The following is a 54,423-nucleotide window of genomic DNA, read 5'->3' as shown; positions in this document are numbered from 1 at the left end:
CATTTAGTCACTGGCTTTTTCGTTCACATTTACCCCTTCAACTTGTTAAACTGTACACATTTAGTCCTTATGACTGGTTACTCCAGGTTAGCTGAGAAAAATGATTTAATAGGGTAATATATTTCTCATTTTGTACACATTTAGTCCTTAATATTTTTGTACACATTTAGTCCTTAATATTTTTTTTTGCTGCAAAATAAGTCATTTTTGTTTTTGTAATGATTCAGTACTTATGAATGATTTCTTCATATTTTTCTCATGGCATCTTACGTGGGATAACAAGATGGTGGTGGGATAGGTTGAGGTGGTCCTGCTATATGATATAAGCCAAGATAGTTGGTGCGAGCCGGTTGTAAGCCGTAGGCACGAAGGGTTGATAAAAGCGGTTGGATTAAGGCGGCATGCCGGCTTGGGTATTCTAGTTTGATGACTGATTAGACCTGTTGCATGTTGGCATTTCAATCCGATGACTGATTGGGTCAAGGTATTCAATTCTGATGAGTGTGGGCTTGTTATTCATGATAATATGTTTGTTGTATCGAGTGTTTTGGGGGAAACTCACTAAACTTTGTGCTTACCCAGTTGTTTATATTTTCAGGTTATATCGTTGATCGTGGGAAGGCGAAGACATGATTGTACACTCATCACAATATTGAGGATTCTGTATTTCTTATATTACTCTGATTTTCGGTAAATGTATTTTGGAATAAATTTTTTTTCTTAATAATGAATTTATAATTAGGGTGCCTTATTTAAAAAAATAAAATTTTTAGTTGTGAAAATGAGACGTTGTATATAAACATTAACAACCTCACACACTTCATCAATGATTGTCCCACGTAAGATGTCGTAAGAAAAACCTGAAAAAATCATTCATAAGTACTGAATGCTTACAAAAACAAAAATGATTTATTTTGAAACAAAAAAAAACTATTAAAGACTAAATGTGTATAAAAATATTAAGGACTAAATGTATACAAAATGAGAAATATATTACCGTATTAAGTCATTTTTTCGGCTAACCTGGAGTAACCGGTCATAAAGACTAAATGTGTACAGTTTAACATGTTAAATGGATAAATATGAACAAAAAAAAACCTTAATCACCAAATATGTACAAATCAAAAAATATATTAACCTTTTAAGTCATTATCTCAGTCAAAAAATATAAAAACGATTGAAATCGCCAAAATAACAAATGTGATGGGATTCATTGTAATCATTGATTATACACGAATTTATTCGTGCTAATAGGAGCAACATGATATTTAGCCAATTTTGATTATTTTTTGAAAAATAATAGATAAAATTAGCCTATTTATCAAAATTATTATACTATTACTTACCTACGCTACTTAAGTTTCTTTAACTTATCTGTTCTTTATAGGGCGGCACCTATGAGACAACTGACGGAAGTGCCACTAGAAGCCGGGCTTCAAACTCCAACCACTAAAAATAATATAAAAAATACATCTAAAAATATAAAACCAAACATTACAAAAATGAAGTGGTAGTCAGTAAGTAATCACACCGAGATGTGCATAGACATAATCACCATATTCCATTTGTGAGTGGTGGTACCATATTTTGTTCTCCCACTTATCATATTGCTTTATATACTCTATATTTTTTTTACTTTTTACGTTTTCATTCAGTTCAAATATATATAGATAACCATTTGACTATCGAACGTGGGTTTTCTTTTTCGTTTTGTCAAATCAGAATCTTACGTGTAGAAATATTTATTCAAATTGAATTGGTATCCATCGTAAATTCATAATTACATATAATGGTGTTGTTATGTGCATGTATATTAATTAGTATATCTATATCTTTTGAATTTACACATTTATTTGCAGTTATTATGTACTGAATGTCGTCTCAGCTACGTACACGTGAAGTAAATATCTCATATGCACAAATAATATATGTACTCTTTTGACAAAATTTTAATCCGAAACTGCTATGCTCATTGATAACATTTGCGGAATATTGATGACAAATATTCTTGTTTGTTATACAGTTAATACTTTCTGTTTGTTTTTGTCTTCACTAAAAAAAAAAAATTTAATTATCTTTTATAATATTATGTTTATATATCTAATCAAATTCAAATGTTAAACCCACCAACTCTCCATTATACCACTTGGTCAATGATAGACCGACAATGGATCTGTTGTTACTGGAACACTACTTAAAGTTCCAGTTACGTAACATAATAAAAGTTATAAAAATTTTAAAGGTGAAATAAGTTAACACTATAACTTTTTCATGTTTGTCTTCCACATAGATGTAAAAATAGTAATTTGATTAAATACATAAATAATAGGTTGAACATATAAAAGTTACGTCTTGATTCAATGGTACTGAATGCGATTGAAGGATTAGACACTAAATATGTATATTGGTGACACAGTTAGTTGCTGTTTGATGATATTAATCCTTCAACTAACAATTTTTTTTTCTAAAACAAAAATTTTTCTATTGATTCATTAAATATTTTAGAGGCACTTTATTGAAAATATATATCTTATTTGACAAACTAAACAACGGAATGTATAAAGAAATTAATTAAATGAGTTGTATGGTAACAATCTACCCATCTATAAATTGAAAAAAAAAAAAATACATTGTATTTGGATAGTATTGCTATAATTGTTTATATCTCTTTAAATACAATAATGCATTGAAATGAAAATAAGATACTACTATACGAAGAAAAAAAAAATTATATGTGCTGCTATTTCTAGATTATAACCTTTATCATACCCTTCAAATACAGTAAAAAGCAAATGAATAGTAGCAAAAGAATGAATTATACAAGTGTAACAGTTATAAAAGACATTGTGTTAATGCAAAAAGATCATGGTTTTTTTTTCAATTCTTGAGAAAAAAAAAACAAGAAACATCACTATTCACTCGAATGTGTATAATATCCTTTAATTCCATGTTTGATGGTTTTCGCATTTCCTAGCAGAGGGTATAAGGTTTTCAAATTCATTCTTTCTTTTCTCTTTAAAAGACCAAAATACCCTCAGTATAAATATATAAAGTCCAATCAATGAAAGTATGTTGCTATTCGTGCATTTTAACCCTATCAAATGAAACCACAAGCTGTGTGTTACATGAGGAATAATAGAATTACTAACCTCAATCAAATATTCTCTCTCCAGTTGAAAATAAAAGGAAAATGACAGAACTTGCAATGCAGAGTAATCCAGGTATAAGAAAAACTGCCCTCCAGCTATCGGGACTAGAAAGATCCGAATTCTTGGTTTTTGCAGCTTCTAGAAGCTGCCCAGTAAGCTCAACTCCAACAATACCAGCTAAAGTGCCAGCTGTATTAGAGACACCCATCACAATTCCAGCATATCTAGGAGCAATATCCATATGATTCACTGCAAATCCAGCTCTTCCTAATGCAAGAAAACCAAGAGCTACTGAAGAACACAGTATCACCCCTTCAGATGTTCTAAAAACAGGAAGCAACATTAATGAGACTGCAGACACTAAAAACCCTACAGTATTCAAAACCTTTCTTGTATTTGTCACAGACAAGATTCTGTTTGTTACCATGTGGTCAGCAATAATCCCACCAATATTTGAAAAAACAAACATGTTCAGATATGGCATCATTTTAGAAGAACCCATTTCTTGAAGACTGAACTTCAACCCAAGTTCAAAGTATGTTGGCAACCAGTTCATAAGAACGTATAAAGCGTAATGGAATGTGAAGTTATTGACTAAAATAGCCCAAACAGGTAAGCTCAGAAAGATTTTCCTCCATGGGATTTGAGTAGTTATTATTTCTGCCTTCAACTTTTGATAATCTCTAATTGGCAACAAATATTCTCCAAAACCAGCTGCAGTTGCTTTCGGGTGATCAGAACGAGGTGGATCACTAGCAAATCTTAGCCAAAGAAGTGACCATAAACCACCTAAAGCTGACTCAGCAAGAAAAACAGATTGTGGGCCCTTGAATTTCACTAAAGTAGGGAGAAAAAGCATGCCAAGAGCAGCACCTAGGTACATTCCAGAAGTTGTGAGAGAAAGAGATCTTGACCTTTCGTGTGGTGGGACCCACTGTGCTAAAACCGTATGAATAGAGGGAAAGATAAACCCTTGAGCTACCCCAACAAGCAAACGAGCTATAACTAGAGCCATTACTCTATTAGGGTCTAATGGACATAATGCACATGTTAAAGACCATATCACAAATGAGAAAAGGAGAATACGCCTTCCTCCAATCTTTTGAGCTGCCCACCCACCAGGGACCTGAGAAAAAGCATACCCGTAATAGAATGTTGACAGAATTGTGCCTTTGCTTGATTGACTAACTCCTGCATCATCTGCAGCAATTGTGTATGCAATTGAAAAGCCTACACGTTCAATGTAACATACACAGGTGCAAAGGAAGGTCAAAATGACGATTAGATAGCGTATAGGGAACTTTGTATTCCTCATTCCTTTAGCTTGATGTGAAACAGCTTAACCTTTCTAGCCCACTTTGATATTGTCTTCTGATCCACTACATGATCTTCACCATTGTTGTTTTGGAAGATGGAAATGACATTACTTTGAAAATACCATGGCTGCAGCAACAGAAAATGGATGAAAGATGCATTAATCAATAGGTATGCAGTCAGTGCGTGAAAAGAAGTAAAGAGTCTTAACAGAATATGACCAAGTTATGCATTGTTTTCTTGTAGTTGCTTTTTGATCAATATATGGTTAAATTGCTACTCAATCACAGGGAATCCCATTGAGTTACCACAATTTTATGATAAATACTGGACAGGGTAGACTGAGCAGAGGAACTTTGGTATCATAAGGTTAAATTAAATTGCTAGTTTGCTACACAAATTTAAGTTTCAAGGCTACTATCTGACACCAGTTTATCACAGACTTTATCACTCCCATAACAACACTTAAAATGTGGCCTAACTTATCACATTTTGGAGTAATTCTGCTCTTCATTAATCCCTAATCATGAGAGCAATGCTAAGACTTTGTATGGTCATCAAGAAGTCCTTGTCAGCTGCTCACACTAAACGATCCCTTTCAAGGAACACAAAGTTGCATTAATATGAATATAGAATCTTCCTCTTAGCTAACTGAACTCTGTTATTCCTCAAATTCATTAAATTTCAAAGTAGAAAGTTCCTCTAAGCATTTCGCATTCACATTTCACAAAAGCACAAATGACATCGTGAAAACAATAAAAATGATCGAAACGATTGTATCCCGCAAAGAGCAACAAAAAGTAGCATTGTGCAGGCTCTGATTTAGGGTTTTGATGAATCGAAGTGAACATTTGGGCAAATGTAAAAAACATGAAGATCATACCTGCTTTGAATGTGAGAACGTCTCCAGGGTGAAAAGCGAGAGGAGGAGACGTACGTAAATAGGGTTTTTGAAGAAAACAGGTTTATGTCATGAATAGGAAGGAAAGAGGTCGTTGGCCTTTACGTACCCCATTATAAATTTTTATCTTAAAAAGGTAAAACAAATCATAATAATAATGTTTTAAATAAAATTGCTGTTATAAAAATGATCTTCATATAAAAATGTTCGTAAATTCGTAAGATTGTGTTTTTCTGAAATAAAAAATCTTTTTATAGCAAAAGGCTTGAGGATGTTAACAGTGAATTCCCAAGTATACTCGATCTGGCAATTTTTTTGAAATTTTTTTAATACATATTTTGCTGGTTGCAAGAATCTAAAAAAATAGCTAAGATAAATATTTCTAAAAATATATGAAATGATTTGGAAAAAAACATCTAAATTTTCAACAATTTATCTATAAACTCATTACTTTATTTTTTTTTTTTAAACCACTAATATACTGTAAAAGCTTTCAAAAAAAACCAAACGTAATTCAACAAAGTTTGTTAATTGCTAAGGTTTATGTACTAAACCAAAACCGAACTAAAGTGCATCAATTCAAGATGTTGTAATATCTATTAGACCCTAGTTTTAAGTTTTCAAAACCCAATTTAATAAACATCAAATACTATCTAATTCTAACAAAATTATTCTTTTTTTCTAGGGTTTAGGTCATTTTTTGTAACAGCCCAAATTTTATAGAAAATTTTTAACTTTCAATTTCATGAATATCAACCACAAGATGTCCAAAAATCCCATTACAAAGCCATATTATTTAAAGTTCAGAGTACAAAAGCAAAATATGAAATCACTAAGAACGCACGTCGCGCCATCAAGTCGGGCCCTTGTCCTTTATCAATAGAGGTACCTGAAACATTCAATAAAATTGTAAGCACAACCTTAATGAGTTTCTCATAACACATGAATCATATAATCACATAATACAATGCACACACACACACACACACACACACATATATATATATATATATATATATATATATATATATATATATATATATATATATATATATATATACACACACACACACATAAGTTTGTCACGGACTCCCTCCATGGTCTTCACTTGGAATGTCATGGGCTACCCCATGGTCTTGTATCACAGGGCCATGGGCTCCTCCCATGGTTTTATCATATGTCATGAGTTCCTCTCATGGTCTTCACATAAATCCACATATAGACCAAATAGCAACGTTTACATACTCCATTACTATCATCACATATCAATTAATGGGCCGGCATTGGTGCCTTCGACCCATGAGTGTGGTGAGAAGACTCACCTCAATCTGTTGAACATGAAAGTTGCTCGCCTAACAGTCCGAAACCACACACTAAACAATGATACAATTAACCCTAACTTAAGATTATAATTTACCCTAATTAAAAGCCCAGAAATCTAAGTCCAAGATCCTCTATAATGGCCCAAAGGTCATTCCTTCACTAATGGGCCTATCATCCAAAATTTGTAACCATCATGGGCCACAAGGCCCAAAAGTCCCAACTAAGCTACTAATGATCCAATAATGAATTCTAGGGCCCAACTTATCCAAAACCATCGGCCCACGATTACAACCCAAAATTCCACATAAGGCCCAACGATTTGAGCCCAACACTAAACGAGACTGCATGAACCGTACGCCCAACGTACATAATGGTACGTGCAGCATACCTCGGTCGAAGACAGTACGCACGGCGTATATGGGTGTACGTGCGACGTACGCGCCAGCTATACTACAATCCATGCAAAGACTTAATGCATTAAGATATTACGTCCAAAACTCATATCTGCACTCATTAAGACCTCTAGGGGCTATAAAGTTGCAAAATTTAAGCCCTTTTATGGCTATAAGAAGTCCAAAAACAAGGATCAAGTCTCATAATCCCTTTCCTACGTCTTAACTCAAGAATGGGGACTAAACTGCCTCAAATCTTGCACCTTTAAGTATTGAGACACTAGATCCTAACTGGAAATGCAACTAAAAGGCTTCGGAGTAGCTCATACTCACCAAGATCTAATCTTTTTAGGTCCAAAGGAGAAATCTTGTTCCAACCAAGAACTTAAGGAAGCACAAGCAAGGATGTGAGCTTTGTACCTCAATGTGGTGACAAATAAGTAGAAAATGTTGGATCTAAAGTCTTGGAGACAAAGCTTTCTTCTTGCACCACCTTCTTCACCACCAAAGGAGCTCAAAATCTCACTACAAAGCTCAAGATGTTCAAAAATGGCTAGGGTTAGCTAAGAGGGTCGAAATGACAGTGGAGGCTAAGGTGAGGGAAGGTCTTGGGGTCATAATGGGGTTTAAATAGTGCACAAACCCACTAGGGTTTTGGTCAAAGCCACGTACGCCTAGCGTACGACATGTACGCGCATCGTACGCACCCGGAGCCCTCTACGCCCAGCGTAAGCAAAGTTACGCCCCACGTACTCAAAAAGGCTAAGATTCCAATCTTGGGGACCAATAATGTCATCAACTCAAATTCCAAAGTTAAGAAACTAACCTGATCAATCTTAGATGTTACATTTTTGGTCACTTAACGTTTGACTTTGTGTTCATTTGGTCACTTAACTTATTTTAAGTTTTAAAAGGTCATCGAACATTTGGTTTTGTGTTCGTTTAGTCACTTAACTTTTGGATTTATGCTCATTTGGTCACTAAACTTTTAAAAAAATTCAAAAGTTTAGTGACTAAATAAGCACAATTTTAAAAGTTAGGTGACCAAATGAGCACAAATCCAAAAGTTAAGTGACCAAACCAAAAGTTAAGTGACTAAATGAGCAAAAAACCAAAAGTTCGATGAACTTTTAAAACTTAAAAAGAGTTAAGTGACCAAATAAGCACAAAATCAAAAATTAAGCGATCAAAAATGACCTAAAAAAACAACTAGATGTGTTACCAGAAGCTTAGATGAACATCATGATCAAACTATTCTAGAAAAAAATGTAAACGGCGTTTCAGTTCATACTAGTTGTTCAGGCACTAAATGTTAATAACAAGGAGAGAATATATGTATTTTTCCATCTTAGTAAGTAGTTTTTGACAAAAGACGAAAACATGAGTATGGTGTAAGCATTCTTTAACAATCATTGTGATTGCATTACAAATGGGGTTATAATTACCACCAATTTTGTATTACATTAAACTCATGCTTACATAAGATCGTCTAACCACCGATCTATATCCTAATCCAATTAATTCCATTAAAATAACACATAAACGCTAATTGTTAATCCCTTTCGGCAGGGGTTTCCGCATTTCTTGGTTCATATTGATGGAAGAGTCTTTAGTTTAGTTTTAGGTCGTCGTGATGAAAAAGATGGAGGGACGCAGTGGTTATGGTGGGGGATATTGATTGGAAAGGGAGAAAAGACGAAGATGTGAGGGGACGACGACAAGAATGAAAGGAAGAAGGAGGTAGGGGTGAGGGTGGGGGTTGGGTTGGAATGTAAAGCCCATATTAATATCTATTATTAAAAGTAAAACAATTGTAACAAAAAAAATAGTAAAAAAGGTATAATATTGTTTTTTTATATAGATTAGGGACCAACATTATTATTGTTTGAAACCATAGGGATGCAATTTATTCTATAATTTACTCTAATTTTAATAAATGCCTTTTAACTACGAAATAGTTAAATAAAAATGGCAAATAAAATATAGAATTGCAATTAATCAATTAAATAAAAGACCCTATATGTATATTAGGATTTTTGTTGGATTAAACCTCCAATTTATTTGTTTTTTCTATAAATATATTTTTTCTATTTTTCTATTTTTATATTTTTAATTTGGCTCTAGGGTGAGCAACAAATGGATTGGACCGAACCGACACAGGTACCACCGGACCGGTATCGGTTTTATGTCATCGGGTCGGTTATCGATTCTTTGGTTAAACTATATCGGTTCTAGTTTTTTCACCGGATCAATTCGTTGGTTCGATTTTGGATCAAAATTTTAAGAAATATAATATTTTTCTAAACTTTTATCCTGATTTATGTGATGTTGTTTTCATTGGTTTTCTCCTCCATTTTCTCTCTAAAACAGGATGTCTAATGTAACACCCGATTTCTAAGTAAATTTTTTAATTTTAAATGTTTATTTATTTTGCAATGGTGGAAATTACGATGGGTGTAATTGAGGTACGTTGGGCGTACCTTGGTGAATATTGGACTCGAGGTTTTCCCCCTGGCACGTCGGGCATATTCGAGCTAGGGCAAACCCTAAAATTTAGGGTTTGGTCCCTATTTAAGCACTTATAACCTCAAGGCCTCTTTTGTCATCAGCCTCCTTCGTCCCAAAGAAGTTCCCACGAAACCCTAATCCCTTTTTATAGAGTTTTGAGCATTTTGTATGTTTTGGTGCATCTTAAAGAAAAAAAAAACCTTTAGAGAAGCATTTGTTGGCTTGAAGCTTATGGATCCATAATCTATTCACCTTCATCATCTTCCAGAAGGTATGAAGTCTCAATCTTGGTGATTCTTTGTTTAGATCTAGGCTAGTTAGGGTTTTTGGCATGTTTTGGTCCCTTGAGTTGATTCATGTGAGTATAAGTTACTCCAAAAGCTTAGAATAGTATTAATTTGATGTTTTTGAGGTCCCTTGTTCATAAAAATGACATCTTGATAGATTTATCTCAACCATGCATGAGTTGATGGTCATTATGTGAAGTTAGAGTGTTAGAAATTAGTGTTGGGCCTTGACTTGTCGAATGGTCAAGACTGAGCACCAGAGACTGCATGGCAAGCTGCAGACATTGGAGGTTCTCATGTGGAAATGGGAACATATTACTATGGATTTCATCACCAAGTTACCTCGAACGGCAAAGGGATTCGATGCGATATGGGTTATAGTGGACCGTCTAACCAAGAGCTCCCACTTTCTAGCCATTTAAGAGAGCTCGTCGAACGAGAAATTGGCCAATTTATATGTGCGAGAGATTGTTGTTCGGCATGGTATTCTAGTCTCCATTGTATCGGATCGAGATGTTTGGCTCACATCTCGTTTTTGGCAGAAGTTCCACGAGGAACTGGGTATGAAGTTGCATCTTAGCACCACTTATCATCAGCAGACGGATCGTCAGAGCGAGTGGACCATTCAGACACTCCAATATATGTTGCAAGCATGTGTGCATGTGTGTTAAGGACTTAATCTCCAACATGGGGAACACTTAGGCTTTAGGTGCATGGGTTCTTAAAGTGTTAAGGACTTATGGTCCAAGACAGAGCTTTATTAAGTGAGGCTTTCAATTTTCTCTTAGGTTAGACTTGCAAAACCATAAGTGTAATTTAAGATCCTTTCTCTTGGGTTAGACCAACATTGTCGCATCACTAAAGAAGAGTATGATTTAAGATCCTGTCAAAAAAGCCAAAATAGGATAATTTGTAACATTAACAAAATTGTCAATGGTAAGGTTTTTCATAATTTGATAAGACAGAAAAATATCATTTAAAAACAAATTTATTTTGAGAAAACGGTAAAAAAGAATGACCAATGTGAGTGATCTAAAGCATAACACCAATATCAACCATAATAGATTAGATTGATTAATTCTTTTAACTTCCATAAAACTAACTCAAAGTACTTAGAATCGAACATGAGGACATCACATTAAGAACATAATGTCACAATTTAACCAATTGAAATTTCATAAAACCCTTAATTTCACATCAAGGTAACCCCCATTCTTTTTACAGTTTAAGCAATTGAAATTTCATAAAACTAACATACATACATACATACATACAAGCTGATTAAGTCAAGTGCCCATTGAGTCCATAAATTCACATAAATAGCTTAACTATTAAACCATTTTTGAAACACAAGATCAACATGTACAAAGTAACATAAATCAAAAGACACAACACAAACTCAAAAACACAAAACCTGCATTTCCCATAACTTGTGCTCAAGGACAAGCCAAAAAACAAACTGTTACATGATCGGTTAATAAGTGACAAGTACAGTTTGAAAGAGTTTCTTGGAAGTATGCTTGGGCTCAGAGCTCAGTTTAAGACTAGACAAAATCTATCAAATTCAATTAATACAATATACTACAGAAAGTGGAACCTCAACAATCCTCTCCCTTGTGGGTTGCATCCGCCTATTCCTTAGATTTAGTTTCAATTCCCTTTCTGAAACAAGTTTCCCTGTTAGTTAAACTCATACATCCAAATCTAATCATCTAATGTTATATTTGCTTCCAGATATTAAGAATCTCATTGTGTGGTAGTTTTTTAAAATTTTGGTTGATATCCATGATATATGTTTGTAAAGCAAATGAAAATTATTAGTGTAATATGTAAAAAGACCAAGTTATTTTATTATTAAAACATTGAAGATGTGTTTTCTGATGTGATAAATTTTAGTGTGTGGTTGGAGTGCATAAACTTGATGCTAAAATTACACTGTTTTTGTATATTTTTTAATGCTAGGATTGAAAATGGTTGAAGAAATGGTTTTCACTTACTTGGTATCAAAATTTTCCAAGTCCTTCACAGCTGCCTCCACTGCATAAAGTGCCATTTTCTTCACCTGTGAATCAACCAATTGCACCATTTTAAATTTAGAACAGATCAGTCGAAATTATTAAATAAATAAATAAATAAACAATACTATGAAAATAATAAATTATCACATTGTTTAGAAACTAGAGTTATATACAAAAAATAGGCACATACTTTCATTCATTTGTTTATTATAAGTTTATAGCATCCTGCTTTTGTTTCTACCTATTATAGTAATGTCATCCAAAGTCAAAACAATTTTCACTGCTATAATTGGGTAGATCTTTCTATTACAGAAATGTACTTTGAAACTTTTTCAAAATAAGGCATTATAAATTGAGCAATCTACCCCAGTTATAACATTGTACTCTCAAATATAGCAGCAAAAATGTCTTGTATTTGAATGGCAGGGTTACAACTGGATAGATAGTAGGATGCTATAATCTACAGACTTCTGTGAATCAGACGATTTTTAAGCCATATAACCTGTTACCTTTTTTGCCAAGTATTTTCCTAAATTACCAATTTGACCTGTTATCAGTAACATATGAACCCAAATTTATGGTGAATACATAGAGTATGCCACCAGAAGAGATTGTTTACCTCTAACTTATCTTCTTTGGCCCTATGATTTTGGGGAAGAACACGGAAATCCTCTGTCAGTTGAATGCATTCACCAACGTTTTCAGGAGAAACAAAGTCTAGTGCAACTTTTATACATGACTGCACAAAAAGAAAAAATATTTATTCACTTATGATAACACATAAATTTAGAAGCAACTTGAAAGGTATTCGAAATCATATTTTAGATATTTGATTAGATTCGAGTCATGCTTGCAAGTTTAGTCAAAGTTAAATTTTTACCATTTGTTTTAAAGCTAGTGGGGTAGTTCGTAAAGCTCGTGAATATAATCGAGTTGAGTCAAAGTTATATTTTTACTATTTGTCCTATTCACATTTTATATATTGGATTAGATTCGAGTCATGCTTGCAAGCTTAATCGTATTCCCATTGAAATATAATGCAATGGCATTTTTAAATATGGAATTGAGCCAGGCTCAAAGTGTTGATTGTTGATCACTTCAACGAGCTCGAGCTTGAAAATTCAAGCTCGGTTGAGCTCAAGTCAGGTTTAAAGCTTTGAGTTTTTTTATTCAAAACAAGCTCAAAGCTAGCACTCAGGGTTCATTCAGGAGTTGAATGATGGACACTAAGAGGCTATTTCTTTTTTCTTGTTTTAAGTCCAATATGGTCAAAGTAGCTTAATGGATAATATATTATGTCGACTTAGGAAAGGAAAAAGGTTGTACTGCATTTGGCATGCATTGGACTCTATTAATCATGATCATTCATTAATGAATACTAATTTATGTTTGACTTAGGACCGCACCGGACCGGTAGCTATTTTATTTATGTAATAGGTGTGGTTTTCGGTTCTTTGATTTGCTATATTTTCCAACATGTAGTTTATAGTTTATAGTTTAATATGAGATCTTTTCCAACATGTAGTTTATAGTTTGTACTTCAATTTAGGCTACAACAATATAACTTCATCATTTTTGTTTCCATATTGAACGAGTTATAGTTCGAAGTCGGAGTATCAAAGCTGAAAGTTTTTTAGTTTTCCAGCTTTTATGTTTAATTTGTAAAACTATTAAAAATTACATAACTCATTTGTTTTAAGTCTGATTCACATGAGATCTTTTCCAAAATGTAGTTTATAATTTCTAATTCAATTTAGGCTAAGAATTTCATCATTTTTGGTTTCATATTGAATGAATTACAGTCCCCTGATATCATGGTATCAAAGCAGGCAGTTTTTCAAATTTTCAGCTTTTACGTGCAATCTGTGAAACTTTTAAAAATTACATAACTCATTCATTTGATGTCGGACTGACATATGATTTTTTCCAACATGTAGTTTATAGTTTATATTTCAATTTATGCTATAACTTCATCATTTTTGGCTCCATAATGATCGACTTACAGCCCCCCAAAGTTAGGATATTAGAGTTGAAAGAACTTCGCTACTGCTTCAACAACTTGCACCATACGCAACGAATGTTGTACCGGTCAAACATGTCCAAGAACCATAAAACCAGTTTATGTCGCTAGGTTTGGTCCACGGTCCAAGGAATTCTCTAAAACCAGTCATGTGTTGGAACTGAATCTGGTCTGATCCTAATGCCCACCCCTAATGGAAACTAACAATGTCTCTTTTTCTTCTTTTTAGTGTGGTGTGAGGAAAGTAGTTGAATGGGTAATCATGTTTGTTGGTTTAGGACATGAAATAGGTTGTACTACCTTTCAAATGCATCGGACGAAGACTTATGTCGATTGATATCATTTATGAGCTTAATGATGAACATTAAAGGGTTGTTTCTTTTTGTTCTTTCAAGTCTATTATAGACAAAGCACCTGAATGGATAACCATGTTCGTTGACATAGAACAGAAAGAAACCAGATTGTAGTGCCTTTGGCATGCATCAGACTAATTTATTTTAATTGAGATCATTTTGGAGTTTAAGAATGAACATTAAGGGGTTGCTTTTTTTTTCTTCTTTTAAATCCAATATGGACAAGTTTAATAAATAATAATGTTTGTTAACTTAAGACAAAAACAGGTTGTACTGCATTTGGCATGCATTTGACCGAGACATGTATCTTGTGATCATTCATGAACTTAATAATAGACACTAAGACGATGTTTCCTTTTTTCCTTTTGAGTTCGGTGTGGACAACATAGAATAGATAATCATGTCTGGTGGCGTAGGACAAGAAATAGGACATGAAACAGGTTGTACTGCATTTCAGATGCACCGCATTGTTATGTCAATTGATATCATTCATGAGCTTAATGATGAACACTAATAGGTTTTCTTTGTTCTTTCAAGTCTAGTATTTAGACCGGATAACCATGTCTGTTGACATAGGACTAGAAATAGGTTTTAGTGCCTTCGGTATGAAATAGGTTATGGTGCCTTTGGCATGCAGTAGGCTGATGTATGTAAATTAAGTAGGCTGATGTATGTAAATTAAGATCATTAAGGAGTTTAATGATGGACACTAAGGGGCTACTGCTTTTTTCTTCCTTTAAGCCCAATATGGACAAAATAGTTGAATGGATAACAATGTATGTTGACTTAAGACAGTCTATCAAGTAAAGGCATTTTTTGTGTTCAATAATGGTCACTAAACTTTTTTGTACACCTAGGATCGCCGAACAAAAGAAACATTGTGCTCTTTTATACCGTGTGCCCCATATAATGGACATCGATCTCAATATGTTTTGTTCAAGATTTGTAGCAAGTTGTCATCGAGCCCTCAAGTTATCACACCAAGGATGATATCTTTGCAATGATCATATCCCTTGCTGAAAAAACTTCTGAAGATAATGATTTCAACCTAATGATTTTTGAATTGAGCAAGAGTAACATCTCTATGATCAGCTTTTGTAGCAAATCTTGCCACATGATTATGTTACCACGAAGATAAACATGATATGACAATAGGCCATTGTAGACTAATCCATGCTTAGTCTCTTTAAAGGGAGCTTAGTGGTTGAGGTGCAGAATTTCACCCAAAATATTGCTAGTGCTTTGTGATTTACCCCTTTGAGGTTCAACCCACGCCCAAATATTGCTAGTGCTTTGTGATTTACCCCCTTGAGGTTCGGCGTAGGCCGTCCTGAAGGTGTGGTTTACCATGAAGGTGTGGTTTACCATTTTTTTCATGTGTATTCCACATAGGCATTCGACAACAAGAGTAAGACTTATGGCCAATGACTCATGTGGATGATTGAAGAAATTGACGCCTTAGTTTATTCACCAAGAAAGTAATATTAGGCATAATCGGTGTGAGGTAATCCAACCCTACTTTTGCAAAGAGTCATGTTATCAAAGGGGTTTTCATGACGTGAAGCTTATTGCTTGGATTCATTTGGAGTAGGACATGCATTTGCATTTAGCATGTCAATGGTTTACTTTTTTTTTTAAACAACAAATCTAATCTGCTTTCGAGTTCACCTATGTCCTATGTTGTGGAACGGACTTGAACCCTTTGACCTCAAGAAGGGAGGGAAACACCTGATGCATTTGAGCTACATTTAAGCTAGAAGCCCTTTGTTAAATGAATTCCATCTTGCCTCTAGTTGTCTCAAAACCAAGAAAGCTAGCAACTAGCCTTTTGAGTAGAAATTGGACACTCGGTTTAGAAATGTTGTCTCATATTTGTTTAGATTTATTGCCTGCAACCAAAATGTCATCCACATAAACTAAGACAAAAAATATAAAGCATAACCATGAAACATGAAACAAGTTGTTCAAAATCCAAAGTGACAAATGAGGGTCACAATTTGTCAAACCAGGCACAAGGGACTTGCTTAGTCCAAAAATTGCATGATTGTGTTTACCAATTGCAATCAATGTTGTAAAAATCTCAATTAGTCCCCGATTAATCTCTGATTAGTCCCTAAGCGGTACTCAGCCATCCTTGCCTAGACAATTAGTGAAGTTGTAGAAGTCGATGAACTTTGAACACCTTGAAGAAGTTTTATCTTGATCAAAACTATTTGAGGAATAAGTAGTACTTTATTAGTCATATTAGCATTATGATATTAATCACATTTAAACTTATTTTGTTGTGATATTAGTCATATTTATTTATTCTAAAATTTAACCGGTTTACAATTTAGGGTCCCAGACTAATCACCAACTAATCCATAAATAAAAGTCGACCAATCTCTAGTCACTAGTAGGCCAACTTAGTACCGCCAAGCGACTTTTACAACAATGATCACAAATAGGTGCTCAACAACGATATGGCTGTCATTACGATCAACAATGAACAATCTGAGTTGTATTTGATGTGAAAACAAATTGTTAGCCATTGTGTTGATGTGACTCACGATGAAAAGAACCCGAGTGTGATTTATGTTTTCATTAAGCGCTTGGTACACTATTTTGACAGCAATAGTCAAATAAACATAAGCGGTTAGGGACTTGAGAAAGGAGGAAATGTAAGTTTTAGTTTGAGTAAAATACACCGATAGTCCTTGCGGTTTTGGGTAATTTGCGCGTTTGGTCCCCAACTCCTTTTTTTAACACAGATGGTCCTTAAGATATAATTTTGTTGGGTGTTTGGTCTTTGCCATACATAAAAAGACTATTTTACCCCAACTATTTCTTTGTTAATTAATTTGTTATTTATTTCTTAAACAATAAAATTACTAATAGTTAACTAAAGTTCAACCACTCCTGATTCATATATAAACCCTTTAGTTCATTTTTGGAAGTCGGGAATACATGATCTCTGAAACCATATACAACACTAGAGCTTAATTCTTGACCGGAGATACAACATAGACAAGGTTGATTTGTAACTAAAAGGAACTTATCTCGGGTCATCCCCAAAATCTGAAACCAAATCAGCGAACAAGCATTGACAGTCGGTTTGTAAATACCCATATCAACAAACAACCTATAATCATCCGATTCTTGCAAATTAAACATCGATTTTTGTTAACTGGTGAAATAGAGAGAGGCGGATAACACCGACAATATAGAGAAAGGTCGGCAGACGATTGCTTGACGATGGAGGCTGTCGGACAATCGCTTGACAATGGAGGCTGGCGGACAATGCTTGACGTTGACGATGGGGCAGGCGGCGGCGACCACATGAGTCACAAACTTGCAGGGGTATTTAGGTCACAAATTGGTTATTTTGGGATTCTATCGATGATGAAGTGAGAGATGGAGATATGGTAAGGAGGAGATTGATGTCGACGGTGAGGAGGGTGAGGGAGGCAGAGTAGGCGGTGAGAAGATGTAGATGGAGGAGGGTTACAGATTAGAACGTGAAAGCTAAAGAGAGGAAAGTAAGGAAAATAAGTTTAGGAGTAAATTACACGAATGGTCCCTATGGTTTGGGGTAATTTGCACGCTTGGTCTCTAACTTATTTTTTTAACTCGAAAGGTCCTTATTGTTTCTTTTTGTTACGTGTTTGGTCCATGTCTTACATAAAAAGACTATTTTTCCTTTGATTTTTTAATTTATTTAAATAAACACACCCTCAACTCCACCCCCCTCACCTTACCCTACCCCACCATTTTTCTCTATTTAAATAATAGTCTTTTTAGATAAGACAGGGACCAAGCGTGTAACAAAAACAAACAGTAGGACCAAGCGTGTAATAAAAAGAAACAGTAGGGACCTTCTAAGTTAAAAAAATAAGTTAGGGACCAAGCACGCAAATTACCCCAAACCATAGGGACCATTCGTGTAATTTACTCTAGGTTTTGGGTGGTGGGACCACATGGATTATTTTAATAAATATCTTTTTTAAATAATAAAAAAAATCTGAATATTAAATTATAGGGGTAAAACTGTCTTTCTATGTTATTAGGGACCAAATACGCAACAAAATAAAGTTTAAGGGACCGTCTGAGTTAAAAATAAGAGTTAAGGACCAAACTCGTAAATTATCCCAAACCACAATGACCATCCATGTAATTTACTCTTTTAGTTTTAAGATGCCTAACTTGGATCTAGTAAGCATTGGGATGAGTGGAGGTAGTAGACTTGCATGGGCATGGTTGTGATATTGGAGGCATTTGCAGTAGTGATTATATGTTCGCAAGGTTGTGAGGCAAACATGGTGAATGTGGTTATAAGTATTACATGATAAAAAAAAACAGCATAGGCCCCAATTAGGCAGTGCCTAGGCGCTAAGAGGACTGTCACTGGGTAGGACTAAAGCTAATCAGCCAAATAAATCAAGATCCATCATTAATCAGTCCAAATCGGTCAGAAACAAGTCTAGGCGGAAAAACTCGATCCAAGACGGTCTGACTCAGTCAAACAGTAAAAAGTCAAAAAGGTCAAATTTAAGATGTGAACCAGGGTATGAAGATCAGCAAAGGCATGAGGATTGAGATGCTCCAATATCATCATTGCAAGACATGAAGTTAACCCCTACGTAGTCATTCATAATCATGCCCTAACAAGGCCAATAGTATTGCCATGTCATCATTCTCTGAATCACTATATAACGACATGCCAATTCCTTTCATTCCAACACTCCCTATTAATTTCAGATGAAGCAACTTAATAAAAAGAATCTAAAAAGTAGTAGTTAAGTGACTAACCTTCAAATTTCTAACTTGATGGGCACAACCAGCAGGTATAAATACAGCATCTCCAAGCTTCTGGACAAAAGTCCATGCTTCAATTCCTGATGACAACCAAAAAGATAATCACATTTCAGAAATTTTATAACAGTGAAATCCGATACAGGGCCTTGCAGATGTACACTAACCAAACTCTTCTTTAAGCTTCCTTTTATGCTCCATGGTCAAGTAAAATGTTTGGTCATGAATTGGGTGGATAACCTGGACCAAAAAGATACAATACAACAGTTTGAGAAATTACTATTTAGGAATGTAATGCTACACATGAATGGATTTCAACTAAAAGTAAGGACTACCTGCTCCAATGGTCGACAAAAGATATGTCTAAACTCTTTAAAGTGTTTTTTGAGATATTTCTCCAGTTTAGGCGAATCTTCCCTCCGAAATATGTCCCACAAAGCACCTCCATCTCCCAAATCAAATCCATCCACACAACTACCTGAAATATCATCCTGGTTATCAACTTCTTCACCATCAGAAGATATCATTTTTTTCTCTCCCTTCCTTTTAGGTCCTTTAATTCCATTTTGTCCCACAACTCTTTTCTTGGAATCCTTTCTCTTACTCTTAACTTCTTCACTAGCTTCTGTTTCCTCGTTATTGGTAACCGATGCTTTCACTTGTTTCCTGCAATTCCTTGTACTTCTTCTATTTCCATTTTGTCCCTCAACTTTTTTCGTGGAATCCTTTCTCTTCCTCTTATCTTTTTCATCAGTTTTAGACTTAGGTCCTTCACATCTATCCTCCTTCAGTGCACTTTCATCTGCTTGATCACTAGTACTTGTCACAAGACAAGAATCTGTTTCATCCCCACTTTTTCGCTTGCGTCTACTGTAAACACAGGCGTAAACACGGGCGCTTGTTTCTCCCATATTGACATCACTCGTGTTTTTTTCAACTTTAGATTCAATGATTTTTTTAAATGGGCGCCCTCGTTTTTTCAGGCCAACAACTACCTCAGCAGTGGCATCTTTCATGTCATCAACATCTTGATGTTTCTTCCCTACCAGTCTAAAAAGTTCCCTCTCATCCTGAGCTTTGTGATGCTGTTTCAATTGATTTATCTTTTCATGATTTTCAGGTTCGGGGGTCACAGTTGCAGTATGAGTCAACACATTCACCTGCATGTCACCACAAAATATATTTAGTGAGGATAGATGCAGCAGAGTTTTCTTAGAGATGTCTAAAAACCCAAATTTAATTACAAACCTCAAACCCTAACAAGATAGAAAAAGCATACCGCATCAGACATGTCACAATGAAGTTTAGTTACAGAATCTCCACGTCCCAATTCTTGATGAACGCCATAAGCTATGTAGGTTTTAGGACCCATGTCTGGCTTACAAGATTTTTCAGGCAACTTGACTGCAAGATTAAGGTATCCATCACGTGGATGTGTGTACTCTTTAAAGGGTAAACAAGTGATGAATTCAACACCATGACGTGGCAACCGTTCTTCAAATAAACTTGATGGAGGCCAATCTTTCAACTTTAGGATCTCAGGCCACCCTTCTTTGTCATATCTACCACCCAAATACCCAGTAAAAAATTTATGAACATTGATATCAAACTGCATGCCATAAGAAAGGATGATTAGGCATGTAAATACCCCAAAATAGCATTAACTAAACGAAAAAAATCTAACATAGATTCTAGAAAAATATGTTGAAAAAAAATATTCTCCCAAGCTTGTATGAACTGTATCCATCCAACAGTTACCACAGAACATATATTATATATAAGGCAATGTCAGTAAAATAAAGGATTAACTGACAAATAATAGCATTGTACTTCCATTCGTTACTATTATACATTGTTCTTGGATAAATCTACCCAATCATAGCAATTTTATCCAAATACAGTGCAAGTTTTCACTGCTACGGGTAGACTTTTCAAAGTATCATATACTAATACAAAAAAGTACTTGAAAGTACAATGCCATAAATGGGTAGATTTTTCACACTACATGACTACAATGCCTTAATGAGATAAAAGTTGAAAGTACAACGATGTAATAGAAAGCAATGAAAATAGGATGATATAATACACAAATAGATGAAAGTATGTAGCTACTTCTTGCATTTAGCCCAAAAGGAAATACTTAACATACCTCACACCAATCTAAACAATTGAGAGCAGACACATCCAAGAGCTTATCATGTTTGGTATTTGTCATCTGGCGAAAAGCACGCCACATAACCATGGGTTCCCAGCTCAACCCAAGTGTAGTTTCTAGAACATTGCTGACTATTACTGGCTCCCCTTTTGACCAATGCCACTGAAAATGCTTCAAATCTCCATGTTGAATGTCTATTGCACGTGGACAATACAAGTAATTGTCTCTAGAATTTTCACGGGAAGCAGCTTTTCGTAACTGCTGATCACCAGCATCTGAAGAACATGTGCACCATTTCTCAGGCATATCCCTCATGTCTTCCTCAAGTTTGTGTGTCTTTAAGAGCTTTTGTGCTTTCTCCAACAACTTTGAAACACTGTCACGTGGCTTTATGTGAACCAACTCTAAAATACCACGATCACAACCACCCATACGTTTTGGAGGACAAGGAATTCTGCCATCATCCAGAGACTTCCAGTTATGAGTTTGCTTTTTCTTTTGTGGAGGATCTTTAACAGCCTTTTTAGCTTTAAGAGGGTTCCCCCCATGTAAGTAATCAGGACCTGGATCATTAAAATCAGTCATAACTTCTTCCTTGTTTCCCATAGGTTTTCCATCTCGCAATTCCCAGCAACATTCAAGACAAAGGTCATATTGACAAGAAGGGCAGCTTCTATGCAGATCAAATATTGATGTTTTACAAAAGTCACTGCATACATTAACTCACAATCAAAATAGGAAATCATTAAAAAACAAACGCTAAATGCAAGGAATATCTGTGTGCTTTCACTTGTTTGTTTATCGTAAAATCTTCCTCTCAGTTCTTTCTATTACAGCATTCTCGTTCCAATATTTTTCTCATTGAAACAATGTACTTTGAAAAGGCTGCTAAATCAAAGCAGTGAAAAGTGCTTTGTACTTGGATGCCATTGCCATAATTGAGTAGTTTTTCAGAGTAAAATGTTGTAAGATAAACAAATGAAAGTAGGATGCTATAATCAAGAAAAAAAATGAAAGAACATAAATATTGTGAAACAAGATCCTCATATACTTGTACAATCGCTGATATGACATACCAGTACATGCGCTCATTCGGGCTGCACTTTGCCTTCTTCAACTTTACCTTTGATAAAATAGATCCTGCCCAAGAAATAAAAACTTAGGGAAACCTACATAAAGTATGACTGATTGCTGATTATCTATTTAAACCACCCTTTTAGTGAACAAACTCACATTATCATCATTACAACTCATCATCAAGCCAAAGGTAAGTTTAAATGATGAACAATGAGAATTCAGGTTAAAGACACACTCATCATCAATAGTCAAGAATCATATATACATGGCAATACTCACATTTAGATTAGCTACAGTGTAAACTTGGAGTTATATTTGAAAAAACAGCAAGAACACAGAGATGAACAACTGAAATACCTTGAATTTTAGATTCTAATTCTTTCTCCTTTATGTGCTCCTTGTTGAGACGCTTCAAGAATGGAAGAAGCACATGTAGGATATAAACAGAATACCGGATTTTCTGATCATCATCAGGTTTAAAATCAATCTTTTGTTTGACCTAAAAAACCACCAACACATTCAGTATTAAGTTTCTTGTTTACATAAGAGTAAAAACAAAAAAAAATAAGTTCCATAACAAAAGATAAAGATGCAGGAACCAACTTTAGGATGCACATCACGCAAACAACCTTTACAGTTGCAATTGTCTAAGCAAACAGGGCAACACTCAGCAAACATCTCCTCTGTCATGTTAGGATACCTAAAAGAGTAAAAGACAGAGTAAAGTAGTAAACAATCAGGCATCAAGTCAGTGGGTTATAGAAGCATGCTACAAATTTAACCAACACAATCACAAAGGTCAATGATGGCTACTCTCTGATGTCAATGCACCATTTCCCAAGAAAGTTAAAAAGCAATGACAGAAGTGTGAAGGGCTAAAATGATGTAACAAGTCTATTCAACTGCACCTTGAAAAGCAATCACTCAATTTGATTACTCGGTTAGAAAGAGGGAAGAAAAAGTTTTGATCTTTCATAATCATACCATCTTGTCATGCAAGGGACACAGTAACGCTTTGTAGTGCATTTCTGGCACCTAACAACTCGTCCACTGTCGTTTCTTTGACACTGATGACACATGTTTGAAGGTACATAAACTAGATTTCCCTGCCAACAAATGGAAGAAGATAAAGAGATGACGTTTATTGTTTAATCAAGGAGATGTATTTAAATTTAAATAGAGAAAGAGGGAAACCAGGAACACAGAATGTGTTACATTTTCATCTGGAACCTTGTGCCTTGCAGCACACCTTGGCCTTGATTCCTCCTTCTTGATTGGGCTGGAAGCTTTCTTGCTTCTCTTTTCTTTCTTTGGAACTGACTGCAGATGTTTCTTCTTCCTTCCATCCTCAGCATAACTAATATCGGCATTCCTGGTACTTCTTGTGGGCCTCTCACTCTCTTTTTTGACATATTTACTGTTTATTACTTCATTGGTGATGTTTCCCTCTCGATCAGGAGTAGCAATAGAAGTTTTAGCATCAACCATATCTTCTTCTGTTTCTTCTGGGGACTTGTTATCATCGTCACTTGACTTCACAACACCAATTGTCATCTTCCTTACTTCTTTTGTAGAAACACAAAGCTTTTTCTGGCGTGATTTATTCTTCTTCTCTGGAGATTTAGTAGCAGTAACAATGTTCCCATTCTTCGCTTTCCGACCTCTTTTCCTGAATTTCTTCTTCTGAACACCCTTCTTCCCGTCTGCTTCAGATTTAGAACCCCCATTGTGTTCTATACCTCCATCACCATCTTCTTTATCTTGTTCCTCTTCACCCATCTTTTGTTTCTTTGGAACTGATCGCTGGTGTGTCTTCTTCCGTACATCCTCTTCAAAATCATAATAATAGTCAAAAATTGCATAATTAATAACCTCATTCCTAGTACTTCTTTTTGGCCTTCCACTCTCTTTTTGGTCATCTTTGTTGTTCACTACTTGGTTGATAACATTTCCCTCTCGATCAGGAATAGCAAGATCAGTTTCAGCATCAACCATACCTTCTTCTGAGGACTTGTTATCATCATCACTTAACTTCACAACACCAACCGCCATCTTCTCTTCTTTTTTAGTAACAACCTGCTTCAGGCGACCACGTGATTTGTTCTTTTTCTCTTGAGATTTAGTAGCAGTATCACTGATCCCGTTCCCTTTCCGAATTCTTTTCCTACCTCTATTCTTCTGAACATTCACCTTCCCCTCTGCTTCAGATTCAGAAATCCCACTTTGTTCTTCACCTCCATCACCATTGATAGTTTTAAATCGTTCTTTCAGAATATGAGGAGAAGGCAAAGACGAAGGTACACCGTCAGCATCAACACCAACTCGACATCGTTCCTGGTCATTAACAGCCACCTCGACATTCATCACCATGTGATTGATTTCATTATTCCTGTTCTCTGTAATTGTTGTCGCCATCAATAAAAACTAATTCTTGAGACTCAAGAAAATAAAAAGCACTTTATACAGGAAGAAGAAAAACTGTGGGTGGAAGTGGAATTAGGGTTTGAATACAATGGCCGTTTCCAAAAAAAAAAAAAAAATACAATGGGGATTGCTGTAGATTCAAACGAGGGATTCCCGCGCCCAGAACTCCAATTCGCGGGTCTCGCAAACACGGGAAGTGCTCACTAGAATCGAGGGAACCCTTACCGTTAACGTTATCAAATCAAAACTAAAAAAATGGAAATTTTCTTCCATTTGGTTGTAAATAGTACAAAAGAGGATAAATTCAAATTTGAGATTGTATTTTTTTTTTTTAATTTTGACATTGTGTTATTGATTTTTTACTAAATGTAATCATATAACGCGTTACTTTCAGGTCAACCGGTTTGAATTTTGTTGAGTCAACAATTTATTTATGCGGTATCCACCTAATATCTTATATGGCAGTTGAGCATTTATAAATGATACCCAACGGCCTCAACCCTTTACAACCCTAGATCAATCTTCACTTTTTCATCTTAGTTCTTCTTCACGAGGATTGTACAATGGTGTCTTCGTCTCAATCAGATGAATCAACAAGTGGGCTAGTGGGGTAAACAAGTCAAACAATGGTCCCTCTGGGACGTGCTATTGTGGAGTAATTGCCCCCTTGAAGATATCAATGAGTGAGAAGAATCCTGGATGAAAATACTTTGGGTGCAGATACTGGCCCGATGAAGTTGAAGACTATGGCTACTTTGAATGGTATGATGGTGAAGTAAGTCCATGGAACAAGGAACTTCTGTTTGAAGTTATGGCAAATAAGAAAAAAAAAACCATTGGACGGGGAAAAGGGAACCCTCATCATGGTGAAATAAGTTTGATGAATCTTGTTAAGGTTATGATTGGTTTGCTTGTTATTTTAATAGTCTTGGTAGGGATTTTGATGTGGATGGTGTACAAGGGGTAAGTAGGAAGAAGTTGTGGTAGGTCTTTAAGTATTAATTAATGTGGATTAAGGTCCAATGTTGACCAATTTTGTGTGTATGTATTGATGTACTACCTTGAAGTTTGTATGTTCCAATGTTGATCGATTTTGATGTATGTAGTGAAGTGTATATGTTTATGATATTGAATTGGAAGTGTGATGTTATATGATGCTAGTGGACCAAACTACCATTTACTTATGTAACAAACCAATGACCTAAATACCCTTACCTTATGAAACAATTGGGATTATAAAAGATAAAAATGATGACCATAAACGCTATACCAACAATACACATATTTTGACCAAAATGCTATGAAAAATAACAAAAAAATTACCAAGTGAATTGGAAGTATGATGTTATATGACGCTAGTTGACCAAACTACTATTTACTTATGTAACAAACCAGTGAACAAAAAAGAAAGGACCAAAATACCCTTACATTATGAAACAAATTTGATTATAAAAGATAAAAAACAGTGACCATAAACACTACACCAACATTACATAAATTCTTATAATCAAAATCCACACATTTTGTGTGACATCCCGCTTATTAAATAAATAAATGGATAAAATTAATAATGAATAGTAGCCCTAAATATGTAATAAGATAACATTGTTAGTCATAAGGAGCTAAATGACATAATTTCTGGAAATTTTGGATCTTTATTGTAATATTTGGACTTGAATTGTAATAAATTATGGGAAGCAAGGGCTAAAGAGTAAAATGGGGATTTAGATGGTAATGATCAGAGAAGGAGGGGTTGAATACGTCATAATTGAGATTTTTGGGGTTAAAATGTAATTTTCAGATTAGTTTGTAAAGAATTTTGAATTTTGAGGGTTGTTTAGTAAATCATGGATTTAATTTTAAAATGATTTCAGAAGTTAGGGTGTGTTTGGTAAATTATGGACTTATTATGAAAGGATTTTTCAAGGTAAGGGGTTAAATGGTAAATATTGGAGTTATGTTGAAAAGTTTTAGTGGAGGAGGGGCCAAACTTGTAAAAAATGGGTTGATGTTTGAAAGGATCACGGGTTTAGACTCGGACCCCCTTCCCTTCCCGCTTCAAGATACATCACCGAATACCTTCAACCCTAAACCTAATTCATCATCTCTTTAGCCGCCATGTGTGACTTTCAGCCGCCACCACCCTCTTCACTCATTTTCCGGTCAGCCATGGCCGCCAAACGACTTTCATTCCTAGCTGACGACGTAGCCACCGATGTGATCCGTTAAACGTTCACCGCCGCGTCACTCTAGTTGCCGACGAGGATCACGAGCATGCGTCTCTCTCACTGTTGTTGTTGTTATACTCAGTGGGTTTCACACCACCTTCTCCCTTCTCCGTTTCTCTTCTGATGTCGCATTGCCGCTGCCGTCCAGGAGACTATTCCATCGCCTTTCCTTCCGACTGTCATGCGTCACCGCGAGGGTGGATGTGATTGGGTATGTTTCTTGTGCACAACTCGTGTCCGTGAAGTGTGTGTGTGGGTGTGTTGTTGACCAGAAAGCTATGCGGACCACCATGGCAACCAACTATGGTAGTTGCCACTAAGGTGCTTATTTTGTCGCCGCCAACTACCGTGAGAGGTGGTTGTGTGTGTGATATGTTTGTATGTGTGATTTACTGTGTGTTTAAGTGTGGGTTTGATGGAGTTATGTGGAATGTTCATGTTTGGCCGGATTATTCAAGGAAACAACCCGTCACCACCACCGTGAGGTGGTGGCTGCCACTTCACGCCGCCATTTTGCCACCACTAACTGCCGCCTTGGGTGGCTGTGTGAGATTGTTATCTAGAATGCTCAGACATATTTAGTCTAAAATTATAACCACCACCACGAGGTGGTGGCCGCCGTCGTGAGCCACCGTTGACCACCACTACCCGAGGTAGTAGTGGGTGGTGTCAGGCCTAATAAAACCCCAATTGACCTAATGAAGCTCTAATTGATCTAAAAGTCTAATCGTTTGACTAATTGGCATGTGCTTGGGTTATAAATCCTAATTAGGATTTAAAAAACCCTAGTTTTGGAGATGTTAGTTTTGGATTGTCGGGACTCGCGTTTGGATCAGTGGATTGAAGTTATGACTTATGTCGATCCCATTGTATGTTTAGCCTAGTGGATTGATAGACTTAATGGATTAAGTCCTTAATGAGTTAAGTAAAAACACTTAACCCTAATCGTCATTTTATGTGAAAACCCTAATTTTGTTTGGGCCTCGAGTTGGGCATTTCTGTTGGGCTTTAGTGATTGGGCTATTGATGGGTCATCCAAGAACAAGTATATGGACTGGAATATTAGGCACACACACGCCATTGATATTCTGCTATGACGTTTTACTCTGATTTATGATAACTTGATACATTGGTTTTATTCATGTGTTTGGATATTATGGAAAATACTATTTTATTTATTATTAAATGGAAATTTTTTGGATCATATTTTTGGATGTTTCAAGTTGGTATCAGAGCCTTGTTTTGAGGAATTCGAGCACACTCTCGGGTGTGTCTGAACTCAAACTAAAGACTTAGTAGAAAATTTTAAAAGAAAACATTTTTATAAAAAGAATTTATAAATGAGAAAAAGGCGTGGTGCATGCAATTAGCCGAGCTCAAGTAAGTTATCCTAAAATACTCATACATGCTTATATATGATATGAATTGTGAATTGTGAATCGCATGCTAGATTATGGCTAAGGATCTAGGAGAGATGCCTTTGTATGCCTATTGTATGAGCTTATGGATTTGCATGCTAGTACTAATCAGTCAGTGATAGGATGGCCTTATTAGGTTATGCTCGACTCTGTTTACTTTATGCTCGAATGCTACTTGTTTTGTACTTTTAGGAGTTCTTGCTAATCTCGGCTAGTTAGTAAACGAATATGCTAAGTTACATATTATGAAAACTAAATAATTTCAGAAGGTTAGGTTTAGCTCTATTGCGCAACTCCTGTTTGAGTCCAATCGTTGTAAGGAGAGACCTATCATTCGAAGAATTATCTAATATTTGTGATATGTAATTGTATTGTGAGCTAGTTACAGAAGGTTAGCATAAGTTCATTCTACATGTGATGGCGGATAGTGGTGTGGAGTCTTCCCTAGGGAAACCTAGGATAAGATTTAGTGCTGAGAGCCCTATCTGCGAGGGATCTGTTGGTTATAGAGTAACTTGGCTGAGTGGAGGCACTTCTTAAGGAAAGTACGGATATACGTGGAAGGTAGTATGGTCCCGCACTACTGGAAGCATAGGATTCGTACTCGATTCACGGATGGTTGTAATGAAGCCTGGGAGTTTGTGTAGTTATGATTTCCCCGATATGCGCATTAATGCTTATTCTTATAGTTTTATGGTTTATTCTCAGTATGGTGGTATTGCGAGGCAGTCCAGTGGGCAGTTTCGATGTCGGGGAGGGTTCAGGCTCAGGTTTTGGAGCCAGGCAGCTTGATGACCAGACGAAGGAGTTCATCTCGTTTGATATTACGCGCAACATCCTTGATCAGACTCCTGTGATATTTAGCTCGATCAAGAAGGGTATATTGGAGATTCTTGACGAGAGATTGAGCACCTTTTGCGTTGAGATTGTAACCTTGATTGGGACATGCTCTCTGACTTTTAAGGAGTTTTGGGCATGTGGAGCGTCAGACTATCATGGGGCTAGGGACACCGTTGCGAGCAACAAGTGGTTGGTAGATGTTGCCAACGCCTTTCGTATTAGTCGTTGTCCCGATAGGGATAAGATCAGACTAGCTTCATGCCTCCTGAAAGACAATGCCCGTGATTGGTGAGAGGAAGTAGGGCATGTTGTAGGAGGTGATGTTATTGATTTGATGTATTGGAGTGATTTCTCGACTAGGTTCCGAGTCAAGTTTGTGTCGGTGATCGAGGTGCAGTAGCTGGCACGAGAGTTTCAAGATCTATGTCAGACTACTGATACGGTGACTAAGATCATTGTTATGTTCAGGGAGAGGGCGCTTATGGTTCAACAATATTTAGCGGACAAGGAAATGAAGAAGGCCCAGTACCACGAGATGTTGAGGAGCGATATTTGGGAGTTTGTTATCTGATCCAGCTGTAAGACGCTGAAAGACATGATAGTGAGGGCTAGGGAGAGGGAGATTGACTTGGAGATGGATAGAAAGAGGAGGCCAAATTCTGCTACAAGTGTTGAGGGTTTGGGCATGAGGCCCAAGGTATCTGATTGTAGACCGAGAGACCATCATGAACGTAACCGCTATGGTAAGAGCGGCAAGTCGCACGAGGGGATGTGCAGAGGGGTGGGTTCTGGCTGCTTCAAGTGCGTCCAGACTGGTCACATCAGTAGACATTATACTGCTACCACCCCCATCACTCTAGTATCTGACCCGATTTGCTTTCAGTGCAATCAGAGGGGCCACAATAAGGCCCATTGTCAGAGTTTGGTTGTGGCAGGACCGGTGTCAGCACCCACTCCTGCGAAATTGAGGATTACTGATGGACATAAGGGTCAGGCAGTTGCACCAGCGACGAAGAACAGGGTGTTCCAGCTGACGACAGAGGAGGCACGAGCAGCACCTAACATGGTGACGAGTATGTATCTTCTCCTTATCTTTTTATTTATATTGAATTGATGCTTATCTTTATGTGTTTTATTTTAGGATCGTTCCTCGTGAACAATATATTTGCCTTGGTATTATTTGATTCAAGGGCTACCCGATCTTTTGTATCTCTTGCGCTTAGTAAGAGATTTGATGGAGCTCCAGGGGAGCTAGATCGACCTCTTGATGTGGATATTGTTGATGATAGATATATTCGGGTTATGAGGGTTCATCAAGGGTGTACCCTTCAGTTATTCAGCGAGCAGTATCCAGTGTATATGGTTCCCACTCCTTTGCGTGGGAACAATGTTATTGTGGGCATGGATTGGTTGAGCCCTAATGGGGTAGTGATCGATTGCGAGCAACAATTGGTTCGGGTTTGGATCCCGAGGAGGGGAGAGTTGGTGATTCTGAAGGGTTTGGAGCATCCTGACAACCTTAAGGTGCACATACAACCCTAAATGCTTTGGATCTATGTTTTCTCTAATTATACATGCAAAATGATTTTCCAAATCATTACCCTATCTAGCATAGAATCATGAGTACTTGTATAACCAAAATCTAGTTAGAAGACATACATTTTCTTGTAGCTTGATTCCTTGGACCTTTAAGAACCTAGCACCCCAAATGTGATGGCTCGAATGCTTCACACGACACAACCAAAAATGGAGGACTTGAGAGGGAATACTTGCACCTAAAAATCGGCTATAGCTCTTCCAAGAACACTAGGATGCCAATTTTAGGAGCTCATGGGTTTCTTATATAGTGTGTCAAAACTAGGGTTACACCATGTAAACCTTAATGTGCATGACCTTCCATATTCCTTAGGCTCTATAGGTTTAAACCTCCATGGATCATCCATGGTTGTCACACGGGTTTAGCCCAACCTAAGGAATCATGGATCATTGGCCCACACCATAAGAATGAATGATTTACCAAATCAACCCCTTATATTTAATTAGTCTCTTTTGATCACGAAATTAATTCCAAATTAATAATTAATCAATACTAATTCAATAATATGATTTCATATTAATATATTAGAACTTATAATATATTAATAAATCATAAATATCCTCTTCTCAAAAGTCCATCCTTACAAATTGTTTCAGTGCCATGCAACCCAAATGGAATATAGTTATGGACTTAGACACATTGTCCAACAGATTCAACATGAGAGACTGCAACTTAGGCCAGTTATGTGTTCTGTGGCGAGGGCCAAACGTTACCTTCATCAGGGTTGTGCGAGTTTTGTCGCCTATGTCATGGATAACCGGGATAAGGGTAAGGTGGCCGTGTAAGATGTGCCGATTGTACGTGAGTATCCGGATGTATTCTCGGATGATTTGCATGGGGTACCTACGAAGAGGCAGATGGAGTTCATGATCAATTTGACTCCAAGTGCGACTCCGATAGCCAAAGCACCGTATCAGTTGGATCCTCCCGAGATGCAGGAGTTGTCTACACAGTTGTAGGAGCTGTTAGACAAGGGATTCATTAGATTGAGCTATTCGCCTTGGGGAGCCCCGATCCTATTTGTGAAGAAGAAGGATGGATCCCAACGGATGTGTATCGACTACCAGGAGTTGAATAAGGTAACAGTGAAGAACTGTTATCCCTCCCAAGGATTGATGATCTTTTCGACCATCTTCATGATGCATATTGGTTCTCCAAGATTAATTTGCGATCGAGTTATCATCATATGCGATTCCGGGATGGGGATGTACAGAATACAACTTTACAGACTCGCTATGGCCATTTATGAGTTTGGGGTGATGCCATTTGGGCTCACTAATGCTCCTGACGCATTCATGGATCTCATGAACCGCGTGTGCAGACCGATGTTGGATCGGTCTATGATAGTCTTCATTGATGATATCTTAGTCTATTCCAAGACGCATGAGCAGCATGTGGAGCACTTGAGGGAGGTGCTTGAGACATTAAGGAGGGAGAGTTTTTTGCAAAGTTCTCCAAGTGCGAGTTTTGGTTGCGCGAGGTGTAGTTCCTGGCACACCTTGTCAATCAGAAGGGTATTATGGTCGATCCGGCTAAGGTCGAGGATGTGATGCAGTGGGAGGTTTCGAGGTCTCCATCTGAGATTCGAAGTTTTCTTGGTTTGGTTGGTTATTATCGGAGATTCATCCAGGATTTCTCCAAGATTGTTGTTCTGTTGACCCGGCTAACCAATAAGTCGGTGACATTTCGTTGGGGGATTTAGTAGCAGGCAGCTTTCGAGACTCTTAGACAGCGGTTGTGTGAGGCGCCGATTCAGACCTTGCCAGAGCGTGTCAATGATTTTCTGGTCAATTGTGACGCATCGATCTCGGGTTTTGGTGCAGTTTTGATGCAACGAGGTCGTGTGATTGCTTACGCTTCGAGGCAGCTGAAGCCTCATGAGGCGAATTATCCGAAGCATAAATTAGAGTTGGGGGCTGTGGTTTTTGCCCTCAAGATTTTGTGGCATTACCTCTATGGAGTTCGTTGTACTATTTACACGGACCACAAGAGCCTGAGGTATTTGATGGATCAGTCGAACCTAAATATGAGGAAATGTTGTTGGTTGGATGTGGTGAACGATTATGATTGTGAGATCATGTACAAACTGGGGAAGTCCAATGTGGTGGTCGATGCTCTCAGCCGCAAGGCGGTCGCGGCTCCAATTCGTGATATATGTTTGAGGATGATAGTGATTACTCCGTTGTTGGAACAGATTCAGGAGGCGCAAATTGAGGCTATGAAGGAAGAGTGCTAAAAGTGTGAGTGGATAGTAGGGCAGGTGGATTCCTTCGATTATAATAGTCGGGGATTGTTGACTTTGCATCGGAGGATATGGGTTCCTTATTAGGGAGGGGTGCGCCAGGTTCTGATGTAGAGGCTTACAAGTCAAGATTCTCCATTAATCTCAGGGCGACGAATATGTATAGGGATCTTCGCCATGATTACTGGTAGCCCTGCATGAGGTGGGATATAGCATGGTTTGTTGAGCAGTGCTTGACTTGCAGGAATGTCAGGGCCGAGCATCAGTGACCTCACAGAAAGATGCAATAGTTGGAGATTCCCGTATGGAAATGGGAAGACATCATGATGGATTTTATCATGATGCTTCCCAGGACAGTGCGCAGAGTGGATTCTATTCGGGTCATCATAGATCGATTGACAAAGAGCGCGCACTTCATTCCAATCCAGGAGAGTATTCCTGTAGAGAAACTAGCTGAGATTTATGTTCGTGAGGAAGTGACACGTCATGGAGTGTTGGTGTTGGTGGTCTCCGACCGGGATGTTCTATTTATTTCCAGGTTTTGGCAGCGGTTTCATGATGAGATGGGCAATCGTCTCCATTTCAGTACAACTTTTCATCCACAAACTGATTGGCAGAGTGAGCGAACGATTCAGACTCTTGAGGATATGTTGTGTGCGTGTTAGATTTTCATCCACACAGAAATGTATAATGGTTGCATCTTGCCATGAGGCCTCTGGTGCTCTACCTTGACCTTCCTGCAGGTCAGGCATATCTCCACGTACCAAGCTACGTCTCGTTTCATGCAGGGCCACCAGTAATCGGGTCGGAGATCTCTGTACATCTTCGTCGCCCCTGGATAGATGGAGAATCGAGACTTGTGGGCCTCATCCATCAACACCTGACGTACTCCGCCCCGGTACGGTACCCAGACCCTCCTATGCAGGGTCAACAATCCTCGACTATCGTAATCAAACGAAGCTACTCGGCCCAAAATCCTTTCGCACTTCTGGCGCTCCTCATTTGGGCACTCAACCTACGCCTCCCTAATTTGCTCCAACAGTGGAGTCATCATTGTCATCCTTAAACAGATATCTCAGATCGGGGTTGCTACCGCCTTGCAGCTCAGGGCGTCGGCCACTATGTTGGCCTTATGCGGGTGGTAAAGGATCTCGCGGTCGTAATCCTTAACCACGTCCAACCACCGACGCTGCCTCATGTTCAAATTTAGCTGATCCATGAGGTACCTCAAACTATTGTGATCCGTGTACATAGTACACCAGACCCCATAGAGGTAATGCCGTCAAATCTTGAGGGCAAACACCACCGCCCCCATCTCTAAATCATGCGTCGGGTAGTTAACATCGTGAGGCTTCAATTGTCGTGAGGCATAAGCTATCACATTCCCGCATTGCATCAACACTGCTCATATATTTGTGATCAAAGTGTCACAATAGACTACGGAGTCATGTACTCCCTCTGGCAGGGTGAGAATCGTTGCTTCGCACAGTCGCTGTCTGAGCGTCTTGAAGTTTGTCTGTTGCTCAGGACCCCAGCGAAACACCACCAACTTATTGGTAATACCCTGCCAAGCCTGGATAAATTTTCGGTAATACCATGCCAAGCCTAGGAAGCTCTGAATCTCGGATGGAGACCTCGGGACCTCCCACTGCATCACGACCTCTATCTTGGTCGGATCAACTAATATAACATTATGGTTGACGAGGTTTCCTAGAAACTGCACCTCGCGCAACCAAAACTCGCACTTGGAGAAGTTTGCGCAAAGTCTCTCCCTCCTCAAGGTCTCTAGCACCTCCCTCAGGTGTTCCTCGTGCTACTCCTTAGTTTTGGAATAAACCAATATGTCATCAATCAATTGTTGGGTTTTAAGCATTCTAACACTCCTATGGTGTACATGCAACCCTATAAACCTTGGATCTATGTTTTCTCTATTATAAATGCAAATAAGAACTTTCCAAGGCTTAAATCCTAACTAGCATATTATGAAGCTCTTATACTACAAAGTACTAGTTAGATGACATACCTTTTGATGTAGCTTGATGTCTTCAAGCTTTAAGAGCTTAGCCCTAATAGTGTGGAAGCCTCAAGTGGAATCACAAATCACCAAAACACCTTGGAAGACTTTAGAGAATATGGATACTTGGCTCTCTCTAGTGAAATCGACTAGCCCTTCTTAGTGTACCTACACTAGTGCCAATTTCACCAACCAATGACATCTTTATATAGTATGGAGACTAGGGTTAAACCCATGACCTTTCATTTCATATGATCCATGGGTTAAACACTCCATGGACTATCCATGAAAGCTTAGCCCAACCTAAATGAACTTGGCCCATTCCACACACACACACACACACACACATATATATATATATATATATATATATATATATATATATATATATATATATATATATATATATAAGAGTCCATATTTAATTAGTTCATTTTGATCACTTAATTAATTATAAATTAATTCTTGATCAATACTAATTAAATAATATGATTATATATTAATATATTAGAACTTATAATACATTAATATAAATCATAAATATACTATTCTCAAAAGACTATCCATATAAATTGTGTCGGTGAAGTGCAACCCAAATGGACCATGCCGGGTCGGGTCAAGTACATATCAAATATAGTTATGGACTTAGACATTAATCCAACATGAATATTACAGACCAATCCAACATCGGTCTGCACACGCGGTTCATGAGGTCTATGAACGCGGCTAGAGCATCGGTGAGCCCAAACGACATCACCACAAACTCATAATGACCATAGCAGGTCCTAAAAGCGGTCTTTTGCACATCATCATCTCTGGCCCGCATCTGGTGATATCCGGACCATAGATCAATCTTGTTAAACCAAGATGCTTCCTGCAACTGGTCAAATGAATCATATATCCTCGGGAATGGGTAACGGTTCTTCACCGTTACCTTATACAACTCCCGATAATCTATGCACATACGGTGCGACCCGTCCTTCTTCTTCACAAACTGGATCGGTCCCCCCATGATGAACAACTCGGCTTGATAAAAGCTTTGTTTAGCAGCTCTTGTAGCTACGTAGACAACTCCTACATCTCGGGACGAGCCAACCGATATGGTGCCTTGGCTATCGGAGCTGCACCCGGGACCAGGTCAATTTGAAACTTAACCTGTCTCTCCGGAGGTATCCTAGACAAATCCTTCAGGAATACATCCGGGTACTCTCGTACCACCAGGACATCATCAACTATCGCCTTACCCTTAACCCGGGTACCCATAACGTAGGCAACGTATCCCGTGCAACCTTGATGAAAGCAGCGTCTCGCTCTCACTGCTGAATAAAGAATTGGTCCACGTTGTGACCTCTCGCCCTGAATCACTAAGTCTCCCCCACTAAGAGTGCGAACTCTAACTAACTGTAGCTCACAATCTATCACTGCCCCATTGGGGCTCAGCCAATCCATGTCTACTATAACCTTATTCCCTCGCAGAGGAATAGAAACCAAATCCACTGAGAATTGCTCATCAAATAACTACAGTGTACATCCTCTGTGAACTCTCGCGACCCTGATGGTCCTATCATCAGCTATCTCGACGTCGAGTGGGCAATCCAGCTCCCCTGGAGCTCTACTGAATCGTTTGTTGAGTGCAAGTGACACAAATGATCGGGTAGCCCCCGAATCAAACAATACCATAGCTGAAGTGTTGTTCACTAAGAACGACCCTATAAAAAACACATGAACATGAGAGACAAACAATATCAAATAAAAAAACACATGAACATGAGAGACAAACAATATCAAATACAGAGATAAGAGGAAAATACATACCCATCACCATGTCAGGAGCTACTCGTGCCTCCTCTGCAGTAAGCTGAAAATCTCTGCTCCGCGTCGTAGGCACATCAGCCCCGCCCTAACGTCTATCTGTAATCCTTAAAGTGGCAGGAGAAGGTGCTACCACCTTCCCTGTTGTTGCTAAGCTCAGTCACTGGTACCGCATGTGTCGCCTCTGATTGCACTGAAAGCAAATCAGGCCTGGTGCTGGTGTGGTGGTGGTAGTAGCAATGCAATCTCGGCTCATGTGACCAGTTCGGTCGCACTTGTAGCAACCCGAACTCCCTGCCTTGCACGTCCCCTTGTGCATCTTGCCGCATTTTCCACAACGAACGTGGCTCTGCTGGCTCCGAGATCTGTGATCTGATACCTTGGTGGCTTCTTGGCCGAACCTCCTGACTGAACTCTCTCTGGCTTCCTCTTCCTCTGTATCTCTAAATCCAAATCTCTCTCTCTCTAGCCCTGTCAATCATGTCCTCCAACGTCTTGCAGCTTGAGTGGCTCACAAACTGCCTAATGTCACTCCTCAGCATCTCATGGTAACTGGCCTTCTTCATTTCCTCTCCTGCCACGTATTGTGGAACAAGAAGGGCCCTCACCCTAAACTTGGCGGTAATCTCCGCCATAGTCTCTGTCATCTGCTGGAGGTCCTGAAACTCCCTAGCAAGCTGCTGCACCTCAATAACAGGTGTGAACTCGGCCCTGAACATGGTCGTGAAATCACTCCAAGTCATCGCATCCAATACAGTGTCATCTCTAATGGCTCCCCCGACCTCCTCCCACCAGTCTTGGGCCCTGTCCTTCAGAAGACAGGACGCCAGCCTGACCTTGTCCCCTCGAGACACCTGCTGGTGCGGAATGCGTTGGCGACATCTGCCAACCATCTGGTACTAGCAATGGGGTCTCAAGCCCCATGGTAATCGGGAGCTCCACGTGCCCTGAACTCCCTGAAGGTGAGCGTGCACGACCCCATCATGGCCGCCACCTCAATGTGGAACGCACTCAATCTCTTATCCATAAGCTCCAGAATACCCTCCTTGATCGAACCGAAGATCACAGGAGTCTGATCTAGTATGCTACGCATGATCTCTGAGGATATGAACTCCCTAGTATGCTCATCTAGATGCTCGACTCCAGAGCCTGAACCTGATCCTTCTTCGGCACCTGAACTGCCAACTGCTGGTCTAGGGCGTAAAACCACTATTATGAAAACACATAATGACAAATGTCAGAATACTAATATAACTCGAGGGATCGCATATACTACACGTTCCATGATCTTATCTCAATCTTCCTTTATTCGAGTACGAATCCTCTACTTTCAGTAATAGGGGCCCATACTACCTTCCACATCTATCCGTACTTTACTCAAGAATTGCCTCAACTCCACCAAGTCCCTTCTACTACTATTGCTGACCTCATACTAGACTCTTCCTATGCTTGCCCTAGGGTAAACACCAACTTACTCTCTGCTATCAACTGCATAAGAAGTCCCTGCTTCCTTCCCATAACTAGCTCGTGAATACTATTACATATCACTAAGACTAGATAATTATTTGAATGAGAGATCCTACCCTACAATGGTTGGACTCAAACAAGAGTTATGCAATAGAGCTAGATCTAACATTCTGAAATTATTAAATCCTCGCAATATGTAACGTAACATATTCATTTACTAGTTAGTAAAAGATAACTAAGACTCCTAAAATCACAAAGCAAGCAACATTCTAGCATTGAGTACACATAATCAAGCATATACTACTTTGGCTATCATATTGACAATTCTGTACTAGCATGCAGTTCTCATAAAGCTGTAACACATACAACAGGCACATAAGGTATCCTTCCTTGAAGGGTCTTGTTAATGGTTTGGGCTAGGCTAAACAATGTATAGGTCTTATTGAGTCATTAGCATGTAATTGATGTGTTTTTGGAGAGTGCACGGCCAGAGGTAATTTACGGCCGTAAACCTGTTCGCGGCCAGAACAATTTTCCTATATAAATGGAGTGTCTGAGTCTGTTGTCAGTTGTTGATGATCCACTGGTGTTTGCGGTCATTACTATGTGTCCAAGTTGTACTAGACATTTTTCTGATATAAACATGTGCAAAGCTTGGTTTAATCTTTTTCTACTTCATTCTTACATTGTTTAATTATCAGATTGCTTGATCACTGGTTAAGATCCTGTTTCCAGGACCTTACAATTGGTATCAGAGCTTGTCCGGTGTCAAATCATCTCACAATCACATTTTCGGTCAAAATGAGTCTAATTTCATCACAGTTCGAGTCTTGAATTGGTGTTTTTGTGGCAAAAGAGGATCAGATCTACTTGAAACCCGGTTTGTCTTCAAGAACAATGCACTTACGGTCAAGAGTTCACGGTCGTAAACTCCTATTTACGACCACAAACTAGCATTCTTCAAACAACCAAACACTTTGTTCACGGCCGTAAACTGAGCATCCTCAGTAACCGTAAACTTGAAGCCTTCAGTAACCGATATCTTAACAGTAAACTCATCCGAAATCAACTAGCCGCAAACTTGACATGATCGTAAACTTCTGTTTACGGCCGTAATCATTTAACCGCAAACTTCGTGTTTGACTTTTAGTTTATTTTTCAAATCATTTTCAATATATATATATATATATATATATATATATATATATATATAACAAGTCAAAACATACAAAATGGATTCTTAAAGCACAACAATTCATCATGAACTAGATTCAATTATGGGAACAACCACTTGCATTCCACGCTTGCTATCGGCAGAAGGGTTCCCGGAATGGAAATACCAGATTAAGAAATATATCAAAATGAAAGACTTCAAGGTTTGGCGAAGCATTCTCAAAGGACCAGTCAGAAGCACTACTACTCTTGCAAATGGACAAATTGTATGCTAATTACACTGATGAGGATTTTGAAAAGGTTGAAGAATAGGAAAGGGCTCTAGCCACTTTGACGATGGCTTTATATCCCGATATGGCTCAAGGGTTCAGAGAATACACTTCAGCCAAAGCACTGTGGGAGACTTTAACTGAGGTCTACGAGGGAAATGAAGATATGAAAGAGAGTCGTCAGGATATGTTAAGACAAAAGTTCAATATGTTCAATTACATCCTTGGAGAAACCCTGGAAGCTCAGTTGCAGCGATTTACTACACTCATTACTGAGATGAGTACATCTGGGATTTACTTGAATAAGTCTGAGATAAACAAAAAGTTGCTGAATTCACTTCCGAAGTCATAGGATATGAATGTAGCTGTCATAAAAATGACAAAAGATCTCAATCATCTCAGTCTTACTGAAACAATTGCAATCATCAAAAGCCTGTTATCTTGACGATAAACAACGAGAGATTAATCATGTGAAATCCTACTCGACTGCAAATCTTGGGATTTCTTCAAACAATGCTTTTTCATCATTAACATCCTCTTCAAGTCAAGCTTTTGTTGTTCAACAACCTAAGAATCAAACCTTCGCTACTACATCAGCTGCACCATTTGTTGCTTCATCATCTATGCCTCATCCATAAAGTCAGTCTTTTATTGTTCCACAAGTTGTTTCCTCCTCCAATGCACCGGTTATGGGTCCTGCTCCCAATCCCAAAGAAAGCGATGAAAACTTAGCTCTTGCCACTGGACTTGTCAATTGCTATAATGCTTTTGTAGCTGGAGAGCTCCCACCTCAACTCTCATTTGCTGATCTGGATCAAATTCATCCAGAAGATGTAGAAGAAATGGATATTACCTGGAAAATAGCAGTGGCAGTGTTCAGGGCAAAGCAAATTGCAAAGAAGACGGGAAAGAATAATTAAGGAATGACTACAGATAAGAAGGTAAGGTTTAACAAGGGAAAGTGGCATTGCTACAACTGTCACGAGCCGAGTTACTTTGCTCATGAGTGTCTGAAACCAGACAGAAGGGTAAGCAGCGATTGAACAATGGTTTCAGTGGGAAGTAGTCGTGGAAGTGCTGTTGTCAATAGTGAGACTGCTAATCTTGAAATGGTTGCTCAGTCTTTTAACTGGGAGGACCAGATTCAGGCACTGAATATTTCAGGGCCTGAAAATGCTCACTTGGCTGAAATCACTGATACTCTTGTGGATGAAGCCGAAGTTGATCCTGAAGAAGACATGATGGAATTGCAGTTTTCCATTATGGTGTCCTCTACTCCAGAACTTGAAAAAAATGAGGTAAGTCAGTCTTCCTGTTCTCAATCATGCATTGAAAATGTCAAAATTTTACTTGAGCATATAGAATTATTGCGTAGAGAGAACGAAGACCTGAAAATGAAGGATATCAACTTAGGAAATGACAGAAACCTCTAAAAGCTCAACTAGAAGCCAAAACAAAAGATTTATGGAAGCTTCAAAAAGAGTATAGTAACAAATGTGAAAATTATAGGTTTGTGACTGAACAACTTGTGGAGGTAACTACTAAGCTTGACACATTGCAAAAAAATTTGACAATGCATATTTTAATTTTAGAAAATTTGATGTGTCATGTGAAGTAGTTGCATCCATGATAGAACATAATCTGCAATTCAAAGAGAATCAGCAAAAGGGTTTAGGATATGACAAAGTGCCTCCTCCTTATAATCATAATTATTAGTTTAAACCATTGACTAAGGAGGAGATGGACAGAGAGCCATTTCTTTAATATGGATTTATGTCAGGGGGTAGTATTAATGTTGAAGATACTAATGTTTCTACTTCCCATGCATATCTATCTTTAAGTCAATCCAGGCAAGAAGATGAAGGATGTGTTGAAAATAAAAATGATTCTCAATTTGCTGTTTCTTTTTAATCCAAAAACACTTTTGTTTATGATATTAGTGATGTATCTTGTGATGTTTCTACATCACAAAATGATTTCACAAATTTCTTTGATACGGTTGATGAATTGTTTGATAATCCCGATGTATCTATTTCTAGCATGATTACACAACATGGTTCACCCTCTTCGTTCACGCAATATGATTCTTGTACTTGTTCTTGTGGGAAAATTAAGGGTGTCCGAAAAGAAAACAAATCAAACAAAGGCAGTACCAGTTACAATAATAATAAGCAAATTTGTTTTAACTGTGGTATTGCTAGTCACATTGCTAGGAACTGTCCCAATAGGGCTTTTGTGCATTTTACGTCCAAAAGAGGAGAGAACGAATATCGGGAAAGGTCTTTAACTAGAAATTCCTTGAGATCTTGCCCTCAAGATGATGATTGGAAGGCTAATGATAACAAGAAAATGGCAGTTTTTCAAAAAAGCAAACAGGTTTTTAATAAAGTCACAAATAGTTTGCCAATATCGAACAAGGCTAAGCCGAAGTCGGTTTCATCAAAGAGCAAATCTGGATCTTCAACGACTTATGGTGAAAAATCAAATTGCTCTAAGAAAACTGGAAAGAAAAGTGTTTCGAAATCACCTGTGACCTTTAAGAAACCTAAATATTAGTGGGTGCCAAAATTGACTTCCAATCATCATCATCATCCTTCGGATGTGTTTTAAATGATGGTTCTAAATCAAAAGGTTCAAAAGATAAATCTGTGATCGTAAAGGGTTAACCCAGGAAATTAATGACCTGGGTCCCCAAATCTAAATGATTCCGCTCATTTTGCAGGGACAGTTGTGGAGGAATGTTGTCAGACATTGGTAAGTCGACAACGGCTGTTCCCGACATATGACAGGAGACATCTCCCAATTGAATGACATTCAGACTTTTAATGGGGGATTCATCTCCTTTGCGGACGGAGAAGGTGGAAAAATCTCTCAGAGAGAAACTGTGACAAATGGAGTGCCGAGTTTCGTGAACGTCAACTTTGCTCCCGAGTTAAAACACAGTTTGTTGAGCGTTTCTCAGATTTGCGACAAGGGGTATTCAACGCATTTTACGGATAAAGAGTGTATGATTTTGAAGCCAGACATTGTCATCCCGGATGAGTGGATTCTTGTCAAATCAGAGTGGGATGGAAATGCTTATATTATCGACATGAATAACAACATTCCTAAACAAGTCACCTGCCTCTTTTCTAAGGTCTCAGAACAAAATGTTATGTTGTGGCATTGACGACTTGGTCATGCGAACGCTAAGAATTTGAATCGTCTTGCTAAACATGAAATGGTGCATGACCTGCCTGTCAGAGACTTTATAACATTTGAAAAGTGTGTGTCATGTACCCAGGGAAAACATCACAGAAAACCACACCTGCCAAAACAGGTCAACACAATCAGCCAGGTGCTCCAATTATTGCACATGGACTTACTTGGTTCAGTGAATGTCCTAAGCATCAATAAGAATTTATACTGTCTCGTTGTGATCGATGACTTCTCGCGTTTCACGTGGGTCTTCTTCTTATCCAACAAAGTTGGGGTATCTGATCTAATCAAGAAGTTCATCATAATGATAGAGAACCAAACCAACAACCGGGTGAAGGCGCTTCGTACAGATAATGGAACCGAATTCAAGAATGCGGTTCTTGATCACTTTTGCGCAGAAAATGTAATATTGCGTCAATATAGTTATGTTCGCACGCCTCAACAAAATGGTGTTGTTGAACGGAGGAATCAAACTCTACAAGACGTTGCAAGGACGATGCTGTGTGAATCAAAGTTGCCAGTTTTCTTTTGGATTGAGGCGATCAACACAACATGTTATGTTCAAAATCATGTTCTGATCAACAAAGCCTAGATGAAGACTTCGTACGAAATTCTATATGGTCACAAGCCATCTGTCAGCCATTTCCGAGTATTTGGCGCCCTTGTACCATTCTTCACCTGGAGTCCAACCCGAAGTTTAATGTCAAAGCTGATGACTACTGTTTTGTGGGGTATGCTTCTTGCACTACGTATAGGGTCCACAACAAATGAACAAAGCAAATCATAGAATCATTCAATGTGCACTGGTTGAAAGATAATGAAACGGATGTTAGAGTGGGTCCTGATTGGCTGTTTGACTGCACATATTTGTTCAAATCGTTTAATGTGTGTTCTAATAGTTTATCTGGTTCTACTTCTGGTTCGAACACTGTACCTGAAGATGAAGACGAATAAGTTGTTTATAGACCACCAATAGTGTCCTCTGTAGTTCCTATGGTGGAGTCATCTGTTCCAATTGCTTGTCCAGAATCTCCAAGTCAACAACATGCTCCAAATGTTGATGCCACACCTCTTACTCCTATTAAAAGAGAGTTCATGTCCATAGATTCTTCCGCTGCTACTCAAACTTTTATGGAACTTCTCTTTCCTGAGCAAATTGCTAATGAGTTCGTGGCTAGTTCTTCTAATGAGACAGTTTCGTCTGAAGTGAATCATTCAGCAAATGATGGAGTTATCAACATTCACAATCTTCCTGTTTCACTCAATGACATCGTCCAGGAGATACCTACATGTATTCAACATGATCATCCGCTCGAAAATGTCATTGGCTAGCTGGGTGATGGTGTCAAAACAAAAAGTCAGAGTGGAGATGTTAATACATGTCTCTATTCTTGCTTTATCTCTCAAATTGAGCCAAAGAATATTAAAATGGCTTTGAATGAGCCCAACTAGGTAGACGCTATGCACGAAGAGTTAAATCAATTCGAGAAGCTTGGGGTTTGGATGCTGGTTGAACTACCTAAGGGAAAAAAGTCTCTTGACACTCGGTGGGTATATCGCAATAAACAGGATGATTCTGGAGTCATAGTGCACAATAAGGCGAGATTGGTGGTTCGTGTGTTTAGACAGATTGAGGGTCTTGGCTACAACGATGTTTATGCTCCGGTGGCTTGCTTGGAGGCTATCTGAATCTTCCTTGCATATGCTTCCTACATGAACTTCACAATTTATCAGATGGATGTCAAGACAACCTTCCTATATGGCGCGGTAAAGGAAGAAATATATGTTGATGTACCACCTGGGTTTGTTAACTCGAAGTTTCCTAATCATGTCTACAAGTTGGACAAGGCGTTGTATGGGTTACATCAAGCTCCTCGAGTGTGGTATGCAACTCTCACAAAGCACTTGCTCGAGCATGGATATTCCCGCGGCACTATCGATCAAACTTTGTTCATCAATCATGTGGGTAATGATCAGATTCTAGTCTAGATCTATGTTGACGACATTATCTTCGGGTCAACAAGTCCGCAACTATGCAAAGAGTTCGAAGGAGTGATGAAAAAGAGGTTTGAGATGAGTTCGTTAGGTGAAATGACCATGTTTCCTGGGCTTCAGGTCCAACAAAGTGATGGGTTTGAGCCATAAGAACTTTCCTATGTGCACATGCAAACCCTAATTGCTTGGATCTAGGTTTCTCTAATTGAACATGCATGTATCCAAGACTTTCATTCATAGATCTAGTGTAAATAAACAATTCATAGCATATGAAAAATAGATCTAGAAGAATACCTTGAGTTGCTTGTTTGATACTTCTTCTTCTTGGAGCTTAGAGTCATAATTGTCACTCCTCTAATGGCTTACAAACACCAACTAGCAAGAAGATGATTTGAGAGAGAGGAAGGAGGGTGAGAAATCGGCCCTAGGGTTTCTTGCCTTGCATGAGTGCTGATTTCCCTCACCCCAGGGGTCTATTTATACTATGGGATACTAGGGTTTCACCTTTAACCCTAATTAAATAACTTAGGACCTAAGCAATCCAAGATCCTCCTAGATATTAGGCTTGGACGAATTTTAAGTTTCCCAAACCCTAAATTTCGTCCACCCCATTATCTATAAGGATACATAGCCCAAAACACAACTATCACACATTTGACAGTTTATGCCCCTTTATTCAATTAACCTCCTTAAGTCATCAAATTAATTCTTAATTAATATATGACTTATATTAATCAAATAACATTATCAATCCTTTAATATATTATTCTCATAATATATTAACAATAATATTTCTTCTCTCTTAACAAATCATCCTGTCAAGTTGCTATGGTGAAGGCAACCCAAAAGGACCATGCATATCCGAGTCAAGTACTTACCAAATATAGTTATAGCCTTAGACACTAATCCAACAGTCTCCCACTTGGATAAGTCTAGTAACTATATATGCAAACACAAACCGATTAGCAATCGTAGCTCTCAAAGACACTGTTAACTCTGATCTTATCAATCTCCTGTCCTTTAGATAAGGGATCGTACAGTCCTCTGTTTAGATATTATGTGGACAATATTCTGGAACTTATTGTCTAGCACTTGGTTTATCATTCTCAGATTCATTTGACATAGAACTTAATTGAACACATCAATTCAGTCCTGACCGGGCCCGAAACATAAGTCAAATCAAATCATCGAGCGGCCGTGATATCGCTTTTATTCTCTTAAGATAAAAGTAACAGATAAGCTTCGACTTATATGCATTTACTATTTACTAATCAACTATACACAACAATGCGTTTTATGACATCAATTTACTGATGCGGTTTCGCATTGTCAATGCACAATTAATTAATAAACAATAAACCATATATCTTGGTTTTAAGACCATATGATATTATCGTCTTGTGATCACTTGTGTCATATTCCAAAAGGTGATTCCAACAAACGGGTTTATTCCAATGTTCAAAACTTGTTCATAAGCACTCATGAACGTTGTAGCAAACCTTTGCTATGTCTAATACTCTTTTAGACAATCTACACACCAATTCATGACAATCTTCATTCATACCTACTTCCAACATATGAACGATTGTGGACCATTCGAATAATTCGATTATTCATAATAAATTAATTATTCAGGAAGTCAAAACATGCAAAGTGAAACAATAGTTAAACAATTAACATAAGACAGTAACTTTACTTATAAATAATACTCTTTTATTTAATCATCAAATGTCAATTACATTTATCTATTACATGTTTCAAAACTATCTAATCTAAACTAATATCGTCTTTCAGCCCAATGCTCCTAGCATGCTGCAAATGCTTAACCCTACTCAGTCCCTTCGTAAGCGGATCTGCTGGGTTATCCTCTGACGATACCCTCTTCACTACGAGGTGTCCTTCTTCTACTCGATGTCTAATAAAATGATATTTTCTGTCGATATGTTAAGATCTACCATGATCCCTCGGTTCCTTGGTCAAGGCAACCGCTCCTTCATTATCACAGAAAATTTCTATAGGCTCTTTTATAGCTGGTACAACTCCAAGGTCACCAACGAAGTTCTTCAACCACATCGCCTCCTTTGACACTTCGCTCGCTGCAATGTATTCTGATTCACATGTTGAATCAGCTACGGTCTGTTGTTTGGAACTTTTCCAAGTCACTGCTCATCCATTAAGGGTAAAGACCCAGCCCGACTGTGAACGGTAGTTGTCCCTGTCGGTCGGGAAGCTGGCGTTGCTATACCCTCGCACCTTTAAGTCATCACTCCCTCCAAGGACTAAGAACCATTCCTTGGTCCTCCGAAGGTACTTAAGTATATTATTGACTGCAATCCAATGAGCTCTGCCAGGGTTCCCTTGATATCTACTGACCATGCTCAAAGCAAAGGCCACATCAGGTCGAGTACAAGTCATAGCGTACATGATTGAGCCAACTGCGGAAGCGTAAGGTACTCGACTCATCTCAGCTATCTCGGCTTCGGTACTCGGACTTTGAGTCTTACTCAACTTGGCATTACTTTGTATCGGTAGTTCTCCCTTCTTCGAGTTTTCCATACTAAAACGTTTTAGTACTTTATCTAAGTAAGTATTCTGACTAAGTCCTATTAGTCTCTTACTTCTTTCTCTCACTATCCTTATTCCCAAAATATAGAAAGCCTCTCCGAGGTCCTTCATAGCGAAGCACTTCCCGAGCCAGGATTTAACCTCCTGCAAAGTCGGGACGTCGTTTCCTATGAGCAGTATGTCATCGACATACAAAACGAGGAAACTAACTATACTCCCACTGGCTTTGACATATACACATGATTCATCTTCGCTTCGTACAAATCCAAACTCTTTGACTTTCTCATCAAAGCAAAGATTCCATCTGCGAGACGCTTGCTTAAGTCCATAAATGGACTTTTCAAGCTTGCACACTCTATTGGGATGTTTCGGATCGACGAAACCCTTTGGCTGAGCCATGTAAACATCCTCAGCCAACTTCCCATTCAGGAAGGCAGTCTTGACATCCATCTGCGATATCTCATAATCATGATATGCAGCAATGGCTAGCATCACCCTAATAGATTTTATCTTAGCGACTGGTGAGAAGGTCTCATCATAGTCAACTCCGGGAGTTTGAGTAAAGCCCTTTGCCACTAGTCGTGCCTTATGTTGGAGAAGGTGTCTAAGTCCATAACTATTTTTGGTATGTACTTGACCCGACCCGGCATGGTCCATTTGGGTTGCATGGCACCATGCAATTTGATAGAATAAATGAGAGAAATAACACTTGTGGTTTATTAATATATTATAAGTTCTAATATATTAATAATATTATTTAATTAGTTTGATCAAGAATTAATTTAGAATTAATTAAGTGATCAAAAGATAACTAATTAAATATATGGGTTGATTATGTAAATCATCCATAACTTATATAGTGGGCTAAGAGGCTCCATGGATAATCAAGTTGGGTTGAGCCCGTTGGATGGTCCATGGAGGCTCCATGGGAGTTACAAACCCATGGGTCATGGAAATGAAGAGTCATGACACATTAGGGTTTACATGGTGTAACCCTAGATGTGTCAACACTATATAAAGCTCATGTGTTCTCCCAAAATCGGTTAGACAAGAAACGAGAGGGCTAGAGCCGATTTTTAGAGTGTTATACTTTCTCTCAAAGTTTACTCCATAGCATTTGGTGTTGTGTGAAGCATTTGAGGCATCACACTTGGGGTGCTAGGCTCACAAGGTTTCAAGGATCAAAATCAACAACAAGGTATGTAGTTCTATCTATTATTCAAGTTAAAATTGTTCCCCATGTATGCTAGATAGGATCATAGCCTTGGAAATCAACTTTGCATGATAATTAGACAAACATAAATCCAAGGTTATTAGGGTTGCATGTACACTTAGGAAGTGTTAGAATGCTCAAAACCCATCAGTGGTATCAGAGCCTAGGCTTGTTTGTTTGTTATTTGTGCTAAATAGTTGGAAAAAGTCGATATTTTTGCAATCTGACTGATGAACTCGCTGAGTCCATGGGGGGACTCGCCGAGTTCATGTGTATCTTCATCCTACTCGCCGAGTAGGTTCGTGCACTCGGCGAGTAGAAGCCACAGAATGCAGTTTTTCGACTTTAGTTGCTGGAAATGGACTAGAAACATTACCCTAAACTATTTTGGTACTTGAAAACCTATTTTAGATGGTGTAATGTCTTTGCTAATCCATTTACAACAATAAGTTATCAAAATTAGAAAGTTTTAAATGTAATTTTTGATTCATGAAAGTGTTCATATTCATGTTCTTGATCTTATGATGTTTAGATGATCATAGGAATTATTTGTAACCTATGTGGTAGATTAATTCATGATTATTATGTGTTTTAATGGAGTCCATAACTTGTCCTCAAGTTATGGAAAACCAAAAGTCACTTTGTTTTAAAACCATTAAAAGAACACATGGGTTATAAAAATGAAGAGTCTTCATTTTTAATACCCTAATAAACTCATAAGTTACAAGAAATGAAAAGTTTTGAAAGTTTAAAAAACTTGCCCTCAAGTTTTGGAACAAGTAAAGTCTTGATTAAAAACTTTAGTTCCAACCCTTAGAATTTTAAAAGTTAAAATTCAACCCTTATACTTATAGTATTATGATTTAATAATTATATATATGTATAAGATCAAAGTCGTCTTACCGCTAGTACGCCTCATTCATGAAGCCGGTCTATAAGGTGGGTATAAGGTTGTTGCCTATAAAATGGCAACATAATGGGTGTCCACTCTCACCCACCGCTTGTTTGATTGGTGGAGGGTCGTTAGCCGAACGGGTATGACAAGGACTTATAAATTCTCATTAAAAGTATAATGATTATTATAAAGTAACTAAATGTTTTATAAATTCCCAATCTTATTTACTTTAGGAAAAATGTGAATAAGGTGCTAATCCATGAAATTACACTTTGCACCTTGTTTAAGTCGTTGGTGGAGCGTGTGTGGTTTACCGACACACTAACTTGGACTTAACAAGGAAGGCAAAGGGTGACTTAAGGTTTTTCATGAGTTCGGAAGGAGCGTATGTGGTTTACCGGCACAACGATTAAGTGAAAAACATTAAGGGTACCAAGTAATTTGCATGGTTACTTCACACCTTGTTTTGTGATCCTCGGTATCCCAGTCACAAAACATGAAGGACACACTCGAGATTGAAACATGCCATTGAAAAGTTCAATGAATCTCAAAGAATCTAGGAATTTCTAAAAGCCAAATAAAACCTAATAATTTATATTTCGTTTTCATGGTGGAAATTGGTGAATCGTCATTCACCTACCTTTCAAATATGTTATAACTTGGATTATGGCATCCCTCTTCTAGGTTATAATATATTATGATTGGATCCTAGTCTTAATATTATATTTGGGTGTTTTATTAAGGACTATCCCTATATCTAAACTAAACTTACTTTCTTCTTTTCAGATGTCTTCCAACAATGTTACTCCTGGCTCAAACCCTACAGGCTCCTTCTCTCTCATGAACCTTTGTGGGAGAGTCATCTTTGATGGATCCAACTTTACTGACTGGATCAGAAACATCAGGATGGTCACTCGTTACAAGAACAAGGAAGATGTTCTTGACAAGGAGCTCAAGGTGCCTGAGCCAATTGCTACTCCTGAGGAGTTTTCTGAATATGAGGCACATGAAAGAGATGCTACCAAAGTGGCATGCATCATGATGGCCACCATGACAGCCGAGCTCCAAAAGTCCTATGAGGACTACTATCCTTTTGAGATGCACCAAGATTTGATGGACCGCTACCATCAGAGTGCTCGTCAAGAGCGATATGAAATCATCTCCTCTATGATCACAACCCGAATGAAAGATGGCGAACCCATCACCAGCCACATGCAGAAAATGCAAATGTATGTGGATAGATTGATGAAGTTGAATGTGAACTTCCATCAGGAGTTAGCAATAGATATTATTTTGCACTCATTACCTTCGTGTTATGATCAATTCCGCATGACATACCACATGAATAAGGAGGAAGTTACACTTAGCAAACTTCAGGGACTCCTAAAGACCGCAAAATCAGGTCTTAAAGGTAAGTCGGTTGTGACCACTCCTGCTACTACTCCAAACTCAGCACATGTCCTGGCAATCGGGAAAGGTAGAGGGAAGAAGAGAAAGAACCCTTCGAAGGGTACCAAGGGTAAGACTCTTGATGGCTCCTCTTCTAGCGGAACCAAGAAAGGTTTCGTTACACCTTCTTCTGATCCCAAAGAGGCTGAATGCCTCTACTGCCACGAAAAGGCGCACTGGAAGCGTAACTGCCCAAAGTACCAGCTAGACTTGAAGGATGGGAAGGTTAAACCCAACCATGCAGGTATTTACACTATCTCATCTAATAATTCACTCTATTCTAACTCTTGGGTCCTTGATACCGGTTGCAGTATTCATATTTGTTCTGAATTGCAGGGACTAAGAAGAAGTGAGAATGTGGAGCATGGAAAGATAAACTTGATCATGGCGAATAGGAAAGTTTCACCTGTCACCAAGATTGGAGTTTATACTTTGTTGCTTAGTAGTGGATTTACTTTAGATTTGAATAAATGTTGTTATTCGCTAGAAATGGCAAGAAATGTTATTTCCTTTCATGCTTTGTATAAACAAGGTTTTACCTTTTCTTTTGATAATGAAACTGGTGGAATAAATGCTTTCTTTAATAATGTGTTTTATTTTAAAGCATTACCTTGTGATGGTGTGTATGAAGTTGTGTCTGTTGTAGATAACTTAGGAAATAATGTATTGTGTATTGATTCTTCTAATGATAATAACTTGGATAAAGCATCATTATGGCATTGTCGTCTTGGACATATAAGCAAGAAACGCATAGGCCAACTCCAAAAGGATGGAGTCTTGGAGTCATTTGACCTAAAGTCAGATGATAGTTGCGAATCATGCTTACTTGGAAAAATAACAAAGTCACCCTTCACTGGTTCTTGTGAGAGGGGTGAAGGTTTGTTGGATCTTGTACACACGGATGTGTGTGAACCCTTCAAATATGCCACAAGGGATGCTAATCGTTATTATGTGACTTTTACGGATGATTATAGTAGATATGGATATGTCTACTTAATCAAGCATAAGTCAGAGACTTTTGAAAGGTTTAAAGAGTTTAAACAAGAAGTCGAGAATCAATTGGGCAAGAACATTAAGATGCTTTGATCCGATCATGGTGGTGAGTATCTTAGTACTGAGTTCCTCGATTATCTAAGGGAATGTGGGATTGTCTCACAATTGACACCTCCCAGGACACCACAGTTGAATGGTGTAGCTGAGAGGCGTAATCGAACCTTGTTGGATATGGTTCGTTCCATGATGAGTCGAGCTACGCTACCAATCTCATTTTGAGGTTATGCCTTAGAGACTGCCACCCATATCCTTAATCTGGTCCCTACAAAGAAGGTTGCCAAAACACCTCACGAGATGTGGACTGGAAAAGTTCCTAGTCTAGCCCACATCAAGGTTTGGGGTTGTGAGGCTTTTGTGAGACGCGAAACTCATGACAAGCTCGAACCTTGAAGCGAGAAGTGTATTTTCATCGGCTACCCACAAAAATCCTTTGGTTACCTCTTCTGCAGACCTAGTGAGAATGTGGTCTTTGTAGCAAGGAGGGCTATCTTGAGAGAGAGAGAGAGAGAGAGAGAGAGAGAGTTCATAAGCCAAGGAGACAGTGGGAGGCTAATTGACCTTGAAGAACTTCAAGAGTCAAGTGGTGAAGGAACCTCAAACCCTAGTTGTCAACTTGAGGAGGAACCTCCTGTTGATCCAATTATACCTCCAGTTGTACCTATGAGGCATTCCACAAGGGTTAGGAATGTACCTGAGAATTACTATGGTTTCCATATATACTGCGGAAGGTGAGACACTTATTAGTGACGAGACACTAGTGGGTCTAGATGAACCTAACAGCTATGCGGAAGCCATGGCAGGCCCTGAGTCTGCTAAATGGAAAGAGGAAATGGATAGCGAGATACAATCCATGTTTGAAAATCAGGTATGGGACTTGGTTGACAATTTGCCAGGTCGTAAGACAGTTGGGTGCAAATGGATCTTCAAGAAAAAGACCGACATGGATGGTAATGTACACACTTATAAGGCACGACTGGTTGCAAAGGGCTTTTCTCAAACTCCAGGAGTTGATTATGATGAGACCTTTTCACCAGTAGCCAAGATTAAGTCTATTAGGGTGTTGTTAGCCATAGCTGCATTTCATGACTATGAAATATGGCAAATGGATTTCAAAACCGTTTTCCTTAATGGAAAGTTGGCCAAGGATGTTTACATGAATCAGCCAGAGGGTTTTATCAGCATAGAGTACCCTAATAGAGTGTGTAAGCTTGAGAAATCCATCTATGGATTAAAGCAAGCACCTCACAGATGGAATCTTTGCTTTGATGAGAAGGTCAAAGAGTTTGGCTTCTCTAGGAGTGAAGATGAATCTTGTGTATATGTCAAGGCTAGTGGGAGTATAGTTAGCTTTTTGGTACTGTATGTGGATGACATACTACTCATAGGAAATGACATCCCAACTCTGTAGGAAGTTAAGTCCTGGCTTGGGAAGTGTTTTGCTATGAAGGACCTAGGAGAAGCTGCCTATATTCTAGGGATAAGGATTTTGAGAAACCGGAGTAAAAGACTAATTGGACTTAGTCAAAGTACCTACTTGGACAAGGTGTTGAAGAGATTCAGCATGCAAGATTCCAAGAAAAGAGAGTTACCCATCCAGAGTAACACTAGACTGAGTAAGACTCAGAGTCCGAGTACTGAGTATGAGATAGCAGAAATGAGTCGGATACCTTATGCTTCGGCAGTAGGCTCGATCATGTATGCTATGACCTATACTTGACCTGATGTAGCTTTTGCTTTAAGCATGGTTAGCAGGTATCAGCGGAATCCTGGTAAGGCTCAATGGACAGCGGTAAAGAACATTCTCAAGTACCTGCGTAGGACTAAGGACTGGATCCTTACCCTTGGTGGGAGTGATGACTTGAGAGTTGTAAGGTATAGTGATGCTAGCTTCCAGACTGATAGGAATAATTTCCGCTCTTAGTCGGGCTGGGTCTTTACCTTAAATGGAGGAGCAATCTCTTGGAAAAGTTCCAAGCAGGAGACAGTGGTTGATTCAACTTGCGAATCAGAGTATATATCGGCAAGTGAGGCAGCAAAAGAGGCTATGTGGCTAAAGAACTTAATTGGAGACCTTGGAGTTGTACCAGCTATATCAAGGCCTATGGAGATTTTCTGTGATAATGAAAGTGCAGTTGCCTTAGCAAAGGAACCAAGGGATCATGGGAGATCCAGACACATCGACATAAAATATCATTTCATCAGACATCGTATAGAAGAAGGACTCCTCATGGCAAAGAGGGTATCATCGGATGAGAACCCGGCAGATCCCCTCATGAAGGGACT

General features: G+C 38.2%; 2 protein-coding genes across 5 annotated transcripts; both read right to left on the bottom strand.

The window, feature by feature from the left end:
- Positions 1 to 2,914: 2,914 nt before the first annotated feature.
- On the bottom strand, positions 2,915 to 5,469 carry LOC145053277 (putative anion transporter 5). The gene is made up of 2 exons (XM_079001291.1): positions 5,347 to 5,469; positions 2,915 to 4,592 (listed from the first exon to the last, which is right to left on the bottom strand). Exon 2 carries the CDS (start codon positions 4,462 to 4,464, stop codon positions 3,151 to 3,153), a length of 1,314 nt encoding a protein of 437 aa, XP_078857417.1. The 5' UTR covers positions 4,465 to 4,592; positions 5,347 to 5,469; the 3' UTR covers positions 2,915 to 3,150.
- Positions 5,470 to 11,276: 5,807 nt separating this feature from the next.
- Positions 11,277 to 24,949, bottom strand: LOC145053275 (lysine-specific demethylase JMJ27-like). Of its 4 annotated transcripts, XM_079001289.1 has the most exons (13): positions 23,504 to 24,949; positions 23,273 to 23,394; positions 22,892 to 22,988; positions 22,646 to 22,787; positions 22,288 to 22,351; positions 21,206 to 21,920; positions 20,336 to 20,665; positions 19,392 to 20,216; positions 19,224 to 19,296; positions 19,054 to 19,139; positions 12,512 to 12,631; positions 11,872 to 11,936; positions 11,277 to 11,536 (listed from the first exon to the last, which is right to left on the bottom strand). In XM_079001289.1, the coding sequence occupies exons 1-13, from the start codon at positions 24,701 to 24,703 to the stop codon at positions 11,506 to 11,508; spliced, it is 3,870 nt and encodes a 1,289-aa protein (XP_078857415.1). In that variant the 5' UTR covers positions 24,704 to 24,949; the 3' UTR covers positions 11,277 to 11,505. The 4 variants fall into 4 exon arrangements, 2 of the variants coding, with proteins under 2 accessions (XP_078857415.1, XP_078857416.1); XR_013684420.1 differs by lacking the exons at positions 11,277 to 11,536; positions 11,872 to 11,936 and adding an exon at positions 18,806 to 18,989; XR_013684419.1 differs by lacking the exons at positions 11,277 to 11,536; positions 11,872 to 11,936 and adding an exon at positions 15,934 to 16,154 and having other exon boundaries at positions 12,544 to 12,631.
- Between the last annotated feature and the right edge of the window lie 29,474 nt (positions 24,950 to 54,423).

The sequence above is a fragment of the Lactuca serriola genome, chromosome 5 (assembly GCF_051521515.1).
Source record: "Lactuca serriola cultivar US96UC23 chromosome 5, Lser_US96UC23_V15, whole genome shotgun sequence".
In the NCBI taxonomy this organism is placed as follows: domain Eukaryota; kingdom Viridiplantae; phylum Streptophyta; class Magnoliopsida; order Asterales; family Asteraceae; genus Lactuca; species Lactuca serriola.
Note: the sequence above shows the minus strand (reverse complement) of the source record. Positions and strands in the feature narration are given on the sequence as shown.

What these genes read in the sequence shown, in the direction of transcription:
- LOC145053277 (XM_079001291.1), bottom strand. Translation starts at nt 4,464, where the DNA reads ATGAGGAATACAAAGTTCCCTATACGCTATCTAATCGTCATTTTGACC.
- LOC145053275 (XM_079001289.1), bottom strand. Translation starts at nt 24,703, where the DNA reads ATGGCGACAACAATTACAGAGAACAGGAATAATGAAATCAATCACATG. An exon ending in TGCGTGATGTGCATCCTAAA is followed by an intron (nt 22,788 to 22,891) that starts GTTGGTTCCTGC and finishes GTGGTTTTTTAG; the next exon opens with GTCAAACAAAAGATTGATTT. An exon ending in ATTGTTTAGATTGGTGTGAG is followed by an intron (nt 20,666 to 21,205) that starts GTATGTTAAGTA and finishes TATGGCATGCAG; the next exon opens with TTTGATATCAATGTTCATAA.